The 72,089-nt window shown below is 43.1% G+C and overlaps 3 protein-coding genes across 3 annotated transcripts in view; 2 read left to right on the top strand and 1 right to left on the bottom strand.

The window, feature by feature from the left end:
* The window catches only part of LOC147971786 (uncharacterized), a 672-nt gene extending 598 nt beyond the window's left edge, over nucleotides 1-74 (top strand). Inside the window, exon 1 of the mRNA XM_087524116.1 lies at nucleotides 1-74. This exon is cut by the window's left edge and continues 598 nt beyond it. Coding sequence (XP_087380242.1) covers nucleotides 1-74 — 74 coding nt within the window.
* Nucleotides 75-12,094: 12,020 nt separating this feature from the next.
* Nucleotides 12,095-37,246, top strand: LOC147971785 (NAC domain-containing protein 75-like). The gene is made up of 5 exons (XM_087524115.1): nucleotides 12,095-12,101; nucleotides 16,794-16,955; nucleotides 20,428-20,439; nucleotides 36,672-36,704; nucleotides 36,903-37,246. The coding sequence occupies exons 1-5, from the start codon at nucleotides 12,095-12,097 to the stop codon at nucleotides 37,244-37,246; spliced, it is 558 nt and encodes a 185-aa protein (XP_087380241.1).
* A 22,700-nt stretch (nucleotides 37,247-59,946) lies between these two features.
* On the bottom strand, nucleotides 59,947-61,415 carry LOC147971784 (uncharacterized). The gene is made up of 4 exons (XM_087522852.1): nucleotides 60,870-61,415; nucleotides 60,653-60,793; nucleotides 60,266-60,563; nucleotides 59,947-60,194 (listed from the first exon to the last, which is right to left on the bottom strand). Exons 1-4 carry the CDS (start codon nucleotides 61,413-61,415, stop codon nucleotides 59,947-59,949), a joined length of 1,233 nt encoding a protein of 410 aa, XP_087378978.1.
* Nucleotides 61,416-72,089: the final 10,674 nt, after the last annotated feature.

Below are 72,089 nucleotides of genomic sequence, written 5' to 3'. Positions count from 1 at the left end.
GTGCAAAGCTTGAGGAGGAGCCCCCCAAGAAGCGCGCCAGGAGCAGCTGGGGATGGGGAGACGCTAACTGGTGAAGAAGAAGATGGTGCTGGCCAAAGAGCCAACAATGCCAGCGTCGTTTTAGAATTATCATCAAATTTGCTTTATGTTGTTTGCTTATGTATCGTTAGTTTGCTTGTGATCATTTGCTTTTGCTGAACTTAGTTTGCTTGCCATGCAGAATAGCTTGTAATGATGTGAACTTTGATTATGTTTTCTGTGATAATTTGTTTTCTGTTGTTTGCTCATGTATCATTAGATTCGAGCAGTCTACAAAATATGAAGCATGCAGTGCAAGTTGTGTACCAATGCAGTACAGACTCTGTTCAAATGAAATTTACACATACCCAGCAAAGCAGTGCACACCCCTAAATTTGGAAAAACTAATAGATAAGAAAAAACACAAAAAGAAAAATGCGATATGTATATGTAGTGCGGAAATATATGAACATGCAGTACAGAAACGTAATCAATGCAGTACGGGTTATGTTTACTAAGCAGTGCACTCCCCTACATTGAAAAAAGATTACATAATAGCAAAAACACGAAAAAAATGAGAACTGTGCATGTAGTACGGACTGCGTGCACATGTAGTACAGAACCCTGATCAGTACAGTGCAAGGATAGTTTGCTAAGCAGTACACGCCCTAACACTTGAAAAAAAACATAGTGCGGAAATATATGAACGTGCAGTACAGGGACATAATCAATGCAGTACAAGTATGCTTACTAAGCAGTGCACTACACTACACTACAGGAATCAGCTATTTTGCCGTCTGCCACGGCAGACGGCAAAGGCATGAACGGCGGACGGCAAAGGCCTTTGCCGTCAGCCGCGGACGGCAAAAGGCTCCGGCAAAGTAGGCTACGGTAAACAGCTACTTTCCCGTCTGCTTCCTGGCGGCTGACGGCAAAGTCCCTTTGTCGTCTGCGGCGGACGGCAAAGAGAGCGGACGGCAATAATTGCGCTGTCAGTCCGTTAAGTGGCTAACGGCAGGCCTTTGCCGTCCGCCGCTGACGGCAAAATTTCTAGTGTCTTTGTCGTCCGCCGTATGATGTCATCTACACGTCACTACATGGCAGGTTCTTTGCCATCTGCCACTGATGGCAAAGTGCAGGTTCTTTGCCGTCTGCCACTGATGGCAAAGTCGTTGCCGTCTGTCACTGTAGGCAAACTGACCAAATGGGTCAGCTCCCAGGAAGCACAGCTGGATGCCACGTGTCTTCTTTGCCGTCCGCGGCAGACGACAAAGAGCCCGTTGCCGTCGGTGGCAGACGGCAAAGAGCCTGCATATTGGCTCTTTTATCTGTTTTTTATTAAATCCAACAATTTTCATCACAAATATATATGACATATATAGATATATTTCAAAAGGCCATTACAGAGCAAACATATAAGATATCCAACACATAACTTCATCATCCAACCATATATATTACATGCATAGTTCCATCATACATAACAAGTTCAACATAGAGGCATCCAACCTTATATATTACAATAGTTTCATCCAACGATACATGCATAGTTCAACGATACAAAAGAAACAGAGAAAGGGATAAGGAGCACTCCATCTATGCAAGCTTTCGTCAAGTGAATGAAATCTGCAAAATGAAAAATAAGAAAGTTAGAACAAGAAGAGTAGAACAAGAAGAAGACTAGAACAAGAAGAGTAGAACAAGAAGAAGACTAGAACAAGAAGAGTATGTCATTTATGAGCTAACTTACGTGAAATGGATCATATATGAGCTAACTAAGTTGAAATGGGTCGTTTATGAGCTAGCTAAGGTGAAATGGATCATTTATGAGCTAACTTAGTTGAAATGGGTCATTTATGAGCTAACTAAGGTCAAATGGATCGTTTTTGAGGTAACTAAGGTGAAATGGATCGTTTTTTAGCTAACTTAGGTGAAATGGATCATTTATGAGCTAACTTAGTTGAAATGGATCGTTTTTGAGCTAACTTAGGTGAAGTGGATCATTTATGAGCTAATTTAGTTGAAATGGATCTTTTTGAGCTAACTTAGGTGAAATGGATCATTTAAGAGCTAATTTAGGTGAAATGGATCGTTTTTTAGCTAACTTGGTGAGATGGATCGTTTATGAGCTAAATTAGTTGAAATGGATCGTTTATGAGATAACCTATGTAAGATGGGTCTTTTTGGAGTTAACCTAGGTGAAATGGGTCATTTTAAAGCTAACGTAGGTAAAATGGATCATTTAGGAGCTAATCTAGGTAAAATGGGTCATTTTTGAGCTAACTTGGATGAACTGGATCATTTATAAGCTAACCTAGGTAAAATGGGTCATTTTAGAGCTAACTTAGGTAAAATGGATCGTCTATGAGCTAACTAAGCTAATTATGCAATTTTTGACATAAGTAAGCTAAGTACAGATCGTTTTAGAGCTAACTTAGGTAAAATGGATGGTTTTGGAGGTCAGTAAGCTTATTAAGTCATTTTGGAGGAGAAGAAGCTAAGTCTAGGTCATTATGGTAAGCATTGGAGGAAATAAAGCTAAGTCTAGGTCTTTATGCATGTGTTAAGCAAAACACTAGATAAACTTAGCAAGATCCAGGAGGTGTAGGAGCGGGGTAGCTCATGTCGGTAGCTGGAGAAGGATCGTGTGATGCTTGTCTGGAGTTACGCTGCACCAAAGATCATTTCCAATGTCTTGTTAGCATGATGACACTCAAATGTTAAGACTAGCAAGTAATGTCCATTCAAATAAAACTCACCGTGGTCCCAGGAGCAATCACTGGCATCGGCGGAGCGGTCTGACCTGTCTTCTCGCACACAGACTACACATTTGGTTTTGACGACTCAGTCATACTAGTTAGTAATGAGACAAACACTACATGAATGTTTTGGCTAATCTACAGAAGAAACTTACCACAAGGAGCTCGTACATGGCCCTTGCCTGCATGTCATTCTGTGCCCTCTCCTCCTCCATCATCTTTGTCGTCCTCTCCTCCAACTCCCGCTGCCTCTCCGCCGCCTCCGCCAGAAGTTTCTCCGTTCTATCTCTCTCACTCTGTATAGCAGCCTGCAACACCACTCACATGACCATTTGTAATCATTGATGGAAGCGCACACAATGTAATACAGAAAGATAACTGAGTACGTATCACTAACCTTGATGGCGAGTTGCACTGGCCGTTCACGAGGCCTTATCTCAGGAGCAGAGCTCGACTGGCGCGCCTTGATCTCCGGGAGAGTGCTAGGACAACGGATAAGTCCATCTCCAATGGCTATGGAGCCATGGGACCTCCCGCCACCAGATATCATCACCAGCTCTAGATCAATGGGACCCTGGCTCGGGTTAAAGTCCTCCCCTTTCCTCGCCTTCCCCTCATCTCTATATCTCACGAGCTTGTTGTGGGAGGAGATGTTGGTGAAGTTGTTTGCATCATCGAGGTCAGACTGAGAGAAAGCCTTGACTTTCTTGAAAGAGGCAGTGTGGGCCATGGCATACAGGTCGTACACCTCTGGCACCTTATCCGCCTTATTGTAGCGTGCCTGAAAGAGAGAAACAATGAAAATTAGTAATTAAAGGGCTCAAGCTAGCATGATGAATGAATTGCATGAATCATGAAGCAAACCACATACCCAGTTGCGCCCGAACTGATATAATTTGGAGCTGCCTTGATGGTGTGGCACACCTTCCATTTGGGCACATTTGTACTTGGCCTCATTGTGGAGGGCTAGCCATTGTTTTGAGAACCACTCATCGACCAACACCTCCCAACAATCCATCCAATCCGCACACCATCTCGGAGGCGCTTAAGTTAGCAAATAGAAACTTGAGCGCTACGGCTAAGAATTACTAAATGAAGGAACTTAAGTAGAGAAGGCCTTAAGAATTACCTTCATGTACTGCTCCTTACTCAGGAACTTACCACGGCACGCCGGCTTGGTCTTCTTGATACCACGCAAGGCGTAGTAGTCTCGAACAGCCTGCACCCGAGCCTCGTGCCGTAAGTTCTGGAGTATGCGCTTGCAGACGTTCTCGATAACATGTGCCGCGTCCTCCTCGTATCCCTCCTCACACCTGTAGAATGTCTGCAATCAAATGAGACAATACTGATTAGTACAATTAATAACTAGCTAGTTGAAGATTTTTAAATGTGTAAAGGAGAAATTACCCAGAACTTTCTGATCACCATGTCTGCCCTCGTGTCGCACATGATACCGTCGATAATCTCATCCGGCGGGGCCGGGGCAGCCACGTAGTGTTCCCAGCTCAATCCAAGCTCTGGAAGCCGACCCTCACCAGGCAACGTGACAAACCCTGGGAAGTTTTACCGGCAAAGAACTCCAAGGACGGAGCTAGGCCGGCGGACACTATGATGGTGGTCCCAACCCCTGCAGCATGACAAGGCCAACGCATTAGTTATTTGAAAAAACGTGAATGCAGAAGGTACAAAAATATTAAATGCACTTACGTACCTCTCCCCATCAGGGAAAATCAACCACCTCTAGTCGCGGGTCACCGGCACGGATGGGAGCTGTGTAGCACCACGCTGGTAGACGTTGCCCCCCTCCTCCCCCTCCTCATCAGTCGGCTCCCCGCCATCATCAGCATGGCCACTCGGCTCCCCGCCATGCTCAGGCTGACCCGACCAGGTACCCCATCCAGACGTGTGCTCCTCCGGGGTCTCGTGGGCCCAAGTCTCGTGGGTCGAAGGCCCGTCGACCCGAGGCTCGTGGGCCGAAGACTCGTGGACTGGAGTCCGTGCAGCCGCCTCCTCAGACGAGTCCACCCTAGCAGTCACGTGCTCGGGTGAAACAGCTGGGGGCGGTGGCGAGGAAGGCGCCATACGAGTCACCCTACCTCCTCTCCCGCGACCACGTGCTCCAACTCCTCTCTTCTTCATACCTCGTCCCCTGCTGGGCACCACGGTCGACGAAGAAGGGCCCGGCGGTGTCACCATACTGTCCAGCAACGCTCGGCGGAGAGGTGCGTGTGGAATGGAAGACCTCGCACCATGCGCCGACGAAGAAGGGGCCTCGGCGCGCTCCCGAACAGCGCCCACCATCTTTCAACACCTGCCATGACAAAGAATAAACGAAATTAGTACAACATAAAAATAGTACCGACATGAATAATAATATGTATATCACTTAAGTGTATCATCATCAAGTACAACATAAAAAAATTGAATACCTGACACTACTAATAATCTTGATCAGTATCATCAATAAATGCATAATCATCATCATCACTATAATCAATGATGGGCTCATAGGGTTCATTGGCATCAACATGTGCAAGGCCACCTTGACGTAATCGGTCAAGCATTGACAGGTCATCCGCAGCAGTAACCTCTTCTTGTTCCGGCTCTTCTTGTTCCTCCTCTGGGGTGATGTCGGATTCATTGTCGCTGTCTACTTCAATGTTTTGGGGTGAAGTATAGCGGTTCTTGAAACGCTTTTTGGAAAGATGTGTCTCTTGGAAGAATTCTCCTTCATATGTGTCTGGGTTAATGTGAGGTTCATAATCCTCTTCCTTTGGGGGAGAAAGTCTAGCACGTGGCGACACTTCATAAACGACATCCCAACCTTTCAGATTTGGATTAGTTTGGCAGGCCCACGGTAGATAGAATACTTGGGTCGCCTGTTGAGCCATAATATAGACATCAGGAACATCTAAATGAGTGCTTTGGTTGATTTCAACTAGCCCTATATGTTCATGAGTCCTTCTAGTCTCCTTCGGCTGAAACCAATAACATTCGAAGACTACGACATTCGGTGGGTTTTCACCATAGAACAGAAGTTCATAAATTGCTTCAACTCTCCCATAATACTCGGTACCTCCTTCGCCGATAGCAGATACACAACAATTTGTAGACTTTCGGTCGGCCATAGATAGCTCTTTGCCATAGGTACGAAAGCGATACCCGTTGATGTCGTACTTGTCAAATGAACGGACCTTATAGTCAAAACCATTAGCGACTTGTCTCAATTCGGCATCCATAGACTCTGAATTAGCCTACAAGTTTAATATGAAAGGATTGTTGCATTATGCACAAATTAGCGAATGAAATGAAATTGTCTAATAGAAATTACCGTTTGTTTGAACCAAGAGATGAAACCGGGATAGCCACCTCCTTGCTTTGCGAGAAGCTCATACTCTTCGACGGAATCCTTTTGGATCTCCACTCCATACGAGAATATGGCGACGTATCGACTGTATGACATATCCAGGAATAAGAGTAGTTCAAAGGAAATAGAAGTTGCGAAACAATGTACCGAGAACTTACTCGATGTACGGCCGCACTTCTATCAGGTTGTTGAAGATATACAACGAAATGGTCCGCCATTCTTCGTTATCCAAAGATACTGGATGTGAAACACTAGCTGGTGCGAGATTCCCTTTGAATAGGCTGAGGTTGGATCCACCCTTTTTAGGCTCGTCAGCATTGTACCGAGGCTTCGGATTATGCAAATGACAATTTTTGGCTTCGTAGTGCGCTGTTACGAAGTTTGCCGCCTCCTCTGTGATGAATGCCTCAGCCATCGATGCTTCAATTCTATGTTTATTTTTACATTTTTCTCGAAGCGTCTTCTGCATCCTCTCAGTTGGGTAGCACCAACGATTTTGCATGGGCCCCCCCAATCGTGCCTCGGTCGGGAGATGAAAAATCAAATGCTGCATTGGATTAAAGAAGCCCGGTGGAAAGATCTTCTCTAACTTGCAGATCAACTCCGGCGCCAACTCTTCCATTTCTTCTAGCACGCCAGGCGATAGTTATTTCGCACAAAGAACACGGAAGAAATAGCTGAGTTCTGCCAGTACTAGCAATTCATCCTCAGGGATGAAGCCACGCAACATCACCGGCATTACCCGCTCAATCCATATGTGCCAATCATGACTCTTGAGACCAAATATCTTCAGTTTATCAAGATTCGCTCCCCTCTTTAGATTCGCTGCATACCCATCGGGGAACATCAACTTCTGTTGCACCCACAAGAGAATTTCCCTCATAGCTGGCCTTCCAAGATTGAACCATGCCTTTGGCTTTATCCAGTTCTGCTTTCCTTTCGGTTCTTTCATGTTTTGTAACGGCCTATCACATAGCGCCTCCAGATCGACTCTAGCCTTAGTATTATCCTTTGACTTCCCATCTATGCCGAACAATGTACCAAAAAGTGCCTCGGCGATATTCTTCTCAGTGTGCATCACGTCGATGTTGTGTGGGCAAAGGAGGTCTTTGAAGTAAGGCAGATCCCATAAGCATGTTTTGTGAGTCCACGCGTGCTTAGTATTATACCCCTTGAAGTACCCTGGACGTTGTGGATCTGGCTCGAGAGCATTTAACTGATCCAGGGTCTGTTGGCCTGTCAATGCAGGTGGTGCAGAGTTTTTGACAACTCTACCCCTGATGAAGTTCTTCTTGTCTTTCCTGAACTTATGGCGAGGATCCAGGAACTGTCTATGCATGTCGAAGCAAGAAAACTTGCGACCGGCCTGAAGCCAACGAAACTCAAGAGCTCCCTTGCATGTGGGGCACGGGAACCTTCCATGCACACACCAGCCAACGAATAGCGCATACGCCGGCAAGTCATGCGTCGAGTACATGTACCAGACACGCATTATGAAGTTTCGTTTGCTAAAGGCGTCGTATGTCTTGAACCCATTATCCCAGGCTTCCTGCAATTCGTCCTTAAGCGGCTGCATGTACACATTCATATTTTTGCCCGGATAGTTGGGTCCTGGAATTATCAACGTCAGGAAAATGTTCTTTCTTTGCATAATCTGTCCGGGGGGGAGATTGAGTGGAAAGACAAATACGGGCCAACAACTGTATTGGGCTGCCGTCATACCAAACACACTGAACCCATCCGTGCTGATGCCGACTCAAGGATGCCTCGGATCTGCCGCTTTGTCAGCATGTAATTCATCAAACTTTTTCCACGCAACACCATCCGATGTGTGTACCATCATCAGATTCCCATCTGCATCTAGTTCGGTTCTTTTGCCTGTTTTGTGCCATGTCATCTGTCTGGCCGTCTCTTCGACCATGAAAAGACGTTGAAGTCTTGGTACGATTGGCATATACCGAAGAACACTAACGGGGATTTTGGTCTGTGTCTTCTCACCCATACCGTTGTCTACCACAATATACCTGGAAGACTTGCAAATGGGACAATAGTTCAAGTCCGCATAGTCAAGCCTAAATAAGGCACATCCTTTCTCACAGGCATGTATCTTCTCATAGGGCATCTTCAGTGCATGGAGGATTTTGTCCGACTGGTACAGGTTTGCAGGCATTACATGGCCTTTGGATAGAAAGCGTCCAAATACTGTCATAATTGCGTCATAGCATTCTTTGCCCAAGTTGAACTGAGCCTTCAGAGCCATTACTTGTGAGATGGCATCCAACTGACAAAGCTCAGTGTGCTCATGGAGCGGACGTTTCGAAGACTCCAACATTTCATTAAAGGCCTTTGCAGATTCCTCCATCTCCTCGTATGAATCCCGAGCATCATCATAGCCTTGCACCATGTTTTCCATCCCGGTACCATGCTCGTCGGTGCGACGACGATCCACCTCAGCTCGGTCACGTTGGGCAGACTCACCATGAAATGTCCACACCATATAATCGGGCGTAAAACCACTATTCTGTAGGTGTTTGCCCATTTCAGCCTCTGTCTTCTTTTCCCAATTGCCGCACCGGAAACAGGGGCACCAGGTTTTCTTTTGGCCATTTGCAAATGCGGCTTGGACAAACCCCTTAGTTTTTGTGAACCATTCAGCGCTCCATTTGTTCTGACCAGTGTGACCGGTATACATCCAAGCACGGTCACTCATCTTGACTTTCAGAGCTACTGGACACACAACAATTATATATGTAATTCACCATGTATATATTCATTAGTTGATCTACTTTGTCAATTTTATTACGTCCATGCAACCTACACTCTAATAGGTAATGATAGGTCCTAATCCCACCCGTGTATGTGTAGATTGGGTTCATTTTCCCATGCTATGCTCCGGATCCGACGCAAAATTTCGGCAGCACCTCCTCGCTGTTCTCCTGATACACGTCTCTGCAATAAACAGAGAGGATGTGTACCCGGAGAACAACAGGGGAGGCACTGACGAAATATATGCGTCGGATCCGGAGAAAAGCATATGGGAAAACAAACCCAATCTACACATACTCGGGCTGTCCATGGATAGTGTTGGACAATTCGAAAGAATCAAGGTTATAAATATGCAAATGCATGCATATTTATAACTATGACGCTTTCGAACGGGAGACCCATATTGGTTACGCATACTGATGATTCAAGACACATATATAGCTAGCTATCAAGTTTCATCGGAATAGATCAAATAATTAATGGGGGAGGAGGACTTGTCATTTGTGCTCACCCACAAACAAAGGGGCAGAGCTCGTCAAACGCACGGCGAGGTCATCGAACACCAAACCTCGCAGCGATGAAACAACTGCACATTTAAAACTACACGATCAACACAATTATATACGATGTTTTTCATAACAAAATCGAAAAATATATGACCTAACTAATAATTCACAAATATATGACCCCGTCGGCCTCTGGAAGGCCAAAGAACACCTTTTCGGGAGGTGTCGGTGGTCGGGGTCTCCTGTCGGTGTTGGGGTGCCGTGTCGGGGTCGGGTGCTGTTTCGGGGTCGGGGGGTCGGGGGGTCGTGTCGATGTCGGGGTTGTGCCGTGTCGGTGTCGGGGTGTTGTTTCGGGGTCGGGGTGTGGTGTCGGGGTTAGGGTGTCGGGTCAGGCTCGGGGTCGGGGTGTCGGGTCAGGCTCGGGGGGTCGGGGTGTCGGGGTCGGGGTCGGGGTGTCGGGGTCGGGGTGTCGGGGTCGGGGTCGGGGTGTCGGGGTCGGGGTGTCGGGGTCGGGGTGTCGTGTCGGGGTGCCGGGTCGGGGTCTTTTTTCCTTTTCTTCTTCTTCCTCTTCTTCCTTTTCTTCCTTTTCTTCCTTTTTTTCCTTCTTCTTCTTCTTCTTCTTCTTCTTCTTCCTCCTTTCCTTTTTCCTCTTCTTCTTCTCCTCCTCTCCTGTTTTTTCTTCTTCTTCTTCTTCTTCCTCTTCTTCTTTTTTCTTCTCCTCCTCCTCTTCTTCTTCTTCCTTTCCTTTTTCCTCTTCTTCTTCTCCTCCTCTCCTGTTTTTTTCTTCTTCTTCTTCCTCTTCTTCTTTTTTCTTCTCCTCCTCCTCTTCTTCTTCCTCCTTTCCTTTTTCCTCTTCTTCTTCTCCTCCTCTCCTGTTTTTTTCTTCTTCTTCTTTTTCTTTCCTAAAACTGAACTAAACCTAAAACTAAACCTAAATCTAATCTAAACATAAACCTAAAACTAAAAAAACAGAAAAAAGGAAAAAAAAACTAAATCTAAACCTAAAACTAAACTAAGACTAACCTAAACCTAAAACTAAACCTAAAACTAAAACTAAAACTAAATCTAAACTAAACATAAACCTAAAACTAAAAAAACAGAAAAAAAAAAGGAAAAACAGAGGAGAGGTAGAGCTCACCTGGGCCGGTGGAGGAGGGGGGCGGGGCGGCCTGGGGCGGCGGCGCCGGGCCCAGGGCGGTGGGGCGCGGGGGGGCAGGGGCCGGTGGGGCGACGGCGCCGGGCGGCAGTGGCGATGAGGCGGGGGGGCGGTGTTGAGGGGGGCGGGGCGGCGGTGCCGGGCCCGGGGGCGTTGGGGCGCGGGGGGGCCGGGGCGCCGGGGGGGGCGGGGCGCGGCGGCGCCGAGACGGTAGGGCGGCGGGGGTGACGGGGCGGGGGGGCGGTGGGGCGGCGGGGCGGTGGTGCAACCGGGCGGCGGCGAGTGGTGGTGGCGGCGGCGCGCGTGTGGGAGCAGGGGAGAGAAACAGAGAGAGAGGGGCGGGGTGGGGGGCGCGCCGTTAGATATGTTTAATCTTTCCCGTCCGCCACCTTTGCCATCCGCTAATGTGCTATTTGCCGTCCGCTAGCGGACGGCAAAGAGGGGGGCCGTGTTAAGTATTTTTTAACCAGCTCCTCAGTGGGGCCCCTCCCTCTTTGCCGTCTGCTAGCGGACGGCAAAGAACTGGCTGATGGCAAAGGCTTTGCCATCAGCCAGTTCTTTGCCGTCTGCTTTCGGGTAGCTGATGGCAAAGAGCTTCTTTGCCGTCTGCTAGCAGACGACAAAGAGCTGGCAGATGGCAAAGTAGCTGATTCCAGTAGTGCTACATTGGAAAAAAGATTACATAAGAGCAAAAACATGAGAAAAAATGAGAACTTTACATGTAGTACGGAATGCGTGGACATGCAGTACAGAACACTGATCAATGCAGTGCACGGATGATTTGCTAAGCAGTGCACGCCCTAACATTGAAAAAAACAAGTAGAAAAAAAATTGACCACCCAGGTGTATCCGGCCCCAGCCAGTCTCGTAGTAGGTCTGCGCCCAACGTAGGCGAGCCGTTCTGAGCCACAATGCATGGTCCCGTGTGCACAAGGGCCCACAGGTCATAGAGCATAGAGCAGCGAGCGCCGTCTATAAGCGCCCAAACAAGTAACCAGAGGAGTTCGATGCTGCTGCCTCGCTAGCGCTTATAAACAGGTCGAGCGTGCCTTCCGTGGGCGAGGTGGGACTAAACATTAGGCCGCACACAACGCACCGGGAACTAGCCGTGCTCACAGGCCGACTTGGGCCCAATGCGTCTTCACTCCCCGAACACAGGCCCAACACACAAAAAGAGAGGCCACTAAATTTTTTTTAAAAAAATCCAACATACCATACACAAATGCAAGCCCAACCACGCGTTCCGCGGTTCATCTTGATATGACAATGCAGTTCTCTATTTTCAAGTAAGCAGTCCTCTTGCTACTCAAATGCATTCACGGACACTGAATCTGAACCAATCCGCCACCTAACACCAACCACAAACATTTATAACTTCCGTTGGTCAATTGGTTACATAAAAACGTATCCATTTGTGCTCTAGACTAACACAACTCCTTCCCCCGTTCTTCTTTTTCTTCAAATCGTAGATCTAGGGTTCATCCCATCCCCAGCTCTTCTCTAGAATTCCACTGAACCCGCCATGGACTGTAAGAGCGGGTGTTTGGCAAGGATGGCGCCGGTAGCAGACACATGCGTGTACGAAGAAGGTCTAGAGCTCACGAACACCGAGTGGCGCAGCATGCTTGGGTGCCTAATGATACCCAACAGGGGGTTTCACCCGCCATTTCTTCATCGCCTCACACCCGCAGATCTACAGGAAAGTTGGGTATGTTTTTCCCCTCACAATTTTGGACATAATCTACCTGCAAATCCACATCTGAATATATAGTTCAATAATTTGTTCAGTATTGTTAACAAAAATACAAAACATAATTTGTATTGTTGTTCACATTTGTTAGCTATTAAGACTAGATGCTTCCACCTATTTTTCTTTAGTACCACAACACAAGAACAAAAAAGAGGGTTAGTAGATCAGTATTGCAGTTCTCTTAACATGCTAGCGAAGTACACTGTAAATGACCTTGCAGTACAAACATGTTACAGTATAATATATATCCTAGTAAAACTAGAGGTCAATTCCGTATATAAGTTTGTTCATACATTGCAACTACTTTTATAAGAAAATAGTAGTGACATATATGTACATATTTAACACAACATAAAATAGATCATCCTAAGTATAAAAAATGGGTATATATATGTTCATACATTGTTATTTACTTATAAACCTTCTTTTTCCATACTTTCCAAAATGCAGAAACTGCCATCCACAGTAAAATTTCCTGCTCCGAGTTCAGGGAAGGTTACTTTGGAGACAGAACACAAGAATGGGTATGGAGACATGCAAGCTGACTACCACATCAACTCTGAAGAATGCATCAACATAACTACTAGTTGGAAAGAATTTGTCTCCCAGAATGGCTTTGAGGTCGGAGAAGTGGCCATGTTTTTTCTACAAAGAAGAAGACTCCCTGCAATTCACAATATTTGCACTATAGGCAGCCTAAAAATGAAGCAAGCCATCGGTGGCATATTTGTAATGCTTTGCAAATGCTGTACGCTTTTAAAATTATGTCCACCAGACACTTTGAACGGTGCCTATTTAAAGTATGCAACCTCATCTGCATCATTTTATCACCCATTTTTAGACAAGTTACTGCTGGCAGTAATGCAATTCTCTCAAACACATAGTTGGTCCTAAATATAAAAAAGCAGTCATTTGAATAGTAACAATGCAATGTGAATGGTCGAAACTTTGCAGTTAACATATGATGTTCAAAAGAATTCTCATATTATTCAGTTCAAAAAAATTGTCATAATAACTATTCAGCTAACAAAAGCATATAATGGACCATCTATTCTAATAGCACAATAGAAGATTAACCATACTGCTAATGCAGTATGAAAGTACATATTATGCAGTCCTCTAAAACACAGAATGCAGTTTAAGAAAAGAGAAATCTCATAAGCTGCCATCACCACTGTAATACAGCTAAAACGAAGTACACTTCTAACGAAAAATGCAGTGCACTACAGCGTATGCCAGGACAACAACAATAAAATTAAAGCACTAGAAATACAGATATGTCGTAGACTAATAGAGGTGCCAATTCAATCGCACTTACATAATTCGCCTAACAATTGTCCAACAACTAAACTATCGAAAAATACCCCGCAAAAAACTACATCGAACACATGGCAAACTGGACGAACAACATCAGCTTTTATTTAAAAATTGCAAATCAAAGAATGAGAATTATACCCGCAATACAATGAATTAAAACCAACAGCGACAGTAATTACAAGATTCAAAAACACATCGAGGCGCAAAATCCAGAAAATCAACAAGAACAAAGGAGCGGACGAAGCTCACCCGCCCACACAACCAAATTCGCGGGAACTGGAAACTAACTCCTAAAAATTACACAATTTCTAGAGTAAAAGGTGCGATTAAACGAACGATATCAAACAATTCCTACTAACAAACAACATCCGAGCGCCAAAGAGTCGATTCCGACACAAACACGAACGAATAGAGAAAAACTCGCCCGCCAAATCCCTCGATTTACCAAGATTTTAGTCATTTTATTGTAAATTACAAAGAATAAAGGTCAATTGACATCCATAAACAAATTAAATCATCCTGCAACACCTGATTCCACACAGAATACGCGGGCGGACCACCAGAAAATGAAGCAGTTCTCCCATGTAGCATTGAAGTGCGTGACGTAAAGAAGATGTAGTTCGCTTCTGTTGAGCATGCAGTGCGGAAGTGTTATCAGAATAGTTATTCTGATAATATTATCAGAATAAACCGGCTGTATATATATATATACATCCCAGCTATTCCGCAACCCATTCCTAAATAAGCTATTCAGGATCCGTTCCTAACTACTCGAAAACAGATAAGCTAACTGTGCGTCATATACTAGTTAACTGTCGGTCGAACTTTTTTTGGCACTGTTTTTTCGCACTATTTTTTATCGTAATTTTTGAACCATTTATCGGAATGATGCAAATGTTATAGTGTTGGATAGCTACTAAATAGGCGGAATTTCTATATGTTGATCGTTGTCCCAAAATCCTTACAATTTTTAAACAAAATTTAAAACACTAGAAATTCTTCAAACATGTTTTCGGTGTTTTTGTGACAGAAATTTTCAAACTGTTTGTCGGAATGATGCATATCATACACCATTGGAAAGCTATGGATTAGCCCGAACTTTGGTATATAAAACTCGTTTTCAGATTCGCCATGGTTTAAGAGTAGTTTTCAAAAAACTAACGATATTTTTTTCATTTTTTCCCGAACTGCTACAGTACATGCTAACTGCACGAGCAGAATAGCTAACTGACGTATCACGACAGAGCTAACTGCCGTGACTTAAGACACTTTTATCCCTGGTTTTCCCGGATCAAGCTAACAGTCGGTATTAAAATAGCTAACTGTCGGGGATTGCGACAGTTAACAACAAGTTAACGGCCGGACTAAAGGTACTATTTTTTATTTTTTTATTTTCCATGGGTCATTCCAACTGCAGGTGCTGAAATAGCTAACTGTCGGGACTGCGGCAGTTAAGAACTAGTAAACTGCTTGACTAAAGATATCAACTTTTTTCTTTCGTTCTTTTTTTGCCAAGGTCACGCTAACTGTTCAAGGGCGCATGGCAGTTGAGTGTTCAAGTTAACTTCCACAACTCGCCCACTTAACTGCCATATGCAATAAAAATTGGACTAACATTATAAAAAAACTTTGTTATATTGACATTTCTTCCGAATTGCTACAATACATGCTACCTACCCGACCGGAATAGCTAACTGACGTATGACGACCAAGCTAACTACAGCGAATTAAGACACTTTTTTTCCTTGTTTCCCTGATCAAGCTAACTGCCGGTATGGAAATAGCTAACTGTCGAGGATTGTGGTAGTTAACAACAAGTTAACTGCAGGAGTGAAGGTACTAAATTTTTTATTTTTTATTATTTTCCCTGGGTCATTCCAACCGTAGGGCCTGAAATAGCTAACTGTCGGGACTGCGGCAGTTAAGAACTAGTGAACTGCTTAACTGAAGATATCAACTTTTTTTCTTTCGTTCTTTTTTTTTGGCCAAGGTCATGCTAACTACTCGAGGGCGCATGGCAGTTAAGTATTCAAGTTAACTTCCACAGCTCGCCCACTTAACTGCATTCCTAAATAAGCTATTCATGAACCGTTCCTAACTGCTCGAAAACAGATAAGCTAACTATGCGTCATATATATAGGGTCATGCTATTCGTCACCCTGGGTGAGGAATAGTTATTCTTCACCCCCTTCTATTTTACCATCAATGCACCGTAATTTTACGTTCTGTAAGTTTTGTCTTATTTCCGACGTAAAAAGAGATCGTAAGAAAATATATAATTGCCGTAAAAAATATTTTATGTTATGTAAAATTACAAACGTAAAAACAAAGTCTAAAATACACATAAACTGCAAATTTTCTTGTCTTATAACCTATATTTTTATTTTGTTATGTCAAATTTTACATAGTGAATCAATAGGAATGTAACTATTTGAATTCCAAACGTAATTTAATTATGAAATGATCGTAAGATTACCTCGGGTGAAGAATAACTTATTCTGCACCCTAGGTGATGAATAGTAACACTATATATATATATAAATATATATATATATATATCAATCAGGCTTCAAGTGCATGCTTGTTGGTGAAAGTGTTGTCCAATGGGAATTATATTTTATATTACTCATGTAGCCTTCAAAATATGTTGCACAACCTTGTAACTTCTTACTCCATTTCTAAATTTGTACTAGTCCTCTGTACCGTATATTGCGCTACTCGTACTACTACCTCCCTCCTGGTTTATTGGTTCCATTCGTAATTTGTGTCAAATTTTGACCATAAATCTAACTAACTAAATGTTAATGCATGTCATAAAAAATTATATCGTTTGATTCGTATTTGAACATAGTTTCCAATGATATAATTTTCGGTGACATGCATTGACATTTTGTTAGTTAAACCTATGGTTAAAATGTGACACTAAATACGACTAGTAAGTAGTACAGTACTAGTGCTAGTATACATCGGTCAAATTATTCATCATGTCCTCACATTGAATTGACGTGACAATACGCTGTGCGTGAGGTGACACAAGAGTACCGGCGGCGTGTTCGGGTATTGTGGACTTTAGATTTGGAGTACCACTTATCTGTCAAAATATTTTATCATTCACTTAGAATAGTCGATTGATCATACATTGAGTACCATATAGCTGGAATTAATCGATGCAAGTCCAAGAAGGATTGGCTGGTGCTGCCGGTTGGCGTCAAGTTTCATCCCACGAATGAGGAGCTGATCGAGCACCTTCAGGCCAAAGTGAGTGATGAAAGCGCGATATCTCACCCTCACATCAATTTTTTCATACCAACTGTCGGTGTCAAAACCGGCGGATCTCGGGTAGGGGGTCCCGAACTGTGCGTCTAAGGCGGATGGTAACAGGAGGCAGGGGACACGATGTTTTACCCAGGTTCGGGCCCTCTTGATGGAGGTAAAACCCTATGTCCTGCTTGATTTATTCTTGATAATATGAGTAGTACAAGAGTTGATCTACCACGAGATCGGAGAGGGTAAACCCTAGAAGCTAGCCTATGGTATGATTGTATGTTGTCCTACAGACTAAAACCCTCCGGTTTATATAGACACCGGAGGGGGCTAGGGTTACACAAGGTCGGTTACAAAGGAGGAGATATACATATCCGTCTTGCCTAGCTTGCCTTCCACGCCAAGTAGAGTCCCATCCGGACACGGGACGAAGTCTTCAATATCGTATCTTCATAGTCCAACAGTCCGGACAAATGATATAGTCCAGCTGTCCGGAGACCCCCTAATCCAGGACTCCCTCAGTAGCCCCTGAACCAGGCTTCAATGACAATGAGTCCGGCGCGCAGTGTTGTCTTCGGCATTGCAAGGCGGGTTCCTCCTCCGAATACACCACAGAAGAGTTTGAATACAAGGATAGTGTCCGACCCTGCAAAATAAGTTCCACATACCACCGTAGAGAGGATAATATTACCACAAACCTAATCTGCTGACACGTTTTGGCAGCATGACATCACGCCACAGCCCGATAATTATTTGAACCGTTTTTCTTTAACCAGCCCCGCACATAACGCGAGGCGGTTTCTTCACACGTCTTATCAAAGCAGAGATCGTATTCCCCTTATTACGGGATTCTCATCAATACGGACGTGGGTAACCCAACCGCGCCATCAATTACGGCGCTTGGGGGATTAGCGAGTTTTACCAGGCTAGTGGGGGCGCATAGTTTAGTCCGCCCTTATAAAAGATCTCACCTTTTTCTACCCATGCCTTCTTCCTCCTTGCTCATCCATTCTCGCGCACTCGAGCTCCAGCGCCCAAGTCCGCATCCTTCTCCTCAACTCTCTCCAAACATGTCCGGAGCGGGAGGCAAGTGGATGGCCTCCTCCGTCACGGAGGGACACATCAAAAAACTATGTGGAGCCGGATACTTAGCCGCGGATATCGCGCACCGGCTGCCAGCCGCGGGGCAGATCGTCCCTACCCCAGAACCTCACGAAAGGGTGGTTTTCCTCCCCCATTTCATCCGCGGACTGGGGTTTCCCTACCTCCATTCGTCCGCGGCCTCATGTTCTACTACGAGCTGGACTTTCATGATCTGGCCCCGAATTTCATCCTCAACATCTCGGCGTTCATTGTCGTGTGCGAGGCTTTCCTCCGCATCCGGACCCACTTCGGCTTATGGCTGAAGACCTTCAATATCAAGCCGAAGGTAGTAGGCGGCCAACAAGCAGAATGCAGCAGAGCCATGGTGGGCAAAATGCCCAATGTTACATGGCTCGAGGGCTCCTTCGTGGAGACCGTAAAGGGGTGGCAATCGGGGTGGTTCTACATCACTGAGCCGTGCGACACCAACTGGGTGGCGGCCCCCGAGTTTCGATCTGGAGTCCCCACGCGGATCACTTCCTGGAAGGAGAAGGGCATGTCTTGGGGCTCTTTGCTGGAGCTGGACGGACTCCAGAAGTGTATCCGGAACATGACAAGCAAGAAACTTAAGCTTATCAACATAGTCCAGGTCATGCTCTTCCACCGGATCCTCCCATGTGAACAACGGGCTTTCAACTTATGGGAGTTCGACCCGGCCCAGCACCAGACTCTACGTGAGCTCTTCGACACGACGCATAAGGACGTCTGGAAGGTGTTGTTCAAGGGCGCCGAGGTCCCTCCTTCTCTCACCGAGGACCGCGGGCTAAGCACGAAGCGCCCTGTGAATCCGGTAAGTTCTGTACATCTGGCAAGGTATTTATTTCCCATAGCTTAACGATGTGCGGGGTCTGAGCTCCCATGACTTTGACAGGACTGGGTGGAGGCATCGGAACAGATTAACTGTCCGGCCCCTCTGCCCGAAGACCCTGCGGATGCTCTCCTGACGGAGATGCGGACTCCGGCTCCTTATGAGGTGCTGGATAAGACCAAGAAGAAGGCCAAGGGAACAAGAAAGAGTTCCCGACGCTAGGTGGTATCGGACTCATCGTCCCATAACTCCGAGACGCACTCCTCCCATGAAAACGAGGAGAAGGATGACGAAGACTCTCCCCCTCCAGCCGGGGGAGACAAGAAAAGGAAGGCCGCCCCAACCGGGGAGGCCGAAGGGTCCAAGAAGGGAAGGACTCTCCTTCCGGACTGTTCCACCACGGCCGCCGACGGCGAAGACGAGTGGCTGCTCAGGGCCAAGCTCCTGGCAAAGTCGTAAGTATTTGAATACCAGAGTAACTCATAGCATACTTTTGTTGCACTACTTCTCCTAACGTCGAATATTATTATACGGTCCACCCCAAGCCCGTATCGGCGTATCATCGTCGGACAGTTCCTTGGACTCGTCGGACATGGATAGTGATACACTTCCAACCACCACCTCTCCTGGCCCTACGGACAATGCCGAGGTACTGTCTCAACGGGCACCGAGCCGGGGGGAGACAGTCCCGAAGGCGCCTCAAGGCGACCTTCCGAACTCTAGGAGCAAAGGGAGCAAGGCTCCCAGGGGCTCCAAGTTCGACCCGCAATCAGACACAGTGCCAGAACCTCCAGTGTTTCCGGACTCGGGCAGGTAGTCCCCTTCCAAGAGGGGCAAGCCGTCCGTGTCGGTGACCTCTGTCCATCCAGAGGCACTGGACAAACTGCTGGGAGTGCTTAGCGGCACTTCCATTGACGAAGAGCACCGCACTATTATGAGTGCGGTGATCAAGAAGGTTCAGTCTGCCAAGAGCGGACTGACTGAAGCCTGTACCAGCCTTCTAACAGGCTTTGAGGTAAGTATTTAAAATATAGGAAAAATGTTACCGCGTAGACAGTAGCCCCTGATGCTCTGTTTGGTGTTCACAAAGAAAAGCCGAATAGAGGATCAAATAATATCTGCAGGAGTCTAATATAAGTATGTCTGTATGCATATGCAGGCTTCGCTGCTGACCTCTGCCGCACTGACTGCAGAGGTCGCTGCATTGAAGTAGGACCTCGAGGGGTCCGAGAAAGAGCTCGGCCTTGCCAAGAGGCAGCTCGAGGAGAACAAATAAAATAAAATGTGGTTGCGAAATGACAGGATCATTATGAATGTGCCAGGGGCCACGACCGAAGTAGTGACCCTGAAGCAAGCGCTATCCGAGGCCGAAGACAAAGCGGCCAAGGGGCGCACCGAGCGGGACAAACAAGAGGCACGGGTGGGCGAGGTGCAGCAAGAGCTCCATGCTCTCGTGAAGAAGCACGAGGCTTTGGTGCTTGACTCCAAGACGCGAGAGTCCGAGCCTGCCGCGGCCCTCGAGAGCACAAAGCATGCCAAGGCCGAAGCCCAAAAGGCCTTCCAGGAGATTGAGACGATGAGGAGGATAGCGACGGGTAAGGCATTCAATATGCAAAGCAAGCATGTGAAAGTAAATTACTTGTTACTTACTCGAGTCCGGAGCTCTCTAGGAGCATTCGCAAATTTGCCCCGCAGCGTGTCGGATGCCGTGAAATTTTACCAGGACGAGAAGGGAAGCTCGACGGAGAAGCTGTTCTGGTCTCAGTATACTGGGACCGAACATCCGATGCCTATGAGCGACCGGCTGAAGCAACTGGTCGAGCTGCACAAGGCGGCCAAATAGGCCATGAGGGGCCTTATAGTCCGGATGTGGCCTGGAGACTCCCTTCCCAACAGCTACTTCGGCCTGGTGAGGCGGCCTGTGGATGCTTGCCCACGGCTGGAGGCCATAAAGCGGTCCGTCTGCATCGAAGGTGCACGCCGGGCCTTTGCCCGTGCGAAGGTGCACTGGGCCAAGATGGACGTCGAGAAGCTGGTGAAGGAGGGGCCGCCGCAGGGCAAGGAGCATCGCCACCCCGAGATGTATTATGAGGGTGTCCTGAAGGGTGCCCATCTTGTGGCGGACGAGTGTGCGAAGGATGTAATTTTTGAATGAACTCGCTCGTGTGATCCTGTATTATGAAAACTTGTTCATATGCGCTATGCAACGCTTGTTTGAATTTAAAATATTACCTTCTATGCGACTATTTATCAAATCTGAGAGATGGCCAGTCGTCGGCTTCTGCCCCCATGCCACGAGTGCTGGGGTGTTCGGGATAAACCTGAGCACTCTTTTTCCCATTGTTGGGTCCTTCGAGGGAGGTGCTCAGCTGTAGCGACCAGACCTCAAACGGTCCAATCTATGTGCTCTGGTGTCATCCCTGGATCAGTAATGCTGACACCACACAGTACTTGAAGGATTTATAACAGAGTAGCAATCACACACTTATCACATCGAGTGTCTCAAAAGAGAACTTATTACAATAAATATGGCTTAAGGCCATCTAATAACGATAACAGCGGAAGGCTTGGAAGATAAGTGAATCCATCAACTCCAACAGCATCACTGAGTATAAAACCACGACCTAAAGGCACCTTAATCATCGTCTGAAAAGTCTGCAACATGAACGTTGCAGCCCGAAACAGGTCAGCACATGGAATATGCTGACAATGTAACACATAGAAAGCAATGAAAGAAATAGGCTATACTATATGCATATTTGGCTGGTGGAAAGCTCTATGGTTACAGTTTTGCGTAAAGCCAATTTTTCCCTACTGCAACGGAATAAATTTTATTTAACTATCATGGTAGTTGTTAAACATTGAGAATGGTTGACAGCATTCTCAATCCCAATTAAGCATCATCATTAAACAAAACCCAACAAAATTAATTAGAGTAACCTGATGAGATTCACATCATAATCCAGGTACTAGATACTCAAGATGTCCATAACCGAGGACACGGCTAACCATGATTAGTCTATACACTCTGCAGAGGTTTGCGCACTTTTCCCCCACAAGACTCGATCTCCTCCGTTGGGATTCTCGCACTACATGGTGTTTGAGAAATGGATGACCGAGACATAGTCTTTCAGAAGCACTAGCACCTTACGATCGGGTAGACCGTTACAATTACTTTCCCCTACATCTGCTAGAGCCCATAGTAGCTTGTGGCTGCACACAGAAGTTTCTAGCATGAATAATCTCATGATCCCTTTGAGCCTGGGTGGCGGTCCAAAAGAAAAATAGTCAATCGCTGGAATACCCAGGTGCCTCAATCCACCGAGATGTGTATTTAAGTTGCCACCTTAGATAAACCATTAATTTAACAATATCACATTTGTCATGGATACACTCACCCAATCCACGTCTACTAGCATAGCATGGCATAATAAGCAGACGTAGAAGTAACTCCCAAAGGTTTGATAATAAACAGGTAATAGGTACGACCTCAACTACTTCCCAAACCCACAATTTAATTAGATCCTAATCACGCAATGTGTGAGGATTGATCTAATGCAATAAAAACTGGTAGTAGGAGGTATGATCAAAGTGTTACTTGCCTTGCCGATGATCCGCAAAACCTAGCGATTCGAAGTAGCAAGCGATGCACTCCGGGTACTCTATCGCAAACAAACAAGCACACAATAAGTACTCAACTAATGCACAGGTAAAACTCAAATAAGATATCTAACCAAAAAGTTCAACTTAAGAACTCCGGTTGGCAAAAAGAATCAAATCGAACGAAGCAACGAAAGACAAACGGCGAAAGAAACAAGCTTCGTTTACTATTCTGGATCTAGGGCAATTTTTACAGTGGCAAAAACTTGTTTGAGTTGGTTAAACGGAAAGAGGGTTTCGAGATGAAACTCCAGGCGCTTGAATCGCCTGATTCCGATAAACGAGCGAAAAGTTATACTAGAACGAAAATCGGATCAGGAATCGCGATCAGAAAAATCATGGATTTAATCTGAGAAAAGAAAAAAGACGAACAGATTAACGAACGAATGTTCGTTATCTGGATCTAACCGATGAAAGCGTTCGTTAAAAGAACGAACGAGCGAACGCTCGCTAAATAAATAAACGGGAAAAACCGATCTACTAAAAAAACGAAACTAAAAAAATCGAACGAAAACCGACACAAAACCGAACGGTTTCTCGAGAAAAACCGCGGGCGGGCGGGGTCAACCTCCGGCGGACGGCGGCGCGGGGCGGCGGTGGCGTGGCACGACGGCGGCGGCGGCGGCGGGGCGGGACGGCTAGGGTTTGGGTTCTCGGTTGGGCTCCTCCCCCGGCTTATCAGGCCGGCCGGGCTAGGTGTCCGAGTCGGACATGGCCCGTTAGGTCGGTTCGCATTTTTTAGATAGTTACACTCAGAAAAAAACAAAAGGAATACTAAACGGACTCCAAAAATTCCGAAATAAATTTTCCCCAGCTTCTAAAATCAGGCCGCACAGGATGAACATTTATTTGGGGCCTAAATGCAATTTTGAAAAACGTGCATTTTTCCTAAATTCAAATAAAATAGCAAATAAAACCAAAATAAATCTTATTTGATTTTTTATTAATTCCTCAATATTTCTTTATTTTGGGAAAGTTATTTTATTCCCTCTCTCATATTTTTGTAATAGAAATAATTGAAGATAGAATAAATAAAATCAAATGATCCTATTTTCAAAATTTGAGAAAACTCAAATATGAAAATAACGAAATCCCCAACTCTCTCCGAGGGTCCTTGAGTTGCGTAGAATTTCTAGGATCAACCAAAATGCAATAACATATGATATGTAATGATGATCTAGTGTATAACATTCCAAATTGAAAATTTGGGATGTTACAAACCTACCCCCCTTAAGATGAATCTCGCCCTCGAGATTCGGATTGGCTAGAAAATAGGTGAAGGTGGTCCTTCAGTAAATCTTCCTCTCGCTCCCAGGTGGCTTCATCCTCCGTGTGGTGGCTCCACTAAACTTTGCAAAACTTTATAACCTTGATGCGGGTGACTCGCCTGGCATATTCAAGAATCTTGACTGGTTTCTCCTCATAGGTCAAATCACTATCCAACTGAATCGCTTCCAGCGGCACTGTGTCTCTCAGCGGTATATCAGCCATCTCTGCGTGGCACTTCTTCAATTGGGAAACGTGGAACACGTCGTGAACTCCTGACAATCCTTCGGGCAATTCCAACTTGTAGGCTACTTCTCCCATACGCTCCAAAACTTTGTATGGTCCTACAAAACGTGGTGCTAACTTTCCCTTAACTCCAAAGTGCTTAACTCCTCGAAGTGGAGATACTCGAAGATAAACTCGGTCTCCGACTTCATAAACTGTCTCCTTGAGTTTAGAATCTGCGTAGCTCTTCTGCCTGGATTGGGCTACGTTGAGCCTATCACGAATCAATTTCACTTTCTGTTCAGACTCCTTAATCAGATCCGGTCCAAACAACTGGCGGTCTCCAACTTCATCCCACGACAATGGGGTCCTGCACCTCCTTCCGTACAAGGCTTCGAAAGGGGCCATCTTCAAACTGGATTGATAACTGTTGTTGTAAGAGAACTCTACATATGGCAAATTCTCGTCCCAACTAGATCCGTAATCTAGCGCACAAGCTCTCAGCATATCCTCCAAATCTGATTGACTCTCTGGGTCTGTCCATCTGTCTGTGGATGGAAAGTTGTACTGAACTCTAGCCTGGTACCCAAAGTTTCATGCAACTGATTCCAGAACTTTGAGGTAAATTGGGTTCCTCTATCTGATACAATGCTCCTTGGAACTCCAGGCAGACATACGATTCTGGTCATGTATATCTTTGCCAACTTTGCACTGGTATAGGTAGTCTTCACTGGAATGAAATGAGCTACTTTGTCAAACGATCGACTACAACCCATATCAAGTCATAGCCTGAACGAGTTCTGGGCAATCCGGTGATAAAATCCTTGCCTAACTTATCCCACTTCCATTCGGGTATCGGCAATGGCTGTAGCAATCCTGCTGGCTTCTGATGCTCTGCCTTCACTCTCTAACATACATCACAAACTGCTACATACTACGCAATATCCTTCTTCATTCCGGTCCACCAGAAAATATCCTTCAAATCCAAATACATCTTGGTATTTCCTGGGTGAATCGAATATGGTGAATCATGGGCCTCTTGCAGAATTAACTTCCTGATCTCCGAATCATTAGGCACATAAACGCGGTCTTCAAACCATAAGGTATCGTGCTCATCCTCACGAAATCCTTTAGCTTTTCCCTTACTTATTTTCTCCTTGATAGAAGAAATCTCCTTGTTAGTCTTCTGGGCTTCTCTGATCTTATCCATCAAAGTAGACTGAATCTCCAATGCTGCTACATAGCCTCTCGGGACTATCTCCAAACATAGCTCACGGAGATTTTTGGCTAACTCCCTTGGTAAATCTCCTGTCATTAGGGTGTTGACATGGCTTTTACGACTCAATGCGTCAGCTACTACGTTAGCCTTTCCAGGGTGGTAATGCAATCTCATGTCATAATCCTTGATGAGCTCCAACCATCTCCTTTGTCTGAGGTTCAATTCCTTCTGCGTGAAAATATACTTCAAACTCTTGTGATTCGTGTACACCTCACAATGATTTCCAATGAGAAAGTGTCTCCAGGTCTTCAATGCATGCACTACGGCTGCTAACTCCAAATCATGTGTAGCATAATTCAACTCATGAGGCTTAAGCTGTCGTGAGGCATATGAAACAACTGTTCCTTCTTGCATAAGCACTGCTCCAAGTCCTCGACGTGAAGCGTCGCAATACACCTCATAATCCTTGGTCTGATCTGGCAAAATCAACACAGGTGATGTAACCAAATGTTTCTTCAACTCCTGGAAACTGGCCTCACATTCCTCAGTCCATATGAACTTGGTATCATTCTTCAACAACTCCATCATAGGCTTTGCAATCTTTGAGAAATTTTCAATAAATCTCCGATAGTATCCTGCGAGTCGAAGAAAACTCCGGATCTCTCCGACTGTTGTTGGCGCTTCCCAATTTGTCACAGTGTCAACCTTGGTGGGATCTACCGCTATACCTTCTCCGGATATAACGTGTCCGAGAAATCCAACTTCCTTCAACCAAAACTCACATTTGCTAAACTTGGCATATAACTGATGTTCTCTGAGCTTACCAAGTAACAAACACAAATGCTCCTTATGCTCCTCTTCGTTCATCGAGTATACTACGATATCATCGATGAACACTATGACGAATTTATCCAGAAACTCCATAAACACCTTGTTCATCATGTTCATAAAATATGCAGGTGCGTTAGTCAGACCAAATGACATAACGGTATACTCGTACAGCCCATACCTGGTGGTAAAAGCCGTCTTAGGTATATCCTGTTCTCGAATCTTCAACTGATGGTCTCCTGATCGCAGGTCGATCTTGGAAAATACCTTAGCTCCTTGCAATCGATCAAACAGATCATTGATCATCAGTAGTGGGTACTTGTTCTTGATGGTTACTTCATTCAATCCTCGATAATCAACAACCATCCTTAACGATCCATCCTTCTTCTCCACTAGAAGTACTGGCGATCCCCAAGGTGAAGAACTTGGGTGAATATAACCTTTATCCAGTAACTCCTTAATCTGCTTCTTAATCTCCACCAAATCCTTTGCGGGCATCCTATATGGTCTCTTAGATATTGGCCCTGTGCCTGGCAAAAGCTCAATCAAAAACTCAATATCTCTATCCGGTGGCATGCCTGGCAACTCTTCTGGAAATACATCAGGGAAATCCTTCACCACTGGTACTTCCTCCTACACAACTCATGTTGAACAATTTACTTGAGTCCTCTTCGGCACATGCCGGGATACATACTTGATCCTTCTCCCTTCTGGGGTGGTAAGAAAAATTGACTTACTGGCGCAATCGATGTTTCCTCCATACATCGACAGCCAATCCATACCCAGAATTACATCCACTCCTTGTGATTCCAAAATGATCAAATCCGAGGGAAACACATGCCTACCTATACTCAATGGCACATGAAAACATCCCTTACTAGCCATATACTCCGCTCCTGGTGAGCTTACTAGCATAGGTGTTCTAAGAACTTTGGTGGGCAGGTTGTACTTATCCACGAATTCCCTTGATATGTATGAATGCGATGCACCAGTATCAAAAAGAATAAGTGCAGTAAATGACTTAACCAAAAACTTACCGATTACTGCATCCGGCTGCTCTTCAACCTCCTCCACGTTAACATGGTTCACCTATCCCCTGTTGAAAGGGTTCGGCTTCTTCCCAGAGCTTCCATTGCCATTTCCATTCTGGGATTCAGGACATTCAATTGCATAATGTCCAGTCTTCTGGCACTTGAAACAAGTGACTTGGCTTAGGTCTCTCTTGGCTGGGGTTGATGGGTTTGTGTTGTTCTGGCCATTGCTTGCTCCATTCCCATTACCATTCTTGGTGCCATTGTGATTGTGCGAGCTACCTCCTCCATGGGTATGCTAAAAATGTCCTCCCGGCCTAGGGGTAAAACGTGGCTTCTGCTGAGCTCCTGAATTGTACTTCCCTTGTCCATACTTCCTCTTGCGGTTCTCAATCTGCTACTGCTTCCCTTCAATCATGAGAGCACGGTCTACCAACTCCTAGTAGTTGTTGAAGGTTGCCACCATCAACTGCATGCTCAACTCATCATTTAGTCCTTCCAAAAATTTCTCCTACTTAGCTGCATCTGTAGCTACGTCATCTGGGGCATAATGTGCTAGCTTACTAAAGTCCTCCACATACTGGCCAACTGTCCGTCCTCCTTGGCGCAAATTGCGAAACTCTCGCTTCTTCATGGCCATAGCTCCTGCTGAAACATGGGCAATACAGAAAGCCTGCTGGAACTGGTCCCATGTGACAGTGTCAATAGGGAAAGTGGCGGTGAAATTCTCCCACCATGATGCTGCGGGTCCTTCAAGCTGATGTGTGGCAAACTTCACCTTTTCCGCATATGTGCATCCTGTCGTGGTCAACTCCCTTGCTGTCTTGCAGAGCCAATCATCTGCTACTATAGGCTTGGTGCTACTGGAAAACACCGGTGGATTCAGCCTAAGAAAACGGGCTAAGTGATCAACAGGTGATGGTGGTGGTGGTGGTGGTGGGTTGTTGTTGTTGTTGTTCCCCTGATTCTGATTCTGGACTAGCAACTGCATCAACGTGTTCTACTGCTGGATCAACTGGGTGAGCTCCGGTGGGAAGGTAAATCCGAGGTCACGTCTCGGAGGCATCTGAGGGTTTAGAAAAGATGAGATTTAAGAATAGAGAGGGGTCTAGAGAGAAAACACTACCCATATGCACATGAGGCAAAAGCAAACAATTCACTTCATTCAATCAAACAAGGGCATACAATCGATCTAACTATCGTGAAAGTGCTCGGACTACTATATTTACATGGTGGACTACTACTACTTATGGGGTGGTCTACTAAAAATATTATTCGTTTGCATACTCCATGATATCTGCTCCAGCTTCATCCACATAGTCATCATCGCTATCTTCTGGATCCGAGTCGGTGTCATTGATGATGATGTAGTCTTCCGGGTGAATCTCCTTGGGTTCTTCGTCTTCTTCTACTGGTGTAGGGCCTCCCATAAATATTCCGATCTTCATTGTTAAGTCGGCATTCTTGTCCACTAATACTTCGGTTTCCTCTTCATAATCTTCACATGTGGCCTTGAGTTCTTCCTCCAGTTCCTTGATTCTTGTCCTCGCCTTCTTCAGATCTATCATGTCGGCGCACATCCGGTTCTCCTGATGTCGAATGTGCTGGTTTAACTCCTGGATAAAAGCTGCAATTGATCTATCCTTCCTGGTGCTGATCATCTCCCAGTGCTCATCTCGGCGCCCACAAATCTGGTAGATAGTATCCTTGAGATCATTGTGATAAACTTCTCCAATGCGTCCCATGGCGATGTGAGCTTCCATGCTCTTTCCTAGACTCCATGTTGGTGCATCAAAAGAAAACTCTATGGGTTCAGTGACTGGCATGAACGTCCTTCCTGGAACTTGAACTTGAATCATCCAGCGCTCCTCTTCAGGTAAAGTGGCGTTGTAGGTCCCGATGAAGCTTGGCACTCCTATGTTTAGGTATCTAGTGACTTCCTTCAAGTGATGTCCAAAGGGTGTATCTTCATCCCACTGCATGAACTTGTTCCTTGCATCCGCCATCCTAAAAGAGTAGAAAAGATGAGAAGTCAGAATGAGAAGAGAGTGAGTAGTGATCTAGGTCTTTTAGCTTAGTGGTCGTGTCCTATAGTCAGCGTGTGCTCTGATACCATCTTGTAGCGACCAAACCTCAAATGGTCCAATCTCTGTGCTCCGGTGTCATCCCTGGATCAATAATGCTGACACCACACAGTACTTGAAGCATTTATAACAGAGTATCAATCACACACTTATTACATCGAGTGTCTCAAAAGAGAACTTATTACAATAAATATGGCGTAAGGCCATCTAATAACGATAACAGCGGAAGGCTTGGAAGATAAGTGAGTCCATCAACTCCAATGGCATCACTGAGTATAAAACCACGACCTAAAGGCACCTTAATCGTCGTCTGAAAAGTCTGCAACATGAACGTTGCAGCCCGAAACGGGTCAGCACATGGAATATGCTGGCAATGTAACACATAGAGCAATGAAAGAAATAGGCTATACTATATGCATATTTGGCTGGTGGAAAGCTCTATGGTTACAGTTTTGCGTAAAGCCAATTTTCCCTACTGCAAAGGAATAAATTTTATTTAACTATCATGGTAGTTGTTAAACATTGAGAATGGTTGACAGCATTCTCAATCCCAATTAAGCATCATCATTAAACAAAACCCAACAAAATTAATTAGAGTAACATGATGAGATTCACATGATAATCCAGGTACTAGATACTCAAGATGTCCATAACCGGGGACACGACTAACCATGATTAGCTTATACACTCTGCAGAGGTTTGCACACTTTTCCCCACAAGACTCGATCTCCTCCGTTGGGATTCTCGCACTACATGGTGTTTGAGAAACGGATGACCGAGACATAGTCTTTCAGAAGCGCTAGCACCTTACGATCAAGTAGACCGTTACACCTACTTTCCCCTACATCTGCTAGTCTACCACTTTAAGAGTTCGCACGACTTAATCAACTATGCTAGAGCCCACAGTAGCTTGTGACTGCACACGGAAGTTTCTAGCATGAATAATCTCATGATCCCTTTGAGCCTGGGTGGCGGTCCAAAAGAAAAACAGGCAATCGCTAGAATACCCAGGTGCCTCAATCCACCCAGATGTGTATTTAAGTTGCCACCTTAGATAAACCATTAATTTAACAATCTCACATCTGTCATGGATACACTCACCCAATCCACGTCTACTAGCATAGCATGGCATAATAAGCAAACGTAGAAGTAACTCCCAAAGGTTTGATAATAAACAGGTAATAGGTACTACCTCAACTACTTCCCAAACCCACAATTTAATTAGATCCTAATCATGCAATGTGTGAGGATTGATCTAATGCAGTAAAAACTGGGTAGTAGGAGGTATGATCAAAGTGTTACTTGCCTTGCTGATGATCTGCAAAACCTAGCGATTCGAAGTAGCAAGCGACGCACTCTGGGTACTCTATCGCAAACAAACAAGCATATAATAAGTACTCAACTGATGCACATATAAAACTCAAATAAGATATCTAACTAGAAAGTTCAACTTAAGAACTCCGGTTGGCAAAAAGAATCAAATCGAACGAAGCAACGAAAGACAAACGGCGAAAGAAACAAGCTACGTTTACTATTCTGGATCTAGGGCAATTTTTACAGTGGAAAAAACTTGTTTGAGTTGGTTAAATGGAAAGAGGGTTTCGAGACGAAACTCCAGGCGCTTGAATCGCCTGATTCCGATAAACGAGCGAAAAGTTATACTAGAACGAAAATCAGATCAGGAATCGCGATCAGAAAAATCATGGATTTAATCCGAGAAAAGAAAAACGACGAACAGATTAACGAACGAACGTTTGTTATCTGGATCTAACTGATGAACGCGTTCGTTAAAACGAACAAACGAGCGAACGCTCGCTAAATAAATAAACCGGAAAAACCGATCTATTAAAAAAACGAAACTAAAAAATCGAATGAAAACCGATAGAAAACCGAACGGTTTCTCGAGAAAAACCGGGGGCGGGCGGGGTCAACCTCCGGCGAGGCGGCGGCGTGGCTCCGGCGGACGGCGGCACGGGGCGGCGGCGGCGTGGCGCGGCGGCGGCGCGAGGCGGCAGAGGCAGTGGCGGCGGCAGAGGCGGTGGCGGCGGCAGAGGCGGCGGGGCGGAGCGGCTAGGGTTTGGGGTCTCGGCTGGGCTCCTCCCCCTGCTTATAAGGCCGGCCGGGCCAGGTGTCCGCGTCGGACACGGCCCGTTAGGTCGGTTCGCGTTTTTTTAAATAGTTACGCTCAGAAAAAACAAAAGGAATACTAAAAGGACTCCAAAAATCCTGAAATAAATTATCCCCGGCTTCTAAAATCAGGCCGCACAGGATGAACATTTATTTGGGGACTAAATGCAATTTTGAAAAACTGGCATTTTTCCTAAATTCAAATAAAATAGCAGATAAAACTAAAATAAATCTTATTTGATTTTTTATTAAATCCTCAATATTTCTTTATTTTGGGAAAGTCATTTTATTCCCTCTCTCATATTTTTGTAATAGAAATAATTGAGGATAAAATAAATAAAATCAAATGATCCTATTTTCAAAATTTGAGAAAACTCAAATATGAAAATAACGAAATCCCCAACTCTCTCCGAGGGTCCTTGATTTGCGTAGAATTTCTAGGATCAACCAAAATGCAATAAAATATGATATGCAATGATGATCTAGTGTATACATCAGCACAACGAACAAGGCAACCGGACTATAATGTGTTATCACTCTCACTTAGCCATAGAAGTCTACAATTTTAAATTTTGGCGAAGCCCCTAGTATTTGGAAGGCCGAATTCGGGGCGCTATACACACCTTAAGCCGGACAAAGCCGACTCCTCGCTCTAAGCGGCGTAAGTCTTTAGGGACTCAAGACCTCTTAAACAGTGACCAGCTCTCGCCTTATCATGACAGTCAGTTTTAGCTTTCTCTACTAAGGTGCTTAGCCCAGCTGAACCAGGGCACAATCGGAGTAGTTCTCCCAGTGCTACCTTAGCCGATATAGCGGAACGTAAGGTACCAAAACATGGGAGCTGGGCAAACCCAACTATTGACCCCAGACATGATTCAGAGGTGATGCATATAATGCTATAAGTTCGGGGTGCCGTACTGTCAAAAGTGTTCGGACTTCTCACGTCGTATTATGGGGTACGCTTAAGCCCCTGGCGTATTGGCCGTACCAGAGTGTACAGGTGCTGAATGTCATGAATGAACATATATATATATATATATATATAAGGAAAAAATAGAGAATGCGGTAATAGTCTAGTGCTATGCATTGTTTATTCAAAAAGGTGCGTCGAAGCAGAATGATACAAGTAGTGCGATAAGCAAAAAATTAGGACTATTTGGCATGTCCCCTCCAAGGGAAAGCTGAGTAATGGTATTTAAAGCAAGTATTTCTCTCGTTGTCAGAGACCACCTGGGAGTTCCGTGGTGCGACGTAGCTTTCTGCCTCCTTGGTTGTTGCATCGCGTGTCTGGCAATCGTACTGCTGGACGGGGTTTCCAGAGATTAAAGTCCTGAAAGAGAGAAAAATAACAAAGCGGGAAGCCCCTAGTGTGGTTGAGCCGCGTCTTGGGGCGTGCCGTAGTCGTGCCCCCCTCCCCACCTGTGCCCATGGTATTTTCAATGCGTAATTATGTACGCATGGCACGGATTTCGCCGTTTGGCTGGTACTGTGGTGGGGGCCGCATTGCTATGCGAGCTCGGAACGTGCCAGGCGGTCTTGTTGCCGATTACTCCGGGCGCGCTTGAAGGTGTCCGGGTCTTGAATCGCCGAACTGGTGGATTGCCTTAAGAGGCTGCTTTGCGCTTCTGCTACGAGGGTCGCAGTGTGCTCCTCCGTGCGGAGGGAGCGCTCTGTGTTTCCATTGACTGTGATGACCCCCCCCCCCCCCCCCGAGGTCCTGGCATCTTGAGCTTGAGATATGCATAGTGCGGTACCGCGTTGAATCTCGCAAATGCGGTTCGCCCGAGCAGTGCATGATAGCCGCTGCCGAGCGGGACTATATCGAAGATTAACTCCTCGCTTCGGAAGTTATCCGGGGATCCGAAGACCACTTCCAGTGTGATTGAGCCTGTGCAATGGGACCCTACACCTGGTATGACGCCTTTGAAGGTCGTTTTTGTGGGTTTGATCTTTGAGGGGTCTATACCCATTTTATGCACTGTGTCCTGATAAAGCAGGTTCAGGCTGCTGCCGCCGTCCATAAGGACTCAAGTGAGGTGAAATCCATCAATTATTGGGTCTAGGACCAGTGCGGCGAATCCGCCATGATGGATACTAGTGGGGTGGTCCCTGCAATCGAAGGTGATCGGACAGGAGGACCATGGGTTGAACTTTGGGGCGACTAGCTCCAACGCATATACGTCCCTTAGTGCACGCTTCCACTCCCTCTTGGGGATGTGGGTTGCGTATATCATGTTCACCATCTGCACTTGTGGGGGGAACCTCTTCTGTCCTCTAGTGTTCGGTGGCCGGGGCTCCTCCTCGTCATCGCTATGTGACCCCTTATCTTGGTTTTTGGCATTTAACTTGCCGGCCCGCTTGAACACCCAACAATCCCTGTCAATGTGGTTGGCTGGCTTGTCGGGGGTGCCGTTTATTTGACACGAGCGATCGAGTATACGGTCCAAACTGCACGGGCCCGAAGTGCTTCTTTTGAATGGCTTTTTCCGCTGACCGGATTTAGGGCCTCTGAATCCGGCATTGACTGTCGTATCCTCGGTATTGTTGCTATGGACGCGGCGCTTATGTTTGTTGCGACGTGACCTGCCATTGCTATCCTTGGTATCTGATGTACCACGATTCTTTGACATGGTATTGCTGTGAGCCAGCCAGCTGTCTTCTCCCGCGCAAAAGTGGGTCATGAGTGTTGTGAGGGCTGCCATGGATTTCGACTTTTCCTAGCCAAGGTGCCGGGCGAGCCACTCATCGCGGATGTTGTGCTTGAAAGCTGCTAGGGCCTCTGCATCCAGACAGTCAATGATTTGATTTTTCTTTGTTAGGAACCGTGTCCGGAATTGCCTGGCTGATTCCTCTGGCTGCTGGATTATGTGGCTCAAGTCATCGGCATCTGGTGGTCGCACATAAGTGCCCTGGAAGTTGTCGAGGAATGCAACTTCCAGATCTTCCCAACAGCCAATGGATTCTGCTGGCAGGCTATTGAGCCAATGCCGAGCTGGTCCTTTGAGTTTAAGTGGGAGGTATTTGATGGCGTGTAGATCATCACCGCGGGCCATGTGGATGTGCAAGAGGAAGTCCTCAATCCATACCGCATGATCTGTTGTGTCGTCGTATGATTCGATATTTACGGGTTTGAAACCCTCTGGGATTTGATGATCCATTACTTCATCTGTGAAGCATAGGGGGTGTGCGGCACCTCTGTACTGGGCTATGTCGCGACGTAGCTCAAATGAGTCTTGTCCGCTGTGTTCGGCCTGGCCGGATTTACTTTTACTATATCCAGCGTGACGGTTATCGTCTCGCGTGGTGGCGCGCTCTCGTGATCCGTAGATCGATCTTGCCTGTTTTTCTTTGTCCTCCAATACGTCTCGCAGGTCTAGCGTGTTTCCCCGTACCTTGACATTTTTATTTGAGTGGCGTCGGGGTGCGGGCCGAGCTTTTGGCTGAAATGCCTCTCTGTCGCGGCCACGAGGTGGCCGATCAGCCGCGCCATACGCTGGAGATGTAGGTTTTAATGCTTCCTCTTCCAGTCGGGGTAGCAACCTGTGCTTTGGGTAACTCTTGGAGGGGCGTTCGAGTTCATATTCCTCGGCCGCAAGGACATCAGTCCATCTGTCAGCTAGCAAATCTTGATCAGCTTGAAGCTGCTGCTGCTTTTTCTTAAGGCTATTTGCCGTGGCTATAAGCCGGCACTTGAAGCGCTCTTGCTCAACGGGATCCTCGGGCATGACAAATTCGTCATCGTCAAGGCTTGCCTCGTCTTCGGAGGGAGGCATGTAATTATCATCCTCCGCCTCTCCATCTGCCGCTCTCTCGGGAGGGCTGGCTTCTCCATCCTCCTGCTCTAAATTTTGATGGAGGGGATTGTTGTCATCTTCGGCACTATTCGGAGTGCTATTATCTCCTGTGACGGTGTCACCGCTTTTGCTTTGGCGAGACTTAGAGCGGCGCTGCTGACGTCGGCGCTTGGGTTGTTTCTTGGAGGGGTCATCCTCCGCTGTCTCATCGCCATTGCCTTCTTTGGGTGTGTCCACCATGTATATATCATATGATGAGGTGGCTGTCCAGTGCCTTGTGGGCAGTGGTTCCTCTTTGTCTCCCGCATCGTCGTCCATACCGTCGATGTCTTCGGAGTCGAAGTCGAGCATGTCGGTCAAATTGTCGATAGTGGCTACTAAGTGGGTGGTGGGTGGGCGGCGAATTTCTTCGTCATCCGCATCCCAATCCTGCCGAACATAGTTCGGCCAGGACTCTCCTAACAGGGAGAGAGACCTTAATGAGTTCAGTAAGTCGCCGAAGGGTGAGTGCTGAAAGATATCCGCGGAGGTGAACTCCATGATCGGCGCCCAGTCAGATTCGATAGGCACGGGCGTAGGCGATTCGGAGTCCGTGGCCGGGGAAGAATCCGGCAGTTCGGTGTCACGGCTCCCGTGAAGGGTAAGGTCGATATTTGGCTCGATCGCTGATGAGAGCACGGCCGCCATGGCGGGGTCTATCCACCCGTCCATGGATGACGCAATTGGCTCCGAATTGAGGGTCGGAGCGGTTGCTGGCACGGTCTCCTGAACACTGTCCGATGGTAGAGCTAGATCATGCTCATCGTGATCGTGCGGTGCACTCGGCAGGGGCTCGGATCCATCGAAGATCAAGTCTCTGCAGATGTCGGCCGTGTAGTTTAAGCTTCCAAACCTGACATGGTGGCCAGGGGCGTAACTCTCGATCTGCTCTAGATGGCCAAGCGAGTTGGCCCGCAGTGCGAAGCCGCAAAATACAAAGATCTATCCGGGGAGAAAAGTCTCACCCTGGACTGCATCGCTATCGATGATTGAAGGAGCCATCAAGCCTAATGACGACGACACAGAGGAACTCTCAATGAAAGCACCAATGCCGGTGTCAAAACCGGCGGATCTCGGGTAGGGGGTCCCGAACTGTGCATCTAAGGCGGATGGTAACAGGAGGCATGGGACACGATGTTTTACCCAGGTTCGGGCCCTCTTGATGGAGGTAAAACCCTACGTCCTTCTTGATTTATTCTTGATAATATGAGTAGTACAAGAGTTGATCTACCACGAGATCGGAGAGGCTAAACCCTAGAAGCTAGCCTATGGTATGGTTGTATGTCGTCCTACGGACTAAAACCCTCCGGTTTATATAGAAACCGGAGGGGGCTAGGGTTACACAAGGTCGGTTACAAAGGAGGAGATATACATATCGGTATTGCCTAGCTTGCCTTCCACGCCAAGTAGAGTCTCATCGAGACACGGGACGAAGTCTTCAATCTCGTATCTTCATAGTCCAACAGTCCGGACAAAGGATATAGTCCGCCTGTCCGGAGACCCCCTAATCCAGGACTCCCTCACCAACCATCGACAGCGAGCACGACATATGTACACCCATCCTGAAAAACTTCCAGGTGAGACACCAATGTGTCGTCGACTTGCACAAACATATTCCTTTGTTTATAGCTCTATTTTTCTTTTTAGACGCAGACCTAGTGAAACAATTACATTTTGACAGTTAATAAAAAGTGAAACAAGTGACTGCAACATGCCAAAGATGTTATGAAAATGCCAACTACGTACACTACAACATGTATTTGACAATACTGCAGGTATCACACTGAGTGGCCTAAGCAAGCATTTCTTCCAGGGCAACTCCAGGGCATTCAAAAGGGACACATGGATGCGCCGCAAGATACAGTCGGAGTGCAGCATGCACACGATGTGGCACAAGACCGGCAATACCTTGTCGGTGATGGTCAACAGCCTGCAAACGGTCACCAAAAAGGTTCTGGTGCTGCACACCAACAAAAACTTCAGCCAGCAGAAGACCAACTGGGTGATGCGCCAGTACCACCTTGGGGACCTGGAGCAAGAGAAGGAGCAGGAGCTGGTCCTCTACAAGATTTTCTACCAGACGAACACTACGGCTAGGACTGAAAAGATTATAAGTTAGTTTCGTATTGGTACTTGTACTACCTGGTCGTCTGCAAGTTGGTATTGTTGTTAATGATCTTTCGGTATGAACTTGGCATTTGCTTCTAACCATCATGTCGAGGGTCGATGTGGATATAAAGCTAAATCATTTTTTTAAATGAATTTTCAGGCACCTAATTTTTGATCGGTAGCATAAACACCTGCCGTTCAAATTCCTAGTTCTCCAAATCTTTTACATCTTCAAAGTACGCAGGGGATCCATCCGGTTTCACAGGCTGATAGTTGGACGCAGCACGTCAGAACTGGGTTGTGGCATGCCAAGCCCAGCTACAAATTGTTAAAAGAGAGGAGCGATGAATTTGGGCCTTCCAGAGTAGTTAAGTGTCGCGACCTTGATCGTGAAGTGCCTCCCATGGACTAAAAAAGGCCTAGTCCGTTATTATTAGTTGAAATATGTAAAATATTTCATAATGAAAATAAATATGTAAAATGCAATGAATTTAGTCTACTTGCACTGAAAACCATCCGATTTGCATGAAATTCGTCCGTGGAATCACAAGACGGTTGTCCATACAGAGCCTAACCGTATGGAACCAGTAGGTCCATGGCCGTATGCAAGCAAGTGCATGCACTTATTAGCACGATGGAAAATACTGCTAACGTCTGAGACAGTGAAACCCATGAAGTCTTCAACGTACTCAATAAACGAGAGAATTCTGCAAGTACAGACTAATAACTGGGATCTAGCAGTTATATTGTTTTTTTAGGTCAAGCAAGTTTCAACTGGGATGTAGACTGCCCAGGCTTGGTTTTGTTTTTCACAGGCCCAACCCATGACGACAACGTGGCACAAAGATCCAGCAGGTATCTACTGGCCTCTGTCCCACCAGTGTTAGTTACATTTTGTCTTAGAACATCCACAAGCAGTTTTTTCATTGAATAAAACACACAACCTAGTTCTATTTTCCTCTTGAAACGCCATATGTCCTACTCCCGTTTTCTAATCTCTACCTTTAGTTTTACTAGTTCATATACACATATTATTATATTGAAAATACATAAAGTTCCCTTTTCATATTTACATCCTTATTTTTTCCTCCCAGCGTTGAGTTTTTTACCACTCGTTTTCCCTTAAACCAACTCAATTGTCCCACGTCTTATTTGCCTACAAAAACAAAATGATTTTTTGAAATCAATAAGTTTTTAAAAAATAAATGTTTATCATTTCTGGATTAAAATAGTTCGGACTCCACCAAAATATGAAAAATATTGACCGTGGTCCTAGGCAGATAATGGGCTGTAATAAATTCCTTAATAATTATGAAATGGGCTACAAATTACTAAGAAAATAGCAAATGGGCTCTATGTTGTCTGCCACAGATTCGGAGGCTGACTTGTGGTCCTACTAAGTTCATGCGTACATAAGGTTTCTCAAAAAAAAGAAACTTAGTCAACAATCGACTCTACCAGCGTCGGACCTTTAGATGTCAATCTAACGGCAATCTTACTTTTTCAGTCTCTGAGCTTCCTACTCCAGCCGCCCAAACCAGCGCCGGTGGAACCGCCTGCTCCCGCCTCCCATGGACGGCTATGCTGCCGGGCAGGCCTCACGGCCCCACCATACTCGCATCCCCGAACTGGCTATCCCTCTACTCACCCACACCTCCTGTTATTCTCTGACGACGACAACCTCACACTGCAACTGAACAAGTAAACACTCGTACCCACTCCGCGTGGGAAACAACTGCCGAGTCTTCCTCGGCTCCGGGTCGTTCCCTTACTTCGCCTCGCCATCGTCCACCGCCTTGGTGCTCTCGGCATAGCGTGGTCAACGAACGACATCCATCCGAAGAGGACTGTACATGGAGAGGCTGACAGCTCGGTCCACGGCTACACGCAAGGAAGTGGCTCCTTTTTCGTGTGTAGGAAGTGCTTCCTTATTACGCACAAAAAAATGATTCCTCCTCCTGACAGTTGGGACCTGATACGTCTCCGCGTATCTACTTTTCCAAACACTTTTGCCCTTGTTTTGGACTCTAACTTGCATGATTTGAATGGAACTAACCCGGACTGGCGCTGTTTTCAGCAGAATTACCATGGTGTTATTTATCTGCAGAAACAGAAGTTCCCGGAATGACCTGAAATTCACGGAACATCTTTTTGGAAATAATAAAAAATCCTTGCAAAAGATGAAGACCAGGGGCCCACACCCTAGCCATGAGGGTGGGGGCGCGCCTGCCCCCTAGGGCGCGCCTCCTACCTCGTGGGCCCCCTGGAGCTCCTCCAACCTCAATTCCAACTCTATATATTTGGTTTCGGAGAGAAAAAATCAAGGAGAAGGATTCATTGCGTTTTACGATACGGAGCCGCCACCAAGACCTAAAACCTCTCGGGAGGGCTGATCTGGAGTCCGTTCGGGGCTCCGGAGAGGGGAATCCGTCGCCATCGTCATCATCAACCATCCTCCATCACCAATTTCATGATGCCCACCGCCGTGCGTGAGTAATTCCATCGTAGGCTTGCTGGACGGTTATGGGTTGGATGAGATTTATCATGTAATCGAGTTAGTTTTGTTAGGGTTTGATCCCTAGTATCCACTATGTTCTGATATTGATGTTGCTATGACTTTGCTATGCTTAATGCTTGTCACTAGGGCCCGAGTGCCATGATTTCAGATCTGAACCTATTATGTTTTCATCAATATATGAGAGTTCTTGATCCTATCTTGCAAGTCTATAGTCACCTATTATGTGTTATGATCCGTTAACCCCGAAGTGACACTAATCGGGATACTTACCGGTGATGACCGTAGTTTGAGGAGTTCATGTATTCACTATGTGTTAATGCTTTGGTTCGGTACTCTATTAAAAGGAGGCCTTAATATCCCTTAATTTCCGCTAGGACGCTGCTGCCACGGGAGGGTAGGACAAAAGATGTCATGCAAGTTCTTTTCCATAAGCACGTATGACTATATTCGAAATACATGCCTACATTACATTGATGAATTGGAGCTAGTTCTGTGTCACCCTAGGTTATGACTGTTACATGATTAACCGCATCCGGCATAATTCTCTATCACCAATCCATTGCCTACGAGTTTTCCATATATTGTTCTTCGCTTATTTACTTTTCCGTTGCTATTGCTATCATCACTACAAAATACCAAAAACATTACTTTTGCTATCATTACCTTTTGCTATCGTTACCACTACTATCATATTACTTTGCTACCAAAGACTTTGCTGTAGATATTAAGTTTCCATGTGTGGTTGAATTGACAACTCAGCTGCTAATACTTGAGAATATTCTTTGGCTCCCCTTCTGTCGAATCAATAAATTTGGGTTGAATACTCTACCGTCGAAAACTGTTGCTATCCCCTATACTTGTGGGTTATCAAGACTATTTTCTGGCGCCGTTGCCGGGGAGCATAGCTCTATTCTTTGATTCACTTGGGATTTATATCTTCTTATCATTATGAAGAACTTCAGAGATCCAAAAACCAAGATTTATCCCTCAACTATGAGGGGAGGTAAGGAACTTCCATCTAGCTCTGCACTTGATTCACCTTCTGTCTTGAGTAAGCTTGTGACACCTAAACCTGCTTCTGCTATTCGTTCTGCTATGTCGCATGTTATTGATGATGCCATTTCTGCTATGCATGATACTTATGATGAAACTACTTCTATGCTTGATACTACTGTGCCACTTGGTGAATTTCTTGATGAACAACTTGCTAGGGTTAGAGAGAGTGAAAATATTGAATATGATAATATTGATGAAAGTGACGATGAATACTCTCCCTCTAATGAATATGAATCACATGTTATTCCTGAGGGTTATGTTTTTGAAAAAGAAATTGCTTTAGCTATTTTAGCTTGCAAAGATAGATACGAACTCAAGAGGTTATTAGCTAAATGGAAGCGGCAATATCTTAATACTAGAATGAAACCAGAACCTGCTTTTGCCACTTCACCTACCTATGTTATTGATAAGGATTATGAATTCTCTGTTGATCCTAATATAATTACTTTGGTTGAATCTGATCCTTTTCATGGCTATGAATCTGAAACTATTGTGGCGCATCTTACTAAATTAAATGATATAGCTACCCTGTTCACTAATGATGAGAAAACTCGTTACTTTTATATCCTTAAAATATTTTCGTTCTCATTAAAGGGTGATTCTAAGATATGGTTTAATTCCCTTGATCCTGGTTGTGTGCGTAGTCCCCAGGATACGATTTATTACTTCTCTCCTAAATATTTCCCTGCTCATAAAAAACAAGCTGCCTTAAAGGATATATATAATTTTGTGCAAATTATAGAAGAGAGTCTCCCACAAGCTTGGGGGAGGTTTCTCCAATTACTAAATGCTTTGCCTGATCATGCTCTTAAGAAAAATGAAATACTTGATATCTTTTATAATGGACTAACTGATGCTTCCAGAGATTACCTGGATTGTTGTGTTGGTTCTGTTTTCAGGGAAAGAACACCCGATGAAGCTGAAATTCTATTGAATAATATGTTGACAAATGAAAATAATTGGACACTTCCTGAGCCTATTCATAAACCAACTCTGAAGAAAAGAGGTGTTCTGTTTCTCAATCCTGAAGATATGCAAGAGGCAAAGAAATCTATGAAAGAAAAAGGTATTAAAGCTGAAGGTGTTAAGAATTTACCTCCTATTGAAGAAATACATGGTCTTAATTTACCGCCTGGTGAAGAAACATATGATCTTAATCCATTACCTATTGAAGAAACTCATGATCTTGATAACCCGACACATATAGTAAAGGTTCATTCTCTCTGTAGATATGATAAAGCTGAAATCCCATTTACTAAGTTTGCTAGCCCATGCTTAGATGAGTTTGATAAATTTATGGTTAAGCAAGAAGACTTTAATGCTTATTTTGGTAGACAGTTGAAATATAATTCAAATATGCTTGAACACTTGGGTGATTATATGGCTAATGTCAAAGGTGAACTTAAACTTATTAGTAAACATGCTTCTATGGTTACCACTCAAGTAGAACAAGTACTTAAGGCTCAAAATGATTTGCTCAATGAATTGAATAGTAAGAATAATGATAATTTTGTTAGAGTTATGACTAGAGGCGGTAGAATGACTCAGGAACCTTTGTATCCTGAAGGCCACCCTAAGAGAATTGATTAAGATTCTCAGAGAAATAATACAGATGCACCTAGTCCTTCTAAAAGGAAGAAAAAGAAAAATGATAGGACTTTGCATGCTTCTAGTGAACCTATTGCTCAACCACCTGAGAATCCAAATGATATTTATATTTCTGATGCTGAAACACAATCTGGTAATGAACCTGAAACTAGGGATAATAATAATGTTCATGATGATACTCAACCTAGTAATGATAATTATATAGAAAATGAACCTGTTGTTGATCTTGATAACCCACAATCAAAGAATCAACGTTATGATAAGAAAGACTTTGTTGCTAGGAAACATGGTAAAGAAATAGAACCATGGGTTCAGAAACCCATGCCTTTTCCTCCCAAACCATCCAAGAAAAAGGATGATGAGGATTTTGAGCGCTTTGCTGAAATGATTAGACCTATCTAGAGTGAAAATATTGAATCTGATAATATTGATGAAACTGATGATGAAGACTCTCCCTCTAATGAATATGAATCACCTGTTATTCCTGAGGGTTATGTTTTTGAAAAAGAAATTGGTTTAGCTATTTTAGCTTGCAAAGATAGATACGAACTCAAGAGGTTATTAGCTAAATGGAAGCAGCAATCTCTTAATGCTAGAATGAAACCAGGCCCTGCTTTTGCCACTTCACCTATCTGTGTTACTGATAAGTATTATGAATTCTCTATTGATCCTAATATAATTACTTTGGTTGAATCTGATCCTTTTCATGGTTATGAATCTGAAACTGTTGTGACAAATCTTACTAAATTAAATGATATAGCTACCGTGTTCACTAATGATGAGAGAACTCGTTACTTTTATATCATTAAAATATTTTCGTTCTCATTAAAGGGTCATTCTAAGATATGGTTTAATTCTCTTGATCCTGGTTGTGTGCGTAGTCCTCAGGATATGATTTATTACTTCTCTGCTAAATATTTCCCTGCTCATAAGAAACAAGCTGCCTTAAAGGATATATATAATTTTGTGCAAATTATAGAAGACAGTCTCCCACAAGCTTGGGGGAGGCTTCTCCAATTACTAAATGCTTTGCCTGATCATGCTCTTAAGAAAAATGAAATACATGATATCTTTTATAATGGACTAACCGATGCTTCCAGAGATTACCTGGATAGTTGTGTTGGTTCTGTTTTCAGGGAAAGAACACCGGATGAAGCTGAAATTCTATTGAATAATATGTTGACAAATGAAAATAATTGGACACTTCCTGAGCCTATTCCTAAACCAACTCTGAAGAAAAGAGGTGTTCTGTTTCTCAATCCTGAAGATATGCAAGAGGCAAAGAAATCCATGAAAGAAAAAGGTATTAAAGCTGAAGATGTTAAGAATTTACCTCCTATTGAAGAAATACACGGTCTTAATTTACCGCCTGGTGAAGAAACATATGATCTTAATCCATTACCTATTGAAGAAACTCATGATCTTGATAAGCCGACACAGGTAGTAAAGATAAATTCTCTCTATAGATATGATAAAGCTGAAATCCCATTTACTAAGTTTGCTAGCCCATGCTTAGATGAGTTTGATAAATTTATGGTTAAGCAAGAAGACTTTACTGCTTATTTTGGTAGATAGTTGAAATATAATTCAAATATGCTTGAACACTTGGGTGATTATATGGCTAATGTCAAAGGTGAACTTAAACTTATTAGTAAACATGCTTGTATGGTTACCACTCAAGTAGAACAAGTACTTAAGGCTCAAAATGATTTGCTCAATGAATTGAATAGTAAGAATAATGATAATGTTGTTAGAGTTATGACTAGAGGCGGTAGAATGTCTCAGGAACCTTTGTATCCTGAAGGCCACCCTAAGAGAATTGATCAAGATTCTTAGAGAAATAATATAGATGCACCTAGTCCTTCTAAAAGGAAGAAAAAGAAAAATGATAGGACTTTGCATGCTTCTAGTGAACCTATTGCTGAACCACCTGAGAATCCAAATGATATTTATATTTCTGATGCTGAAACACAATCTGGTAATGAACCTGAAACTAGGGATAATAATAATGTTCATGATGATACTCAACCTAGTAATGATAATTATATAGAAATTGAACCTGTTGTTGATCTTGATAACCCACAATCAAAGAATCAACGTTATGATAAGAAAGACTTTGTTGCTAGGAAACATGGTAAAGAAAGAGAACCATGGGTTCAGAAACCCATGCCTTCTCCTCCCAAACCATCCAAGAAAAAGGATGATGAGGATTTTGAGCGCTTTGTTGAAATGATTAGACCTATCTAGAGTGAAAATATTGAATCTGATAATATTGATGAAACTGATGATGAAGACTCTCCCTCTAATGAATATGAATCACCTGTTATTCTTGAGGGTTATGTTTTTGAAAAAGAAATTGTTTTAGCTATTTTAGCTTGCAAAGATAGATACGAACTCAAGAGGTTATTAGCTAAATGGAAGCAGCAATCTCTTAATGCTAGAATGAAACCAAACCCTGCTTTTGCTACTTCACCTATTTGTGTTACTGATAAGGATTATGAATTCTCTGTTGATCCTAATATAATTACTTTGGTTGAATCTGATCCTTTTCATGGCTATGAATCTAAAACTATTGTGGCACATCTTACTAAATTAAATGATATAGCTACCCTGTTCACTAATGATGAGAGAACTCGTTACTTTTATATCCTTAAAATATTTTCATTCTCATTAAAGGATGATTCTAAGATATGGTTTAATTATCTTGATCCTGGTTGTGTGCGTAGTCCCCAGGATATGATTTATTACTTCTTTGCTAAATATTTCCCTGCTCATAAGAAACAAGCTGCCTGAAATGATATATATAATTTTGTGCAAATTATAGAAGAGAGTCTCCCACAAGCTTGGGGGAGGCTTCTCCAATTACTAAATGCTTTGCCTGATCATGCTCTTAAGAAAAATGAAATACTTGATATATTTTATAATGGACTAACTGATGCTTCCAGAGATTACCTGGATAATTGTGTTGGTTCTGTTTTCAGGGAAAGAACACCGGATGAAGCTGAAGTTCTATTGAATAATATGTTGACAAATGAAAATAATTGGACACTTCCTGAGCCTATTCCTAAACCAACTCTGAAGAAAAGAGGTGTTCTGTTTCTCAATCCTGAAGATATGCAAGAGGCAAAGAAATCCATGAAAGAAAAAGGTATTAAAGCTGAAGATGTTAAGAATTTACCTCCTATTGAAGAAATACACGGTCTTAATTTACCGCCTGGTGAAGAAACATATGATCTTAATCCATTACCTATTGAAGAAACTCATGATCTTGATAATCCGACACAGGTAGTAAAGATAAATTCTCTCTATAGATATGATAAACCTGAAATCCCATTTACTAAGTTTGCTAGCCCATGCTTAGATGAGTTTGATAAATTTATGGTTAAGCAAGAAGACTTTAATGCTTATTTTGGTAGACAGTTGAAATATAATTCAAATATGCTTGAACACTTGGGTGATTATATGGCTAATGTCAAAGGTGAACTTAAACTTATTAGTAAACATGCTTCTATGGTTACCACTCAAGTAGAACAAGTACTTAACGCTCAAAATGATTTGCTCAATGAATTGAATAGTAAGAATAATGATAATGTTGTTGGAGTTATGACTAGAGGCGGTAGAATGACTCAGGAACATTTGTATCCTGAAGGCCACCCTAAGAGAATTGATCAAGATTCTCAGATAAATAATATAGATGCACCTAGTCCTTCTAAAAGGAAGAAAAAGAAAAATGATAGGACTTTGCATCCTTCTAGTGAACCTATTGCTCAACCACCTGAGAATCCAAATGATATTTATATTTCTGATGCTGAAACACAATCTGGTAATGAACCTGAAACTAGGGATAATAATAATGTTCATGATGATACTCAACCTAGTTATGATAATTATATAGAAATTGAACCTGTTGTTGATCTTGATAACCCACAATCAAAGAATCAACGTTATGATAAGAAAGACTTTGTTGCTAGGAAACATGGTAAAGAAAGAGAACCATGGGTTCAGAAACCCATGCCTTTTCCTCCCAAACCATCCAAGAAAAAGGATGATGCGGATTTTGAGCGCTTTGCTGAAATGATTAGACCTATCTAGAGTGAAAATATTGAATCTGATAATATTGATGAAACTGATGATGAAGACTCTCCCTCTAATGAATATGAATCACCTATTATTCCTGAGGGTTATGTTTTTGAAAAAGAAATTGTTTTAGCTATTTTAGCTTGCAAAGATAGATACGAACTCAAGAGGTTATTAGCTAAATGGAAGCAGCAATCTCTTAATGCTAGAATGAAACCAGGCCCTGCTTTTGCCACTTCACCTATCTGTGTTACTGATAAGTATTATGAATTCTCTGTTGATCCTAATATAATTACTTTGGTTGAATCTGATCCTTTTCATGGTTATGAATCTGAAACTGTTGTGACACATCTTACTAAATTAAATGATATAGCTACCGTGTTCACTAATGATGAGAGAACTCGTTACTTTTATATCATTAAAATATTTTCGTTCTCATTAAAGGGTCATTCTAAGATATGGTTTAATTCTCTTGATCCTGGTTGTGTGCGTAGTCCTCAGGATACGATTTATTACTTCTCTGCTAAATATTTCCCTGCTCATAAGAAACAAGCTGCCTTAAAGGATATATATAATTTTGTGCAAATTATAGAAGACAGTCTCCCACAAGCTTGGGGGAGGCTTCTCCAATTACTAAATGCTTTGCCTGATCATGCTCTTAAGAAGAATGAAATACATGATATCTTTTATAATGGACTAACCGATGCTTCCAGAGATTACCTGGATAGTTGTGTTGGTTCTGTTTTCAGGGAAAGAACACCGGATGAAGCTGAAATTCTATTGAATAATATGTTGACAAATGAAAATAATTGGACACTTCCTGAGCCTATTCCTAAACCAACTCTGAAGAAAAGAGGTGTTCTGTTTCTCAATCCTGGAGATATGCAAGAGGCAAAGAAATCTATGAAAGAAAAAGGTATTAAAGCTGAAGATGTTAAGAATTTACCTCCTATTGAAGAAATACACGGTCTTAATTTACCGCCTGGTGAAGAAACATATGATCTTAATCCATTACCTATTGAAGAAACTCATGATCTTGATAACCCGACACAGGTAGTAAAGATAAATTCTCTCTATGGATATGATAAAGCTGAAATCCCATTTACTAAGTTTGCTAGCCCATGCTTAGATGAGTTTGATAAATTTATGGTTAAGCAAGAAGACTTTAATGCTTATTTTGGTAGACAATTGAAATATAATTCAAATATGCTTGAACACTTGGGTGATTATATGGCTAATGTCAAAGGTGAACTTAAACTTATTAGTAAACATGCTTCTATGGTTACCACTCAAGTAGAACAAGTACTTAAGGCTCAAAATGATTTGCTCAATGAATTGAATAGTAAGAATAATGATAATGTTGTTAGAGTTATGACTAGAGGCGGTAGAATGACTCAGGAACCTTTGTATCCTGAAGGCCACCCTAAGAGAATTGATCAAGATTCTCAGAGAAATAATATAGATGCACCTAGTCCTTCTAAAAGGAAGAAAAAGAAAAACGATAGGACTTTGCATGCTTCTAGTGAACCTATTGCTCAGCCACCTGAGAATCCAAATGATATTTATATTTCTGATGCTGAAACACAATCTGGTAATGAACCTGAAACTAGGGATAATAATAATGTTCATGATGATACTCAACCTAGTAATGATAATTATATAGAAATTGAACCTGTTGTTGATCTTGATAACCCACCATCAAAGAATCAACGTTATGATAAGAAAGACTTTGTTGCTAGGAAACATGGTAAAGAAAGAGAACCATGGGTTCAGAAACCCATGCCTTTTCCTCCCAAACCATCCAAGAAAAAGGATGATGAGGATTTTGAGCGCTTTGCTGAAATGATTAGACCTATCTAGAGTGAAAATATTGAATCTGATAATATTGATGAAACTGATGATGAAGACTCTCCCTCTAATGAATATGAATCACCTGTTATTCCTGAGGGTTATGTTTTTGAAAAAGAAATTGTTTTAGCTATTTTAGCTTGCAAAGATAGATACGAACTCAAGAGGTTATTAGCTAAATGGAAGCAGCAATCTCTTAATGCTAGAATGAAACCAGACCCTGCTTTTGCTACTTCACCTATTTGTGTTACTGATAAGGATTATGAATTCTCTGTTGATCCTAATATAATTACTTTGGTTGAATCTGATCCTTTTCATGGCTATGAATCTGAAACTATTGTGGCGCATCTTACTAAATTAAATGATATAGCTACCCTGTTCACTAATGATGAGAAAACTCGTTACTTTTATATCCTTAAAATATTTTCGTTCTCATTAAAGGGTGATTCTAAGATATGGTTTAATTCCCTTGATCCTGGTTGTGTGCGTAGTCCCCAGGATACGATTTATTACTTCTCTCCTAAATATTTCCCTGCTCATAAGAAACAAGCTGCCTTAAAGGATATATATAATTTTGTGCAAATTATAGAAGACAGTCTCCCACAAGCTTGGGGGAGGCTTCTCCAATTACTAAATGCTTTGCCTGATCATGCTCTTAAGAAGAATGAAATACATGATATCTTTTATAATGGACTAACCGATGCTTCCAGAGATTACCTGGATAGTTGTGTTGGTTCTGTTTTCAGGGAAAGAACACCGGATGAAGCTGAAATTCTATTGAATAATATGTTGACAAATGAAAATAATTGGACACTTCCTGAGCCTATTCCTAAACCAACTCTGAAGAAAAGAGGTGTTCTGTTTCTCAATCCTGGAGATATGCAAGAGGCAAAGAAATCTATGAAAGAAAAAGGTATTAAAGCTGAAGATGTTAAGAATTTACCTCCTATTGAAGAAATACACGGTCTTAATTTACCGCCTGGTGAAGAAACATATGATCTTAATCCATTACCTATTGAAGAAACTCATGATCTTGATAACCCGACACAGGTAGTAAAGATAAATTCTCTCTATGGATATGATAAAGCTGAAATCCCATTTACTAAGTTTGCTAGCCCATGCTTAGATGAGTTTGATAAATTTATGGTTAAGCAAGAAGACTTTAATGCTTATTTTGGTAGACAATTGAAATATAATTCAAATATGCTTGAACACTTGGGTGATTATATGGCTAATGTCAAAGGTGAACTTAAACTTATTAGTAAACATGCTTCTATGGTTACCACTCAAGTAGAACAAGTACTTAAGGCTCAAAATGATTTGCTCAATGAATTGAATAGTAAGAATAATGATAATGTTGTTAGAGTTATGACTAGAGGCGGTAGAATGACTCAGGAACCTTTGTATCCTGAAGGCCACCCTAAGAGAATTGATCAAGATTCTCAGAGAAATAATATAGATGCACCTAGTCCTTCTAAAAGGAAGAAAAAGAAAAACGATAGGACTTTGCATGCTTCTAGTGAACCTATTGCTCAGCCACCTGAGAATCCAAATGATATTTATATTTCTGATGCTGAAACACAATCTGGTAATGAACCTGAAACTAGGGATAATAATAATGTTCATGATGATACTCAACCTAGTAATGATAATTATATAGAAATTGAACCTGTTGTTGATCTTGATAACCCACAATCAAAGAATCAACGTTATGATAAGAAAGACTTTGTTGCTAGGAAACATGGTAAAGAAAGAGAACCATGGGTTCAGAAACCCATGCCTTTTCCTCCCAAACCATCCAAGAAAAAGGATGATGAGGATTTTGAGCGCTTTGCTGAAATGATTAGACCTATCTAGAGTGAAAATATTGAATCTGATAATATTGATGAAACTGATGATGAAGACTCTCCCTCTAATGAATATGAATCACCTGTTATTCCTGAGGGTTATGTTTTTGAAAAAGAAATTGTTTTAGCTATTTTAGCTTGCAAAGATAGATACGAACTCAAGAGGTTATTAGCTAAATGGAAGCAGCAATCTCTTAATGCTAGAATGAAACCAGACCCTGCTTTTGCTACTTCACCTATTTGTGTTACTGATAAGGATTATGAATTCTCTGTTGATCCTAATATAATTACTTTGGTTGAATCTGATCCTTTTCATGGCTATGAATCTGAAACTATTGTGGCGCATCTTACTAAATTAAATGATATAGCTACCCTGTTCACTAATGATGAGAAAACTCGTTACTTTTATATCCTTAAAATATTTTCGTTCTCATTAAAGGGTGATTCTAAGATATGGTTTAATTCCCTTGATCCTGGTTGTGTGCGTAGTCCCCAGGATACGATTTATTACTTCTCTCCTAAATATTTCCCTGCTCATAAGAAACAAGCTGCCTTAAAGGATATATATAATTTTGTGCAAATTATAGAAGAGAGTCTCCCACAAGCTTGGGGGAGGTTTCTCCAATTACTAAATGCTTTGCCTGATCATGCTCTTAAGAAAAATGAAATACTTGATATCTTTTAAAATGGACTAACTGATGCTTCCAGAGATTACCTAGATAGTTGTGTTGGTTCTGTTTTCAGGGAAAGAACACCGGATGAAGCTGAAGTTCTATTGAATAATATGTTGACAAATGAAAATAATTGGACACTTCCTGAGCCTATTCCTAAACCAACTCTGAAGAAAAGAGGTGTTCTGTTTCTCAATCCTGAAGATATGCAAGAGGCAAAGAAATCTATGAAAGAAAAAGGTATTAAAGCTGAAGATGTTAAGAATTTACCTCCTATTGAAGAAATACACGGTCTTAATTTACCGCCTGGTGAAGAAACATATGATCTTAATCCATTACCTGTTGAAGAAACTCATGATCTTGATAATCCGACACAGGTAGTAAAGATAAATTCTCTCTATAGATATGATAAGCTGAAATCCCATTTACTAAGTTTGCTAGCCCATGCTTAGATGAGTTTGATAAATTTATGGTTAAGCAAGAAGACTTTAATGCTTATTTTGGTAGACAGTTGAAATATAATTCAAATATGCTTGAACACTTGGGTGATTATATGGCTAATGTAAAAGGTGAACTTAAACTTATTAGTAAACATGCTTCTATGGTTACCACTCAAGTAGAACAAGTACTTAAGGCTCAAAATGATTTGCTCAATGAATTGAATAGTAAGAATAATGATAATGTTGTTAGAGTTATGAATAGGGGTGGTAGAATGACTCAGGAACCTTTGTATCCTAAAGGCCACCCTAAGAGAATTGATCAAGATTCTCAGAGAAATAATATAGATGCACCTAGTCCTTCTAAAAGGAAGAAAAAGAAAAATGATAGGACTTTGCATGCTTCTAGTGAACCTATTGCTCAACCACCTGAGAATCCAAATGATATTTATATTTCTGATGCTGAAACACAATCTGGTAATGAACCTGAAACTAGGGATAATAATAATGTTCATGATGATACTCAACCTAGTAATGATAATTATATAGAAATTGAACCTGTTGTTGATCTTGATAACCCACAATCAAAGAATCAACGTTATGATAAGAAAGACTTTGTTGCTAGGAAACATGGTAAAGAAAGAGAACCATGGGTTCAGAAACCCATGCCTTTTCCTCCCAAACCATCCAAGAAAAAGGATGATGAGGATTTTGAGCGCTTTGCTGAAATGATTAGACCTATCTAGAGTGAAAATATTGAATCTGATAATATTGATGAAACTGATGATGAAGACTCTCCCTCTAATGAATATGAATCACCTGTTATTCCTGAGGGTTATGTTTTTGAAAAAGAAATTGTTTTAGCTATTTTAGCTTGCAAAGATAGATACGAACTCAAGAGGTTATTAGCTAAATGGAAGCAGCAATATCTTAATGCTAGAATGAAACCAGACCCTGCTTTTGCTACTTCACCTATTTGTGTTACTGATAAGGATTATGAATTCTCTGTTGATCCTAATATAATTACTTTGGTTGAATCTGATCCTTTTCATGGCTATGAATCTGAAACTATTGTGGCACATCTTACTAAATTAAATGATATAGCTACCCTGTTCACTAATGATGAGAGAACTCGTTACTTTTATATCCTTAAAATATTTTCATTCTCATTAAAGGATGATTCTAAGATATGGTTTAATTCTCTTGATCCTGGTTGTGTGCGTAGTCCCCACGATATGATTTATTACTTCTTTGCTAAATATTTCCCTGCTCATAAGAAACAAGTTGCCTTAAATGATATATATAATTTTGTGCAAATTATAGAAGAGAGTCTCCCACAAGCTTGGGGGAGGCTTCTCCAATTACTAAATGCTTTGCCTGATCATGCTCTTAAGAAAAATGAAATACTTGATATATTTTATAATGGACTAACTGATGCTTCCAGAGATTACCTAGATAGTTGTGTTGGTTCTGTTTTCAGGGAAAGAACACCGGATGAAGCTGAAGTTCTATTGAATAATATGTTGACAAATGAAAATAATTGGACACTTCCTGAGCCTATTCCTAAACCAACTCTGAAGAAAAGAGGTGTTCTGTTTCTCAATCCTGAAGATATGCAAGAGGCAAAGAAATCTATGAAAGAAAAAGGTATTAAAGCTGAAGATGTTAAGAATTTACCTCCTATTGAAGAAATACACGGTCTTAATTTACCGCCTGGTGAAGAAACATATGATCTTAATCCATTACCTATTGAAGAAACTCATGATCTTGATAATCCGACATAGGTAGTAAAGATAAATTCTCTCTATAGATATGATAAAGCTGAAATCCCATTTACTAAGTTTGCTAGCCCATGCTTAGATGAGTTTGATAAATTTATGGTTAAGCAAGAAGACTTTAATGCTTATTTTGGTAGACAGTTGAAATATAATTCAAATATGCTTGAACACTTGGGTGATTATATGGCTAATATCAAAGCTGAACTTAAACTTATTAGTAAACATGCTTCTATGGTTACCACTCAAGTAGAACAAGTACTTAAGGCTCAAAATGATTTGCTCAATGAATTGAATGGTAAGAATAATTATAATGTTGTTAGAGTTATGACTAGAGGTGGTAGAATGACTCAGGAACCTTTGTATCCTGAAGGCCACCCTAAGAGAATTGATCAAGATTCTCAGAGAAATAATATAGATGCACCTAGTCATTCTAAAAGGAAGAAAAAGAAAAATGATAGGACTTTGCATGCTTCTAGAGAACCTATTGCTCAACCACCTGAGAATCCAAATGATATTTCTATTTCTCATGCTGAAACACAATCTGGTAATGAACCTGAAACTAGTGATAATTATAATGTACATGATGATGCTCAACCTAGTAATGATAATGATATAGAAATTGAACCTGCTGTTGATCTTGATAACCCACAATCAAAGAATCAACGTTATGATAAGAAAGACTTTGTTGCTAGGAAACTTGGTAAAGAAAGAGAACCATGGGTTCAGAAACCCATGCCTTTTCCTCCCAAACCATCCAAGAAAAAGGATGATGAGGATTTTGAGCGCTTTGCTAAAATGATTAGACCTATCTTTTTGCGTATCCGATTAACTGATATGCTTAAACTGAATCCTTATGCTAAGTATATGAAAGAAATTGTTACAAATAAGAGAAAGATACCGGAAGCTAAAATTTCCACCATGCTTGCTAATTATACTTTTAAGGGTGGAATACGCAAGAAACTTGGATATCCAGGAGTACCAACTATACCGTGCTCCATTAAAGGAAATTATGTTAAAACTGCTTTATGTGATCTTGGAGCCGGTGTTAGTGTTATGCCTCTCTCTTTATATCGTAGACTTGATTTGAATAATTTGACACCTACTTAAATATCTTTGCAAATGGATGATAAATCAACTGCTATACCTGTCGGTATTTGTGAGGATGTGCCTGTTATAGTTGCAAATGTTACTATTTTAACGGACTTTGTTATTCTTGATATTCCCGAGGACGATAGTATGCCTATTATTCTTGGAAGACCCTTTTTGAATATGGCAGGGGCTGTTATTGATTGCACTAAAGGCAATGTCAGTTTTCATGTTAATGGTAATGAGCATACAATACACTTTCCGAGGAAACAACCTCAACTTCATAGTATAAACTCTATTGGAAAATTCCATCGATTATATTTGGAGGTTTTGAATTTCCTCTTCCTACTGTCAAGAAGAAATATGATATTCTTATTATTGGGGATGTGCATATCCCTATTGAGGTAACATAGTGTTATTCGAAATTTCTCTGGTTACATGTTATTCGGAATGAGTTCGTTAACAAGACTTGATCAACCTTGTTACTGGATTCCTTTTGATGAGCATGAGATGGATGAAACTAGAAGGCACAACCTTCTGTGCCCTCCTTTTACTTTCTGTTATTTATATTAAATAAAATAAAAATAGAATTTCTCTGTCTGTTATCTAAATTATCCCTGCAATATAAAAATACCCCGAAAATAAAAGTTCTCCAAATGCCCTGAAATTTAAATATGATTTTTTCTGGAATATTTGAGAATATTTGGCACTGAGAACACAACACGGGGAGCATCCACCTGGCCACGAGGGTGGAGGGCGCGCCCCCCTGCCTCGTGGGCCCATGGTGACCCTCCTCCACTTATTCCTGCACCCACACACTCCTTATTCCTCCCACAAACACAAATATCCAGCTCAAACCAGAGTCCAAACTCATTTTGCTGTCATTTTCGATCTCCTTGCTCAAAGCACCTCTCGCAAAACTGCTTGGGGAGATTGTTCCTTGGTATCCCTGTTCTTGAGCTTGCATGTCAAATTTATGTGGTTCCAAGTAGTTTTGATGCATGATATAGGCTCTAGGCACTTGTAGGAGTAGTTGCTATCAATTTCATTGAGTTTGGTTTACTTTTATTTTGAAGCTACTAAAAATTTCAGAAATTTTTCAGAGGAAGAAATATGTTTAGGAAAATGTACCAAGGTGGCTCTTCAAGGAAAAAAGAGCCCAGGCTTGCAATGCTGATGCTGATGAAGAGCCACCAAGAGACGCTCTAGTGCGTCCTTGTGAATGGCCTTCGGAAAACTTTATGGATCGAGCGGGAATTAAGGAAGAATTTAACGCATATTTTTGTAACGCTGATCTTGTGAGCTTCGAGGAAGAAAAGTGCCGCCAGTATCACTATCTCACTAGTTCCTTTGTGCGGAGGCAAAAGGAAGATATGTTATTACCAGAGAGGAGGCAGATGAGTACGAGAGGAGGGCGGAGGCCGCTCGTCGCCATGCTACAGCTCAGGAGGCGATAGCCGCTGCATCTCAGTAAGACCCCAACTATTATTATGGATATCCGCCAGGCCAGCCGTGGCCATAGACCAACTTAGGCCAAAAGCCTAAGCTTGGGGGAGTACGTATTTCCCACCGACATTATATTCATGTTCACACACTCATTGCTAGATGACGGTGCTCATACTTTTTCATTGTATCATCCATGCTAGTTTATTTTCCTTTTTTATGCTTTCTTCTTGTGTGTTTAATAAACCTTAAGAAAAACCAAAAAAATTAGTTGTAGCTTTTAATTAGTTTACTTTCCATGCTTGTAGTAGTAATTAAAAAGAAAACCCAAAATGATTTCCTGTTCTTCTTTTGCTTGTCGGGACCTTTCCCGTGTAAATAGTTTTATTTCTTTTCTTTGCTTTGGGGGTCGATAGGAGAAGACCATAATTAAATTGTTGAAGTAGCTCTTATATGCATTATTGTTGATGTAACAAAAGAGCCCATATTGCCTTGTCTTCTCCTATCTATTGAATGCTTGCAGATTCCAGCTTAGTCCAATGCATGTGCACTATTATTATTATCCACATCATTCGGTCGTGCAAGCGAAAGGCAATTATGACGATATATGATGGACTGACTGAGATGAGAAAAGCTGGTATGAACTCGACCTCTTTTGTTTTTGTAAATATGATTAGTTCATCGTTCCTGATTCAACCTATTATGAATAAACGCGTTTGCAATGACAACTAGAGATCATAGTTTCTTGTGACATGCTTCATTAGCTAGGAGCTTGTAATGGTTTGCCTTGCATGCCAACATGCTATTAAAATGGTTGTGATGTGGTATGATAGGGTCCTCCTCTGAATGATTTAAGTGACTTGACTTGGCACATGTTCACGCATGTAGTTGAAACAAAATCAACATAGCCTTCACGATATTTATGTTCATGGTAGATTATATCCTACTCATGCTTGCATTCGGTGTTGATTAATTTTAATGCATGTTCATGACTGTTGTCGCTCTCTAGCTGGTCGCTTCCCAGTATTTTGCTAGCCTTCACCTACACTAAGCGGGAATACTGCTTGTGCATCCAACTCCATAAACCCCAAAGTTATTACATATGAGTCCACCATACCTACCCATATACGGTATCTACCTGCCGTTCCAAGTAAATTTGTATGTGCCAAACTCTAAACCTTCAAATAAATATCCTGTTTTGTATGCCCGAATAGCTCATGTATCAACTAGGGCTGTCCGTATCTTCCATGTTAGGCGGGTTATTCTCAAGAGGAGTGGACTCCGCTCCTCACTCACGAGAAAATGGTTGGTCACCGGGATGCCCAGTCCCATGCTTTATGCAAACTAAATCAAAATAATTGCAAACAAAACTCCCCCTGGGACTCTTGTTAGTTGGAGGCACTCGTTGTTTCGAGCAAGCCATGGATTGATGCTTGTTGGTGGATGGGGAGTATAAACTTTACCATTCTGTTTGGGAACCGCCTATAATGTGTGTAGCATGGAAGATATCGCCATCTCTTGGTTGTTATGTTGACAATGAAAGTATACCGCTCAAAATATTATTCACCTCTATTTCCAAACTGAGCTCTGGCACCTCTACAAATCCCTGCTTCCCTCTGTGAATGGCCTATCTATTTACTTTTATGTTGAGTCATCATCCTCTTATTAAAAGCACCAGTTGGAGAGCACCACTGTCATTTGCATTCATTACTGTTAGTTTACATTGAGTATGACTTGAATGGATCTCTTTTACCATGAATTACAATGTTTAGTCAGTCCTTGATCTTTAAAGGTGCACTGCATTTATGTTTTGCGGTCTCAGAAAGGGCTAGCGAGATACCATCTTGTTATATCATATTATGATTGTTTTGAGAAAGTGTTGTCATCCGAGATTTATTATTATTGCTCGCTAGTTGATTATGCCATTGATATGAGTAAACATGAGACCTATGCGTTATTGTGAATATGGTTAGTTCATAATCTTTGCTGAAAACTTGAATGCTGGCTTTACATATTTACAACAACAAGAGCAAATAGAGTTTGTAAAAGTTTTTCTTTATCACTTTCATTTTGTCAACTGAATTCCCTGAGGACAAGGAAAGGTTTAAGCTTGGGGGAGTTGATACGTCTCCGTCGTATCTACTTTTCCAAACACTTTTGCCCTTGTTTTGGACTCTAACTTGCATGATTTGAATGGAACTAACCCGAACTGATGTTGTTTTCAGCAGGATTACCATGGTGTTATTTATGTGCAAAAACAAAAGTTCTCAGAGTGACCTGAAACTTCATGGAATATCTTTTTTGAAATAATAAAAAATCCTTGCAAAAGATGAAGAACAGGGGGCCCACACCCTAGCCATGAGGGTGGGGGCACGCCTGCCCCCCAGGGCGCTCCCCCTACCTCGTGGGCCCCCTGGAGATCCTCCGACCTCAACTCCAACTCTATATATTTGGTTTCGGAGAGGAAAAAATCAAGGAGAAGGATTCATCGCATTTTACGATACAGAGCCGCCGTCAAGCCCTAAAACCTCTCGGGAGGGCTGATCTGGAGTCCGTTCGGGGCTCCGGAGAGGGGAATCCGTTGCCATCGTCATCATCAACCATCCTACATCACCAATTTCATGATGCTCACCGCCGTGCATGAGTAATTCCATCGTAGGCTTGCTGGACGGTGATGGGTTGGATGAGATTTATCATGTAATCGAGTTAGTTTTGTTAGGGTTTGATCCCTAGTATCCACTATGTTCTGAGATTGATGTTGCTATGACTTTGCTATGCTTAATGCTTGTCACTAGGGCCCGAGTGCCATGATTTCAGATCTGAACCTATTATGTTTTCATCAATATATGAGAGTTCTTGATCCTATCTTGCAAGTCTATAGTCACCTATTATGTGTTATGATCCGTTAACCCCGAAGTGACAATAATCAGGATACTTACCGGTAATGACCGTAGTTTGAGGAGTTCATGTATTCACTATGTGTTAATGCTTTGGTCTGGTACTCTATTAAAAGGAGGCCTTAATATCCCTTAGTTTCCGCTAGGACCCTGCTGCCACAAGAGGGTAGGACAAAAGATGCCATGCAAGTTCTTTTCCATAAGCACGTATGACTATATTCGAAATACATGCCTACATTACATTGATGAATTGGAGCTAGTTCTGTGTCACCCTAGGTTATGACTGTTACATGATGAACCGCATCCGGCATAATTCTCTATCACCGATCCATTGCCTACGAGTTTTCCATATATTGTTCTTCGCTTATTTACTTTTCCGCTGCTATTGCTATCATCACTACAAAATACCAAAAACATTACTTTTGCTATCATTACATTTTGCTATCGTTACCACTACTATCATACTCCCTCCGTTCCTTGATATAGGGTGTATAGTTTTTTGTGAAAAAATTCAGATTGTAAGGTGTATTCCTTTAGTTGACTCTTTTACCCCTACAAAAGCTACAACCCACGCATGACCTTCCTAGAAAAAAGGAGAAGGCAAATCCCCATCTCGTATATGATGTGCATGCGTGCTGTAGTTTTGTTAGGAAAGAGAAGATTGCATGCACTAGTGCATATCCCGCCGGGCTATTTATAGAGAAAAATCTTCTACCGTCCTTTTATTCATTCTTTTGTGTGAACCAATCTGTCCGCCTCTCTTTTTCGCTCACATGGAGAACCAGGATACCAAGCCAGTGGACTGTGCTCCCAAGGATGGGGAGAAGGTGAAGCCTCTGACTTCCATTCCATCAGGAAAAGATGAGACGAAGCCGGCGGCCATGCCATGCTTGGAGTGTCATCAAGTGGCTGGAACAATGAAGGACCCAGTAATTAATTGGCTGACAAACATGGGTTCGTACGTGTGTTCGGGCTGCGGCGAGACTCGAGTTTTGTTCGAGCCACCGTCAAACGAATCTTCACCGAGCAACTCCGAGAATAAATGCAGTGACGATGAAGAGCATGGAAGCGACTCGGATGCGGGATTCAAAATTAGGGAGTTTGTGAAAATGAAGTACACGTCCGCGGACATGTAATAGTTGATCGACAACATAAATAAATTTATCGTGGTACCTCCATTTTGTTGATCTTTTGCATAAATAAATTTACTGTGGTACCTCTATTTTGTGGATCTTTTGTCCGAGTACTTCTATTGTTGCGAGTGACTGTAAAAAAAGCATGAAGCCAAGATTATTGAAACATTGCCATCCGGTTACATTATTCAATCCAACTGAAGAAACCCATCCACTAAAGATTATTGATGACACTGTCGTATACTCTACTAAATTTGATTACATTATTCAATACCATTGCACGGCAAACACTAAGAATTGAATGGCGATCACTAAACATCAGGTAGGGATTCAATGGCATCATTAACAATGTTTGCAGCACATTGTAGTGCCACCGGGAGATCGCCGAGCCTCTCTCTCACAGCCTTGCGCATGTGCGGAACTTTGTAGCGGTTTCCTCCAAATTGCTTCAAGACTTCTATCATGCAGGATTGGAGAGTGAGGAAAATTATGTTGCTTCTCTCAGTTGGATACTCACCGAATGCCTGCTGCACCTTCAACACAATGTCCTCAATAGAACCTGCACAAATTGACAAATTCAGTGCAACTCAAAATTAATCGTATTCAAAAATTTCTAAGTTCTAGTAATACCTAGAGACAACTTCTGAAAAAGAGCCTGGAGTGCTGCAAAAAAACCTAAATCTATAATATTTAGGTCAGGGGAGTTTGGAGGCTGGCATGTGAGATGGATGTCCCATCCTTCAGCTTGAGCCGCGGCGACAAACTCTGGATCATCTAAAGGGATGTGGGTCTTTGCATTATCCTGCTGTACATATATTGGCATGCCACGCTCAGCCGGAGGCCATCTCGCCCTTATGGCGGGAATAAGAAAATTAATCATGTACTCCCGGAATACATTTTGAGTAACCGCGGGGAGTACTTTGGTGACCTGCGCAATGCAAACAATTAGTCACCATGTTAGATATACTTTGTGGATCAAAAACAAATTACTCATCATGCAAATACAGCACTCATTACCATGGTTCCAGCATCTCTGTTCTTGCTTTTTCTCTTTGCCGCTTCTTGGTATGTGAAGGGCCAAATCCCAAGTTTTCCATCAAAAATCATCGTGCCGTTCGCATCAAAGCGTGGCCGAGCGACCGCAGCCAAAAACAACACCTACACAAGAATATCTACTATCATGCCAATCTTAACAATACAAATATTGAAATTAAAGAAAAAACACATTTCTGACCTTCTCAATGAAATTTTTGCTTTGCGTGCTATGGTATGGATCTTCTTCATCGATTGCCAAATAGTAATTCTGGCTACCGCGTGAACGGTAGAACCATTTCTCGTCAATGTGAATGACGTTGTACATCTCTTTGAATTTGGGATCCTGAGGAACAGTATGCTCATCAAACATTAACAAGCAAAACCTTACTCGTCCTACCTTGTTTTCATCCGTCAATGTGGATTTGATGGCATTTGTGTGACGCCTCAACAGGCCCTCCTTCAAACGATGCCATAATGTCGTCTTTGCCATGTGCAACTCGTTTGCCAAATCTTTAAGAGTTGTTCTTTTCCTCAAATACACTTGTTTGATAACCTCTGGATCGAATTCTATCCTCTTGCGGCCGCAGTTTTTTGCCCGTTTGTTTTCCAGTGCGTGTATTCCACCGGCTTCCTTGCATTTCTTCCACCAGTTTTGCATTGTCCGCTGAGGTATGCCTGTAAGGTCAGACACCTCTTTGGACACTCCTGGACTCAATACCCCAGCTTTGGTCCTCTCTAGAACCATAGCATATACAGTATGCTTCTCATGGAGTTGATACCACCTTCTTTTCCTAATCATTGTACCATTGGCATCTGCAGATTATATTGATGATTAAGCAATGTTCATTGTGCACCTATAGATTAAATTGATGATTAAACAATGTTGGTTACAGTTTACCTGAGGCTCCTCCATTCCCATCGCCTTCCACATTGGTATCTTCCTCTTGTTCTTGTTCTACATGCTCCTCAGAATCACCAAGTTCAGCATTCTCTTGTGCTTCTGCAATCAAAATTATGCTTACAAATTTGGCATATGCAGCACTGAGATTATAAAAGGTGAATATGTACGAAAGTAGCACCAGGAACATGTGATCTGCATGTACGCATGATCTACATGTACAGCTGATATGCATCTACACATGATCTTCTTGTACTGATCCTACTAGCATGATTAACTAGCATGATGTTCAGATTATGGACTACCTTGAGTTGGACTAAGATTCCTACTCTCCTAGTCCTACACCTGATGAACTACACATAATCTAATCAGTTATGGTCAATATCTACACTATCGTACTGCTGTATCTAATCAGAGCAGAACTACTACTGCATGTAATCAGGATGTATCAGGAGTATAACTGTTGCATCAAATCAGTTATGGACATGAACGACACCATGAAAAAACACTGCAACACCAATATTCAGAATATGGACGACGTACGTACCTTGAGTTGGACAGTGAACAGGCCACCTAGTCACCGGATTAGGGCCACGCCTTGACCCCGCAAGTCCAAGCCGGTGTCCACCGCGTGCATGCCCGTCGTCCTCCCTGCTGCCTCCCTCACTGTTTCCTCCCGCCATTGCTCGGTTGACGACTGAACCTACACGCTGAGCAAGTCCTGATCGGCCTATGCCTCCTCGTCCAAGTCCTGACCGAACAACGTTTCCTCATCCATGTCCCACGCCCGAACCCCTTACTACTCCACCTGCTAGGCCAAGCCTTCGTCCCCGACGTTGATGGGAACTCTCTGCCAGGTCTTCATCTATGATGACACCAGAACTCAATCAGCTAGGGAAGAACGAATGCAAGAACGGATGAACCAAATTGGACATACCTTGGTCGGATACGACCCACTCGTAGTCGTAGTTCAACTCGGCCGCATCCTCCTCCGCCTCGTTGCCAAGGCCATCCCAGTTGATCCACTCGTAGCGGCGACCAGCCATTGGAGATGGCGACCGGGAAAGAGAGATGGCGAGCGGGGACAGGGATGGCGATCGGGAGAGAGAATGATGAGATGGCTAGGTTGGGAGGGGAGGATTTATAGCCCCATCTTCTCCAATTTCAAAACGAAAATTTTCACATAGTGGCACCATTGTCTTTCCCTCCCCTGCTGAAAATTTTCCGTGAGCAAAATCTTCCGGAATTTTGAATTTGGCCGAGGCTTTTGCCTTTATGCAGCGCGGGAGAGAGTAAAGAAGCTGCGCGCGCTCGCTCGCTCGCGGGAAAATGCGCGGGGACGATGGAGAGGTAGCGATAAGGGGAGAATAAGTCAGAGAGATATTGTGGGATTTGTGTTGGGATTAATAAGGAAGAAAACTGCCAGCGATAGAGAGGATCGTGATTTGCCTGATTTTCTCTCTAGTCTCACGTGTTTGCGCCAGGGGCTTTTACGTCGAAAACCAACAAAATTTCCCCTCCCAGCCCATGTGTTAATATTCGTGCAAAAAAACTATACACCCTATATCAAGGAACGGAGGGAGTATTACTTTGCTACTAAATACTTTGATGCAGATATTAAGTTTCTAGGTGTGGTTGAATTGACAACTCAGCTGCTAATACTTGAGAATATTCTTTGGCTCCCCTTGTGTCGAATCAATAAATTTGGGTTGAATACTCTACCCTGGAAAACTGTTGCGATCCCCTATACTTGTGGGTTATCAGGACCCACCAGAAGGGCCTCTGTATTTCGTGAAAAAAACATTCCCCCTGCTGACATCTCGTATCCACCAGCTATTACACACAAAAATAATGAATATCCCCGCTGCTAGGTCGGTCCCACCATATTTGGAGGCTGACTTGTGGGCCTACTAAGTTGACGCGGATGCAGGGATTTGTTAACTTAGTCAATATAAACGATTCTAGCATCGACCGTCATGCTTCTTCAACCTCTGGTCTTCTTGCTCCAGCTGCTCAAACCAGCATCGACCGTGTCGCCTGCTCCTGCCTCCCGTGACTGGCTGTGCTACCACGTAGGCCTCGCCGCCCCACCCTACTCCCGCCGCTGGCCAGGCCTTCCCTCTACTCACCCACACCCTGTATTATTCTCTGGAGACGGCAGCATCACACCACAGCTGAACCAATCAACCCTCGTACTCCTCTCCGCGTGGGCATCCACTTCCGCGTCTTCCCCGGCTCCGCGTCGTCCCCTTTCTAGGCCTCGCCATTGTCCACCGCCTTGGTGCTGTCGGCGCGGAGTGGTCAATGTGGTCAAGGAACGACTTATATCAGAAGAGTACTGTACGTGGAGAGGCTGACAGCTGGGTCCATGGCCGTAGCAAGGAAGTGCAACCCTATTATGCTTAAAATAATGATTCCTCCACCTGACAGCAGGGACCTACCGGACGGGCCACCGTATTTCATGCAAAAAATATTTCCCCCCTGACTGCTGGGACACACGAGCTACATCTTCGCACACAAGGAACTGCCTCATTATCCTCCTTGACAGTCGGGACCCACCTGGCCGAAGTGTACGTATCGTTGTCATTCTGGTCGCGAACATGTACGTACATACGATCGGTCTGTCTGCAGGATGCAGCGATGAACCGTGGCCGAGTAAGGAAGGGCACGTATCGTAGTAGAGGCGTGGACGTAGCATCTACACATACGTATAGCCACGGTGCAAGAAAGTAAATACGGCCACGTATGTACATATGGGCGGGGTCTCGAACGCCTACTCGCACACACGTACAGTCGGGGCTCGTGTACATGGAGAGGCAGCAACGGCGTCCTGTTCATCGGCAGCCAACCGGCTGGGTCAGAATGGAGAAACTGCATCATCGTGTTCATCGGGAGGTAACCGAATGTGTCATGTCCATCGGGAGCCAACCGGTTTGGACGGAACAGCCGAAATGAGGCCTAGCGTACCGCAGAACGGAGGAAACAGCCTTGTGTTCGACCGCATATGGTAGAAACATGATCTTGTTCACCAGGAGGGGTGTGGTGTACTGCAAAACGAAGGAAACGAACTTCTCTTGGACCTCCTACGATCGAAACGGGGTCATGTTGATCAAGAAGGGTGTGGTGTACCGCAAAACGGAGGAAACAGACTTCTCTTCAACCTCCTATGGTTGAAACGGGGGTCCTGTTCATCGGGAGGGGTGTCGCGTACCGCAAAACGGGACTCCATGGACTACTGTTCATCCACCATCTACTGCCTCCACAGGCTACTATTCATCCACCGTCGACCTCCTCCAGCCTCCACCTGCGACTGTTCATCCATGGCGTCTCCCTCCTGCCTCCACCAGCCACTGTTCATCCACGGGCTCCTGTTCATCCAGCCTCCACGGCTCCTCCACCGGCTACTATTCAACCAGCCCTCTCCACGGGGTCCTGTTCAACCACCCCTCCATGAGCTACTGTTCATCCACCCCTCCACCGGCTACTGTTCAACCAGCCCTCCACTGGTTGCTGTTCATCCAGCCCTCCACGGGTCCTGTTCATCCACCTCTAACCGGCTCGATTGGGGTCCTATTCATCCAACCCCCACCGGGAACTGTTCATCCAACCCCCACCAACGCTCACCGTTCATCAAGAGGTAGCAGGTTCGATCGGCTTCAGTTAGCAGCAGTAGCGAAGGAATCGCTCTATTGGGTTCAGTAACGCGTAGCCTGCAATGCAATGCAATCGATCATAACCCCATGTTCAAAACATCCATGCTTCCCCCTCTTCTCTTCGGTAGACCCCGAGACCGACGCTGCTCCCGTGTACAACTAAACCTCTGACGTCCAGCCACTTGTAGCAGAGCTTCCAGGCAAGCAAAGCCCCCTTGGTCATTCCTATATCGCCCATTCTTTCTCTCTCATGCTTGAATTAGATTTTGCTACTGTTGTTCAATAGCTCCTACTGTGTTGCATAGCCTACTTTTGTAACCTGCTATTGTCACTTTACCTCTATCATTAGTGATCCATCAGTGACCCCTCACCTTGTCCCTATTGCCCCCGCTTTATTATCGGATGTTTCGATCAACGTGATCGAGGTGCAGAGACCGACACATTACCGCACACCCCCTTAGTTGTACGACTCTGTAGAGCTACTATCGAGTGCCGAGGGTGATACCTCATAATGCACTCCTGATGATACCTCTGTAGTGTAGCTAATCGGTCGTGGCTTACGGAGGGTGATTCCTCCTTCACCACTCCAGATAACGACTCTGTCATGCAACACCTCAAGTGTGAACCCCTCGAGGGAGATTCCTCCAAGTTCACCTTGACAGTCACATCAAGTGGGAATCCATTGAGGGTGATGTAAGACCCCCGGTGTCATGCTATAGTAATCCCTGAGTTCAAGCTAATCATTTTGCTAAGACAATGCTTAGTCACTTTGATCAATATCTCATTTGAAACTCCTTCACTGAATTCAAATTCAATTTGCACCTGAAATATGAAGTTTGATACGTACATTTTGCATCATGTTTTCTTACTATTATTTATAATATTTTTATTTGTAATAATGCATTTTGGAGTAATTCTAATGCATTTTCTCTCATAATATGTAAGGTATACACAAAGAGGGAGAATTCCGGCGGCTGGAAACCTGGACCTGAAAAAGCTACGTCAGGCTACCTATTCTACATAACTCCAAATGATATGAAACTTCACGAGGATTTTTTATGGAATATTCAAGAATTACTGGAGCAAATAACTACCGGAGGGGGCCCACCAGGTGGGCACAACCCACCTGGGTGCGCCAGGGAGCCCAGGCGCGCCCTCCTGGGTTGTGCTCACCCAGGCCCACCTCCGGTGCCCATCTCTTGGTATATAGGTCATTTTGACCTAGAAAAAATAAGGAGAGGACTTTCAGGATGGAGCGCCGCCCCCTCGAGGCGGAACTTGGGCAGGAGCAGTTTTGCCCTCCGGCAGAGCGATTCCGCCGGAGGAACTTCCCTCCTGGAGGGGGAAATCATCGTCATCATCAACAACAACAACCCTCCCATCTTGGGGAGGGCAATCTCCATCAATATCTTCAACAACACCATCTCATCTCAAACCCTATTCATCTCTTGTGTTCAATCTTGTTACCGGAACTATAGATTGGTGCTTGTGGATGACTAGTAGTGTCGATTACATCTTGTAGTTGATTACTATATGGTCTATTTGGTGGTAGATTATATGTTTAGATCCAATATGCTATTTAATACTCCTCTGATCATGAGCATGTTTATCATTTGTGAGTAGTTAATTTTGTTCTTGAGGTCACGGGAGAAATCATGTTGCAAGTAATCATGTGAACTTGGTATGTGTTTGATATTTTGATAGTATGTATGTTGTGATTCCCTTAGTGGTGTCATGTGAACGTCGACTACATGACACTTCACCATATTTGGTCCTAAGGGAATGCATTGTGGAGTAGCAATTAGATGATGGGTTGTGAGAGTGACAGAAGCTTAAAGCCCAGTTTATGCGTTATTCCGTAAGGGACCGGTTGGATCCAAAAGTTTAATGCTATGGTTAGAATTTATTCTTAATACTTTTCTCATAGTTGCGGATGCTTGCGGGAGGGTTAATCATAAGTAGGAGGTTTGTTCAAGTAAGAAGAGCACCTAAGCACCAGTCCACCCACATATCAAATTATCAAAGTAGCGAACACGAATTAAACCAACATGATGGAAGTGACTAGATGAAATTCCCGTGTACCCTCAAGAATTCTTTGCTTATCATAAGAGACCGTTTTGGCCTGTCCTTTGCCTCAAAAGGATTGGGCTACATTGCTGCACTTTTGCTACTACTATCGTTACTTGCTCGTTACAAATTATCTTGCTATCAAACTAATCCGCTACTTACAATTTCAGCACTTGCACACATTACCTTGCTGAAAGCCACTTGTCATTTCCTTCTACTCCTCGTTGGCTTCGACACTCTTACTTATCGAAAAGAGCTACAATTGATCCCCTATACTTCATCCCGATGACGTCCCTCGAACTCTTGATCCGACAAAGTGTTGAGGGAGAGTTCCGTCAGCACGACGGCGTCGTGACGGTGATGGTGAAGTGATTCGCGCAGGGCTTTGCCTAAGCACTACGTGAATATGACCGGAGGCATAAACTGTGGAGCAAGGTAGCCAAGGGGGTGCCCCAAGTAGGAGGAATCCTACTTGGGGTCCTCCCAATTCGAACTCCCCCTTTCCTATTCCTATTCGGAGTAGGAAGGGAAGAGGGGGAAGGGGGAATCCTATTCCCTTTTTCCTTTCCTCCTTCCCATTTTATACTCCAATTTGGCCAGCCCATATGGGGGGTGCACCAGCCCCTTAGGGGCTGGTCTGTCCCTCTCTTGGCCCATTAGGCACATGTAGTTTGTTGGGGGTTGCACGGAACCCCTTCCAGTGACCCGATACATACCCGATACCCCCGGAACACTTCCGGTGTCCGAATACTATCGTCCTATATATGAATCTTTACCTCTCGATTTCGAGACTCCTCGTCATGTCCGTGATATCATCCGGGACTCCAAACAACATTCGGTCACCAAATCACATAACTCATATAATACAAATCATCATCAAACTTTAAGCGTGCGGACCCTACGGGTTCGAGAACTATGTATACATGACCGAGACACCTCTTCGGTCAATAACCAATAGCGGAACATGGATGCTCATATTGGCTCCCACATATTCTACGAAGATCTTTGTCGGTCAAACTGTTATGACAGCATATGTTATTCCCTTTGTCATCGGTATGTTACTTGCCCGAGATCCGATCGTCAGTACCTCCATACCTAGTTCAATCTCGTTACCGGTAAGTCTCTTTACTCATTCCATAATGCATCATCCCACAACTAACTCATTAGTCACATTGCTTGCAAGGCTTATTATGATGTGCTTTACCGAGAGGGCCCAGAGATACCTCTCTGATACTTGGAGTGACAAATTCTAATCTCGATCTATGCCAACCCAACAAACACCTTCGGAGATACCTGTAGAGCATGTTTATAATCACCTAGTTATGTTGTGATGTTTGATAGCACACAAGGTATTCCTCTTGTATCTGGGAGTTGCATAATCTCATAGTCAAAGGAATATGTATAAGTCATGAAGAAAGTTGTAGCAATAAAACTAAACGATCAACATGCTAAACTAACGGATGGGTCATGTCCATCACATCATTCTCCTAATGATGTGATACCGTTCATCAAATGACAACACATGTCTATGGTTAGGAAACTTAACCATCTTTGATTAATGAGCTAGTCTAGTAGAGGCTTACTAGGGACACTATATTTTGTCTATGTATCCACACATGTATCAAGTTTCCGGTTAATACAATTCTAGCATGAATAATAAACATTTATCATGATATAAGGAAATATAAAATAACAACTTTATTAGTGCCTCTAGGGCATATTTCCTTTAGTCTCCCACTTGCACTAGAGTCAATAATCTAGTTCACATTGACATGTGATTTAACACTAATAGTTCACATATTTATGTGATTAACACCCATAGTTCACATCGCCATGTGGCCAACACCCAAAGGGTTTACTAGAGTCAATAATCTAGTTCACATCGCTATGTGATTAACACCCAAAGAGTACTAAGGTGTGATCCTTTTTTGCTTGTGAGAGAAGTTTAGTCAACGGGTCTGCCACATTCAGATCCGTATGTATTTTGCAAATTTTCTATTTCTATAATGCTTTGCATGGAGCTACTCTAGCTAATTGCTCCCACTTTCAATATGTATCCAAATTGAGACTCGGAGTCATCCAGATCGGTGTAAAAGCTTGCATCGACGTAACTCTTTACGACGAACTCTTTATCACCTCCATAACCGAGAAATATTCCCTTAGTCCTCTAAGGATAATTTTGACCGCTGTCCAGTGATCTACTCCTAGATCACTATGTACCCCCTTGCCAAACTCATAGCAAGGCACAAAACAGGTCTGGTACACAGTATGGCATACTTTATAGAACTTATGACTGAGGCATAGGGAATGAATTTCATTCTCTTTCTATCTTATGTCGTGATCGGGCTTTGAGTCTTACTCAACTTCACACTTTACAATACAGGCTAGAACTCCTTCTTTGACTGATCCATTTTGAACTCCTTCAAAATCTTGTCAAGGTGTGTGCTTTGCGAAAGTCTTGTTAAGCGTCTTGATCTATCTCTATAGATCTTGATGCCCAATACATAAGTTGATTTACCGAGGTCTTTCATTGAAGAATTGTTATTCAAGTATCCTTTTATGCTATCTAGAAATTCTATATCATTTCCAATCAACAATATGTCATCCACATATAATATCAGAAATGCTATAGAGCTCCCACTCACTTTCCTGCAAATACAGGCTTCACTTTAAGTCTGTATAAAACCATATACTTTGATCACCTCATCAAAACGTATATTCCAATTCCGAGATGCTTGCACTAGTCCATAGATGGATCGCTGGAGCTTGCACACTTTGTTAGCACCTTTAGGATCGACAAAACCTCTTGGTTGCATCATATACAACTCTTCTTTAAGAAATCCGTTAAGGAATGCAGTTTTGACATCCATTTGCCAGATTTCATAAAATGAGGCAATTGCTCACATGATTCGGGCAAACTTAAGCATCGCTACGAATGAGAAAATCTCATCATAGTCAACACCTTGAACTTGTCGAAAACCTTTTGCGACAAGTCGAGCTTTGTAGATAGTAACACTACCATCAGTGTCCATATTCCTCTTGAAGATCCATTTATTCTCAATGGCTTGCTGATCATCGGGCAAGTCCACCAAAGTCCACACTTTGTTCTCATACATGGATCCTATCTCAGATTTCATGGCCTCAAGCCATCTGTCGGAATCTGGGCTCATCATCGCTTCCTCATAGTTCATAGGTTCGTCATGGTCTATGACCTTCAAAACAGGATTAATGTACAACTCTGGTGCGGAACGTGCTCTGGTTGACCTACGAGGTTCAGTAGTAACTTGATCTAAAGTTTCATGATCATTATCATTAGCTTCCTCTCTAATTGGTGTAGTCGTCACGGGAACAGATTTCTTTGATGATCTACTTTCCAAATTGAGAGAAGGTACAATTACCTCATCAAGTTCTACTTTCCTCCCACTCACTTCTTTTGAGAGAAACTCCTTCTTTAGAAAGGATCCATTCTTAGCAACAAAGATCTTGCCTTCGGATCTGTGATAGAAGGTGTACCCAACAGTTTCTTTTGGGTATCCTATGAAGACGTACTTCTCCGATTTGGGTTCGAGCTTATCAGGCTGAAGCTTTTTCACATAAGCATCGCAACCCCAAACTTTAAGAAAATGACATCTTAGGTTTCTTGCCAAACCACAGTTCATACGGTGTCGTCTCAATGGATTTAGATGGTGCCCTATTTAACATGAATGCAACTGTCTCTAATGCATAACCTCAAAATGATAGTGATAAATCGGTAAGAGACATCATAGATCACACCATATCCAATAAAGTACAGTTATGATGTTCGGACACACCATTACGCTGTGGTATTCTAGGTGGCATGAGTTGTGAAACTATTCCACATTGTTTTAAATGAAGGCCAAACTCGTAACTCAAATATTCGCCTTCGTGACCAGGTCGTAGAAACTTTATTTTCTTGTTACAATGATTCTCCACTTCACTCTGAAATTCTATGAACTTTTCAAATGTTTCAGACTTGTGTTTTATTAAGTAGATATACCCATATCTGCTCAAATCATCTGTGAAGGTCAGAAAATAACGATACCTGCCGCGAGCGTCAACAGTCATTGGCCACATACATTGGTATGTATTATTTCCAATAAGTCATTAGCTCACTCCATTGTTCCAGAGAACGGAGTTTTAGTCATCTTTCCCATGAGGCATGGTTCGCAAGTATCAAATGATTCATAATCAAGTGATTCCGAAATCCCATTTGCATGGAGTTTCTTCATGCGCTTTACACCAATATGACCTAAATAGTAGTGCCACAAATATGTTGCACTATCATTATCATCTTTGCATCTTTTGGCATCAATGTTATGAATATGTGTATCACTACGATCGAGATTCAATAAACCATTTACATTGGGTGTATGACCATAGAAGGTTTTATTCATGTAAAGAGAACAACAATTATTCTCTGACTTAAATGAATAACCATATTGCAATAAACATGATCTAATCATATTCATGCTCAACGCAAACACCAAATAACATTTATTTAGGTCCAACACTAATCTCGAAGGTAGAGGAAGTGTACTATGGTGATCTTATCAACCTTGGAATCACTTACAACACACATCATCACCTCGCCCTTAACTAGTCTTTGTTCATTTTGCAACTCATGTTTTGAGTTAATAATCTTAGCAACTGAACTGGTATAAAATACCCTTGTGTTACTATGAACACTAGTAAAGTAGACATCAATAACATGTATATCAAATATACCTTTGTTCACATTGCCATCCTTCTTATCCGCCAAGTATTTGGGGTAGTTCCGCTT

Source organism: Triticum urartu, chromosome 5A (genome assembly GCF_056163025.1).
Source record: "Triticum urartu cultivar PI428250 chromosome 5A, HENAU_Tu73, whole genome shotgun sequence".
NCBI lineage: Eukaryota > Viridiplantae > Streptophyta > Magnoliopsida > Poales > Poaceae > Triticum > Triticum urartu.
The sequence above is the reverse complement of the archived record's forward strand: the minus strand, read 5'-3'. Positions and strand labels throughout refer to the sequence as shown.

Coding starts and splice junctions, on each gene's coding strand:
- LOC147971785 (XM_087524115.1), top strand. Junction 36,705..36,902: donor CCATCCTGAAAAACTTCCAG/GTGAGACACCAA, acceptor ACAATACTGCAG/GTATCACACTGAGTGGCCTA.
- LOC147971784 (XM_087522852.1), bottom strand. CDS start 61,415: ATGGTTCTAGAGAGGACCAAAGCTGGGGTATTGAGTCCAGGAGTGTCC. Junction 60,794..60,869: donor GCAAAAATTTCATTGAGAAG/GTCAGAAATGTG, acceptor ATTCTTGTGTAG/GTGTTGTTTTTGGCTGCGGT. Junction 60,564..60,652: donor ACAGAGATGCTGGAACCATG/GTAATGAGTGCT, acceptor TGCATTGCGCAG/GTCACCAAAGTACTCCCCGC.